Here is a 71,547-nt window from a genome sequence, read left to right as displayed (position 1 = left end):
ACATAGTTCGCCTTATGCAATGCATCCTGGAGGTACTAAAATGTACCGGACCATCAAGGAGAACTATTTGTGGAGTGGTATGAAGAAAGACATTGCATAGTTCATCTCTAAATGCTTGGTATGTCAACAAATAAAAGTTGAACATCAAGTCCCAGCTGGTCTACTGCAACCCTTGTCAATATGTAACGACCTCAAATTTCCTCCGTAGGATGTCGTGATGGCACCTAGTCTCTAAGACTAGGTAAGCCTATCAATGCAGAATAAAAATTTAAATCTGAAATAAATAAACTACAATTCAAACAATTTCAACTCCCAAAACCCGGTAGAAATAAGTCACAAGCTTATAAAAATTTATCCTCAATGTCTCTCTCTATATATATATATCAAGGTCTAAAGAAAATAAGGAAGCAACACAATAATGATAGAAGGGGACTCCGGAGTCTGCGGACGCTGGCAGATACACCTCGAAGTCTCCGTGTACAGGTAACTCACTGATGTCGGGGCTGGTAAGGAGTACCTGGATCTGCACAAAAAGATGTGCAGAAGCGTAGTATGAGTACACCGCAAACGGTACCCAGTAAGTTCCAAGCCTAACCTCGGTAGAGTAGTGACGAGGTCAGGTCAGGCCCTACTGAAAAATAATAATTGCATGGTAAAATATTTAACAATATAATAAAATAAAATAACAATGGAAATGAATCAAGTAGCACGTCACCATTTAATTACACAAAATAATGTAGCAAATAATATCTCGTGGAATCAAAAAAGAATTCCTTTCAACTTTAAGAAAATCACAACAAATAATCAAAAGCAACCATGACCATAAATCAATGTCAACAAGGACACTCACGAGGTACTGCCTCGTAGTCCCAAATCATAAATAAATTCACAAAATCTCATTTCCTTATCTCACCGCGGGAGCCTTAACAATTTATTTTAAAGAAAATATTTTTTCCGAAATAGCTTTCCACGTTTTAGCCATCCTTATCACACCACATGACTTCTAGTAGTTCCCCCTACTAGCCACGCGTATCAAGCCACCGTTATCTCACCGCATGCGTTTCAATACCCAGACCTTATACCACCGCATGCGTATCAACATCACAATATATCACAATTTGCACCTCAAGTACTCAAATAATTTAACTTGCCAAAATAATTCAACAACAATATTTTTTCACAATAAAGAGCTGACGGCTCATGCCAACATAAATCATCAATAATATTTTTTCACAATAAAGAGCTCACGGCTCCATCATAATGAGTACGAAAATCTTACAAAAATATTCAGGAATAAATAATTCAGCAAAATAATATTTCAAAATCTTTAATACGTTGCTTCAATACCAAATTTAAAAATGTCAAATACTTCATATTAATAATATTTAATTTAAAGAACATCAACTTCAAATAATGCACAGAATAAAAAAAACCAAGTTTCAACTAAACAAGTAAAACAATTAGCAGAAAAAGGTCAAGCAACTTTAACATATAAACATTAAATCAATGATGAAGAATATATCAGAATAAAATAGTTTAATTAATGCGCAACAGTGATCTACACAATTTAAAAATATAATCTTTCACATTTAGCCCGTGTACACACTCGTCACCTCGTGTACATGACTTTCAACATATTACAATTTATCACTTCAATACCAATCGTAGGGGAAATTTCCCCCACACAAGGTTAGACAAGTCACTTACATCGACTTGCTCCAATTTAACCAAGTAGTATGCCTTTTCCTCGATTTTTCGACTCTGATCGACTCGTATCTAGTAATAATTAATTCGATACAGTCAAATAAAATTATAGGAATCAATTTCATAAGAAAATATTATATTTTTCAATAAAATCCAAAATTAGTTCAAAAATCGCCCGTGGGGCCCATGTCTCGGAATCCGGCAAAGCTTACAAAATCCGACAACCCATTCAATTACCAGTCCAACTATACTAGTTTCACTCAAATCCGACTCTGAATAGACAGAGAAATCTCAAAAATATGTTTTTATGAGATTTCTAAAATTTTCCCAAATTTCCATCTCAATACACTAAATAAATGGTGAAAACAATGATATATTCATGTATATTGACCAAATCCGAGTTAGAATCACTTACCCCAATGTCTTTCCTTGAAAATCTATCAAAAATCGCCTCTGCTCAAGCTCTAGTTTGTTAAAAATGGCGAATGGGACGAATGCCTTCTTTTATAAATCTGCCCAGGCAGCCTTCGGAACTGGGCCTCGATCGTGGCTTCGATCACAGGCTCGAGCCTGGGCCTTCGGTCATGGCATCGAGCCTGGGCCTTCGATCATGGCCTCGATCCTGGAATCAAGCCTAGGCCTTCGATCATAGCCTCGAGCTTGCCTTCGATTATGGCTCTCGAGCCTTGACTTCGATCCTCAGCTCGATTTCTGGCCTTCGATTTTTGGGCTCGATTTTTCAGCAGAAGAAAATTTGCAGCAGCTGTTTAAGTCCATATTTTGATCCGTTAACCAACCAAAACTCACCTGAGGCCCTTGGGACCTCAACCAAATACACCAACAAGTCCTAAAATATCATACGAACTTATTTGAAACCTCAAATCACATCAAACAACGCTAAAATCACAAATCACACCCCAATTCAAGCTTAATGAAACTTAAAAATTTCCAACTTCTACATTCGATGTCGAAACCTATCAAATCAAGTTCGATTTACCTCAAATTTTGCACACCAGTCATAAATGGTATGCAAACTTTTGGAAATGGATTCCGACCCCGATATCAAAAAGTCAATTCCCCCGTTAAACTTCCAAACTTTAAATTCCTATTTTAGCCATTTCAAGCCTAATTTCACTACGGACTTCCAAATAAAATTTCGATCACGCTCCTAAGTCCAAAATTACCATACAGAGCTGTTGGAATCATCAAAATTCTATTTCGGGGTCATTTGCACATAATTTGACATCCGGTCACTATTTGAACTTAAACTTTTAATTTTTTTATCAAAATTCCATATCTCGGGCTAGAGACCTCAAAATTTAATTTCGGACATACGCCCAAGTCCCAAATCACGATACGGACCTACCGAAACTATCAAAACACTGATCCGAGTCTGTTTGCTCAAAATGTTGACCAAAGTCAACTCAGTTGAGTCTTAAAGCTCTAATTCACATTTTAATTCATTTTTCACATAAAAACTTTCCGGAAAATTTTACGGATTGCGCACGCAAGTCGAGTAATGATAAATAGTGCTTTTCGAGGTCTTAGAATACAGAATTAATTATTAACTTTAAAGATGACATTTTGGGTCATCACATTCTCTATTTCTAAAACAAACGTTCGTCCTCGAAAGGAGTTAGAAAAAGTACCTGAGCTAGTGAATAAGTGTGGATAGCAGCTGCGCATATCATGCTTGGTTTCCCAAGTCGCCTCCTCGACCGGATGACCCCTCCACTGAACCTTCACGGAAGCAATGTTCTTTGACCTCAGCTTTCGAACCTACCTATCTAAAATAGCCATTGGTTCCTCAACATAAGATAGATCCTTGTCCAAATGAACTGAACTGAAGTCTAACACATGAGACAGATCGCAGTGATATTTCCGAAGCATAGAAACATGGAGTACCGGATGAACTGCAGAGAGACTAGGTGGTAGTGCAAGTCTGTAAGCCACCTCTCCAACTCTTTCAAGAATCTCAAAAGGTCCAATATACCTAGGGCTCATATTGCCCTTACTCCCGAACCTCATCACACCCTTCATAGGCGAAACTCGGAGCAGGACCCGCTCACCAACCATGAATGCAACATCATGAACCTTCCGATCCGCATAACTCTTCTGTCTAGATTGGGCTGTACGAAGTCGATCCTGAATCAACTTAACCTTTTCCAGGGCATCTTGAACCAAGTCTGTACCCAATAGCCTAGCCTCGCCCGGTTCAAACCAACCCACTAGAGACCGGCACCGCCTACCATACAAGGCCTTATACGGAGCTATCTGAATGCTCGACTGGTAACTGTTGTTGTAAGAAAACTCAGCAAGTAGTAAGAACTGGTCTAAAGCACCCCTAAAATCTATCACACACACATGAAGCATATCCTTCAATATCTGAATAGTGCGTTCGGACTGCCCGTCTGTTTAAGGGTGAAATGTTGTACTCAACTCTACTCGAGTACCCAACTCTCTCTGTACACCCCTCCAAACCGTGAAGTAAACTGTATACCCCTGTCAGAGATGATAGATACCGGTATGCCGTGAAGTCTGATAATCTCGCGAATATAGATTTGAGCCAATTGCTCGGATGAGTAGGTAGTCATTACAGGAACGAAATGAGCTGACTTGGTCAACCTATCCATAATCACCCAAACTGCATCGAACTTCCTCTAAGTCCGTGGCAGCCCAACAACGAAATCCATAGTGATCCGCTCCCATTTCCATTCTGGAATCTCTAACTTCTGAAGCAATCCACCCGGTCGCTGATGCTTATATTTTACCTGTTGACAATTTAGACACCGAGCTACATACTCCACTATGTCTTTCTTCATCCGCCTCCACCAATAGTGCAGTCTCAAGTCCTGATACATCTTTGCAGCAACCAGATGAATAGAGTACCGCGAACTGTGAGCCTCCTGGAGAATCAACTCATGCAAACCATCTATATTAGGCACACATAGCCTGCCCTGCATCCGTAATACATCATCATCTCCAATAGTGACTTCCTTGGCATCACCGTGCTGAACTATATCCTTAAGGACAAGCAGATGGGGGTCATCATACTGACGTTCCCTGATACGATCATAAAGAAAAGACTGAGAAACCACACAAGCCAAAACTCGGCTCGACTCGAAAATATCCAGTCTAACAAACTGGTTGGCCAAGGCCTGAACATTCAAGGCTAAAGGCCTCTCTGCTACCGATAAATATGCTAAGCTGCCCAAACTCTCCGCCTTACGACTCAAGGCATCGGCCACTACCTTGGCCTTATCAGGATGATAGAGAATGGTGATATCATAATCCTTAAGCAACTCCAACCATCTCCTCTGTCGCAAATTAAGATCCTTCTATTTAAACAGATGTTGTAGACTCCGGTGATCGGTATAGACCTCACAATGGACACCGTATAAATAATGCCGCCAAATCTTCAAGGCATGAACAATAGCTGCTAACTCAAGGTCGTGGACCGGATAATTCTTCTCATGTACCTTTAACTGTCTGGACGCATAGGCAATCACCCTACCATCTTGCATCAACACTGCGCCGAGACCAATACGTAACGCGTCACAATACACAGTATAAGACCCTGAACCTGTAGGTAATACCAATATTGGAGCCGTAGTCAAAGCTGTCTTGAGCTTCTGAAAGCTCTCCTCACATTCCTCTGTCCACCTGAACGGAGCACCCTTCTGGGTCAGCCTGGTCATAGGTGCTGCAATAGATGAGAATCCCTCTACAAAGCGACGGTAATATCGCGCCAAACCAAGAAAACTTCGGATCTCTGTAGCTGAGGACAGTATGGACCAACTCTGCACTGCATCAATCTTCTTCGGATCTACCTTGGTTCCCTTGCACGAAACCATATGACCTAAAACTCCCACTGAATCAAGCCAGAATTCACACTTTGAAAATTTTGCATATAACTTCTTTTCTCTCAAAGTTTGAAGCACAGTCCTCAGGCTGTTCATGATCTTCCCGACTCCGGGAATACACCAGAATGTCGTCAATAAATACAATGATGAAAGAATTAAGATAGGGCTGAAATACACTATTCATTAAGTGCATAAATGTTGTTGGGGCGTTGGTTAGCCCAAATGACATTACAAGGAATTCATAATGACCATACCGAGTCCTAAAAGCAGTCTTTGGGATATCTGGTTCCTGAATCTTCAACTAATAATAGCCTGAACGCAAGTCGATCTTAGAAAACACTCTGGCACCCTGAAGCTGATCAAATAGGTCATTAATATGTGGCAAAGGATACCTGTTCTTCACTGTAACCTTGTTCAACTGGCGGTAATCAATACACATCCGCATAGAACCATCCTTCTTCTTCACAAATAAGACAGGAGCACCCCAAGGCGATATAATAAGTAGAGATTTTAGCCTATTATTTGTTCTCTTTTACTTAGGTTTTGGGCCAAAAATGTGTGAAGGTACTCCCGGAAACTAATTTAATGTGCTTGCTTGTAGGGTTTTGTTCAAAATGAGCCAAAGAAGCCATAACCAACTCATAAAGGAGTCAAACTTGAACAAAAGCCAAGTCTGGACAATAACTGTGGAACGCAGACCGCGATAGAAAAGGGCGGCCGCAAAATTATCATCGCTGAGGCGGCCATTATTCCGCGGACCGCGAAATAGAGATTCAGAGAGGCTGTTTTGAGCGCTAAAATTGAGCGCTGAGAGCGGCAGAAAGACGCGACCGCGAAGTGACTGGCGCGGCCGTAGTTGGCATTTAGCGAACAGTGTTTGTCGAGGTTCAGAGACTTTACAAGATGGGTATAAATAAAGAAGGCGGTCCGCGTCCAAATTACGCGGCCGCAAAGGAATCTCTCGCGGATGCGGTAAACATTATGTGGTCTGTGAAACGAAGATCTACCCAGGCCCAGATATGAAGAAACGCAGACCGCGCTCACTATTACGCGGCCGCAAAAGCCCAAGCGCGGACGCAGTCAGAATTACGCGTCCGCGAAACCTCCCAGGGGTATTTTTGTCCGGAATTTTTAGCCTAGTATAAATAGATCCTTTTATCCATTTTAGGTTAAGTTGTTTTTAGTAGAGCACTTGAACGACTGGTTTTTCCCCTTTTTGGCAATTTAGAGTAGATTTACCTTCAAACTTTAGATTTTCATCTTGTACTTTAATATTATGGCTTATATTTCATCTTTATCTTTAATTTCTGCTGTAATTATGAGTAGCTAGACCCCATAGCTAGGGTTGTGACCCAACCCTAGTATGGGTATTTAATGGGTCTTGAATTTTAGGTCTTAATTGTTGATGAGTTAGTAATATTTAGCCTAATTCTTGCTAAAATTGTAGATTTAGTGGTTGCAAACGCTGACTCATGCCTTTATGACTTAAGCTCTTCTTAAGAAAGGGGGACTAAGTCTAGGAAAATCAGGCTAACAAGGAATTGGGGTGAACTCAAGAGATTGATAGCCCAAATTAAAGAGTTAAACCTAGAGATAGTAATACCGACTTGAGCCAATTTCACTTGTATTATATGAACACCCATTTGGGCTTGAGAAAGCCAAATCGGGCAAAGTTACTCAAACTACCGAGAGGTATAGAGTGAGCACTTATGTGTGATGGTTGTATCACGACCCCAATCCTAAAAAGCTTGTCCTAGATTCTTGATACCCATTAGATACTCACCTAGGCGGAAGTCACTTCCCTAGTGCCTTTTAACACTTGAAAACTTTCACCAAATATTGTACTTAGCTTACACTCAGCATACAATAGTATAAAATTAAAATAGAATCAATTGCAAAAATGTTTGGAAGTGCAATTAGGAACAACACATATATCTAGATTAGTTAGATACCCAATTCCAAGCCAAATTAACTCCCTGTGGAAATCAATCCCGGCCTCGTTGGGTAAAACTGTATTGACCATCCTCGCTACTCTATAGTGGTGTAGGTTTGGCCTCGATCATGACACACTAGGCCGTTGTCGGGGAGTTAGACGGTGTTGGCTATCTATCTAACTATTTGTGTGTATTGTTTTTCTTTCCTTTTGTTTTTCTAACTTTTGTGTATCAATCGCTTTAGGTACCAAATGGCTCATAATGATGCTCTCGGACATGTTCTTCCGGGGGAGGAGGTAGATGACAATGGTAAGGAAGAGGTTAATCTAGAACCTCAAGTTCAAAGAAGAGGCCGCCAGGCTAATGACAACATTCCAAACCCTCCCCCACATCCTCCATGGGAAGCACACCAGGTGCTACCCAATGAAGGTTACGCAAGTGCAATTGTCCCGCCCCGGATTCGGGCAAGCAATTTTCAAATTACAAATGTCATGCTGACCCTATTGGAGCAAAGGGGATTTTTCACTGGAGATCCTCATCAAAACGCATACAAGCATCTAAAGGGTTTTGTAGACACATGCTGGGGGAGCAAGCAGACGAACGTGTCGGAGGACGCTCTGAGATTGAGACTTTTCCCATTTTCACTTCGAGGGAAAGCTTTATCCTGGCTCAAGAGGCTACCCAACCACTCCATACACACGTGGGATGAGTTGGCAGAAAAGTTTATAGCCAAGTTTTTCTCACTGGGTCATATGGCAGCATTGAAGGATGAGATCTTAGCCTTTAAACAAGAACCTAATGAACCCCTACATGAAATCTGGGAGCGATACTGGACAATGGTCAAGGAATGCCCAAACTATGATATGAATGAAGCAATGATTCAGCAGACATTCTATAGGGGCATCAACACGACCAACCAGTGTGTGGTGAATCAACTAGCTGAGGGAAATTTTATGAAAATGCCTAATGCCGATGCTTGTGACATACTTGATGAGATGGCTGACACATCCTCAGCTTGGCAGAGTCGGGCAAATGTTCCTTAGGGTGACCCTAATGTCATCCATCTTCACACAGAACTTCATGATCACGGACAAGCCATAGTTGAGTTGACAACTACTATGAATCAGTTAGAAAAGGCCCAGCTTTAGCAAGTTCAAGGGACAAACCAAGTAAATGCCATAGAAGGGGTAAATTTCATGGTCAACAAGAGGAGACAGCGTGGTCAACAAGTGCAAAACAATCAAGATCAATATGAGCAAAGTGGTAGTGGTTACAATCAAGACGATTTTTATGATGATCAAAGTGAGGAAGTGTTATATGCAAATAACTACCAAGGTCAACGGAGCAATGCTCCAAATCAACAATGGAGATCGCAAGGGAACAATCAAAATTGGGGCAACCAAGGCCAAGGGAATTGGAACAATGGAAACAACAACAACTCGAACAATTGGGGGACCACAATCAGAATTGGGGGAACAACAATAACAATTGGGGCATCAATGGAAACCAAGGGGGTTGGAATAATAATAATTAAGGCAACCGGGGGTCGGGCTTTCAAAGGCCCCCGATGTATCAACAACCCAACAATCCGCCTCCATATTCATCTCAAGGGCAAAGTTATTCAAACAATGAGATTAGGCGGATAGAGAGTATGTTCAAACAAATGATGGAAAGGAATGCTGACTCCGATGCCCAAATATCCTCCCATACTACCTCTATTCGCAACTTGGAAGTACAAATGGGTCAAATTTCTCAAGCATTGAATACTCTCCCTAAGGGGGCACTACCAAGTGATACGGTAGTAAACCCGAAGGGTGGGAACAATACAGGCCATGCTATGGCGGTGACCACAAGAAGCGGTAGAGGTGAAGATGCAAGTACCTCTAATCCAAATAAGATTGTGAGTGAAGATGTTGTGTTGCAAGAAGATGATAAGAATGTGAATGATGAAGTGAGGATCGATATTGATGACAACATGGAGGAGACTCAAAATGATGTGAACCCGTCTAGAGAACACGTGATAGACATACAGAAAATGGTAGTGCCTAAAGCTAAGGCCCCTTTGCCAAGGCCTCCTCCACTGTATCCTCAAAGGCTTGCAAAGAAAAATAATGAAATCCAATTCAAGAAGTTTATTGAGATGATGAAAAGTTTGTCAATCAATGTGCCCTTGGTGGAAGCTCTCGAACAAATGCCGGGATATGCCAAATTCATGAAGGACTTGGTAACTAAGAAGAGATCTATGAATTGTGAGACCATCAAAATGACTCATTAAGTGAGTGCCATTGTGCACTCGATGGCTCCAAAGCTTGAAGATCCCGGTGCCTTTATAATTCTATGCACCATTGGTAGCACCGATTTTGCAAAAGCCTTGTGTGATGTGGGAGCAAGTATTAATTTGATGCCATATTCCGTGTTCAAGACACTAGGTATTGAGATTACAAATGGCGGATCGGACAATGAAAAGGCCACTCGGTTTATTGATGATGTTCTAGTCCGGGTTGACAAGTTTATTTTGCCTGCTGATTTTGTGATTCTCGACTACGAAGTCGACTATAAGGTGCCTATAATATCGAGGAGACCTTTCCTAGCAACATGGAAGGCATTGGTTGATGTGGAAGCAGGGGAACTCACCTTCCGAGTGGGCGATGAAAAAGTTGTATTCCACGTGTGCAAATAAATAAGGCAACCAAATAGCAATGAAATTTGCTCTTTTGTGGATCTTGTGACTGAGGTGATAGTTGATAACACGAGTGCCATGATCAATGTGGAAGACCCTTTGGAAGCTATGTTGTTAAACCATGAGGATGATGAAAAGGAAGGCTTGGTTGAATGTGCAAATGCGTTGCAAGGAATGAGATCCTACTCATATGGGCCCCATAAACTTTCCTTGGACTTGGAAAACCGGAAGACTCCACCAACAAAGCTCTCAATCGAGGAGCCACCAACATTGGAGTTGAAGACTTTTCCTTCACACCTCAGGTATGAATTCTTAGGCCCTTCTTCCACATTACCTGTTATTTTTTCTGCTTGCCTAACTAACGTGCGGGTAGACTCCACCCTTGCGGTGCTTCAAAGAAGGAAAAAGGCAATTGGATGGACTTTGGCTGACATTCGGGGTATAAGCCCCGCCTTTTACATGCACAAAATTATACTAGAGGATGATGCCAAACCCTCCGTGGAACATCAAATAAGGTTGAACGAGGCTATACAAGAGGTCGTCAAGAAGGAAATTATCAAGTAGCTTGATGCAGGGGTTGTGTACCCTATTTAGGATTGTTCATGGACTTCACCAGTACAATGTGTGCCGAAGAAGGGGGTATGACTGTGGCCACAAATGAGAAAAATGATTTGATCCCCACTTGTACTGTCACCGGATGGAGGGTATGTATGGACTACAGAAAGCTGAACAAAGTGACTTGCCGGGCGCGCCTACTATTGCTTTTTGGATGGGTAGGGTACAACCAGATTCTCATTGCACCGGAAGACCAAGAAAAAACCACCTTCACATGTTCGTATGGCACATTTGCATTCTCGCGAATGCCGTTTGGTTTGTGTGATGCACCGACTACCTTTTAGCGGTGTATGATGGCAATATTTATGGATATGGTGGAGGACTTCCTCGAAGTGTTCATGGATGATTTTAGTGTTGTGGGGGACTCATTTGAAGAATTCTTAGATAATCTTGACAAAGTGTTGGCCCGATGTGAAGAGACCAACCTAGTGCTTAATTGAGAAAAATGCCACTTTATGGTCGAGGAGGGCATTGTCCTCGGCCATAAGATCTCAAAGAATGGTATTGAAGTGGACAAAGCGAAGATTGAATTTATTTCAAAACTCCCTCCTCCTACTTCCGTCAAGGGAGTTAGGAGCTTTCTTGGGCACGCGGGGTTCTACTAAAGATTCATCAAAGATTTCTCAAAAGTGGTGAACCCCTTGTGCAAGCTGCTAGAAAAAGATGCAAAGTTTGTGTTCAATGAAGATTGCATGAAAGCTTTTGAGATTCTCAAGTATAAATTGAAAACCAGTCCCATCATTACCGCACCTAATTGGAGCTTACCATTTGAACTCATGTGCGATGCTAGTGACGTTGCGGTAGGAGCAGTTTTGGGGCAAAGGGTCAACAAGATATTTCATCCGGTCTATTATTCAAGCAAGACGATGAATGTCGCCCAAGTCAATTATACGGTGATCGAGAAAGAGTTATTAGCCATTGTCTTAGCCATGTAAAAGTTCAGGCCATATCTCATGAGTGCCAAAGTGATTGTGCACACCGATCACGCGGCACTCCGTTACTTGATGACCAAAAAGGACTCAAAGGCTAGGTTGATGAGATGGGTTCTTCTGCTTCAAGAGTTTGACCTTGAAATCATTGATAGAAAAGGAAGTAATAATCAAGTGGCAGACTACTTGTCCCTCTTAGAAGAGGAGGGGAGGCCCTACGATGGACTCGAAATTAATGATTCGTTCCCGGATGAACATCTCCTCTCCGTGTCTTTGAATGGTATGCCTTGGTTCTCCGATGTGGCTAACTTTTTTGTGACCGGCATTGTCTCGAGTGAGCTCTCTTCTAACCAAAGGAAGAAACTCAAACGGGACAACTTGGATTATTATTGGGACGAGCCCTATCTTTTCAAGATTTTCAATGATGGTGTGATTCGGAGATGTATCCCGGAAGAGGAGCAAATGAATATTCTTGATACTTGCCATTCCTCGCCCTACGGTGGTCATCATGGTGGGGGGAGAACCGCTTCAAAGGTTCTTAGATGTGGATTTTATTGGCCTACCATGTATAAAGATGCAAGTGAGCTTATTAAGAGGTGTGATGAATGCCAAAGAGCTGGTGGAATTTCCAAAAAGGATGAAATGCCTCTCACCACTATTCTTGAGATCGATATTTTTGACGTGTGGGGCATAGACTTTATGGGGCCATTTATGAGTTCATGTGGTAACACTTACATTCTGGTTTTTGTTGATTATGTTTCCAAGTGGGTTGAAGTTGTAGCTTTCCCAACAATGAGGCACAGAGTGTGGTGGTGTTCTAAAAGAAAAATATCTTCACAAGGTTTGGCACTCCTAGGGCGATCATCTGTGATGTGGGTTCTCATTTCTGCAATAAGGCCTTTGACACTTTACTTTCCAAGTATGGTGTCAATCATAAGGTGTCAACCCCTTATCATCCCCAGGCTAATGGACAAGTTGAGGTCTCTAACAGGGAGATAAAGAGCATATTATCAAAAACTATCAATGCAAACCGGACGGATTGGTCAAGGAAACTTGACGATGCTTTGTGGGCTTATAGAACTGCGTACAAGACTCCAATCGGTATGTCTCCATACCGGTTGGTATTTGGGAAAGCATGCCATCTTCCGGTTGAGTTAGAGAACAAGGCCATGTGGGCGCTCAAGAAGTTAAACCTTGAATGGGATGTAGCAGCCAATCTCCGGGTAGAGCAACTCAATGAACTTGATGAATTCCGGTTTCATGCCTATTCCAGCTCGTCCTTGTATAAGGACAAGATGAAGTACTTACATGACAAATATGCCCGGAACAAAGAATTCAAGGAGGGTGACTTGGTTCTTCTATTCAACTCTCGGTTACGACTGTTTCCGGGAAAGCTCAAGTCAAAATGGAGTGGCCCTTTTGAAGTGGTGCAGGTAACTCCGTTTGGTACTCTTGATTTGAAAAACAAAAATGGTGAAATCTTCAGAGTTAATGGGCACCGAGTGAAGCACTACCTCGACAAGTTTGATGACAGCCACATGGTGGCCTTGATCAATTTCACATGATAATGGTAACATGCGTCGTGCCGCGACGTTAAATCAGGCGCTTCTTGGGAGGCAACCCATGTGACGTTTTCTTTTTTCTTTTCTTTCTTTTTGATTTTCTTCTTAGATTAGGCATTGTTTTAGACTAACTAGTTGCGAAGTTTGTGTAGGAATTGGTTGTGCATTGCAGGACTTTGACAGGGAAAAATCTGACTAAGTGTGGGAATTTCGCGGACCGCGCTCAAAATTCCACGGTCTGTGTTAGCATCTCGCGGTGGCACATTTTATCCGCGGATGCGTACTTGAAGAGCCCAAAATATCAACTCTCTGAAGTTGAGTTCGCGTCCGCATTTTTAATTTGGCGAACCGCGGTGACATTCGCGACCGCGCCCAGTTTTCTGCGGACCGCGCCCAGGATTTTGCAGCAGTTCTTCGAAAGGTAAAAAGCGCGGACCACGGTAGAATTCTGCGGACCGCGCTAAGGTAAGTCAGTGGGTCCCCATCGGTTTGATATAAATAGAAAGTCCTTAGGACTTTTATACTTTTCAAACCTCAAACTTTCACCACATTAGAGCATTGTTCATCTTCCTCTTATTTGACTGTCAATCTCATTTCATATCAATCAAGAATCCACTTTCCTCTACAATTTCACAACTGGTATGCTCAAATCTTTGCATTGATTTTATCTCTTTCTTTTCTTTTCTTTTAGTTTTAATTTTTCTTTTTAGTTAGGGTTTAATACATGCCACAATATCAAAATCATGCTTAATTGATGCTTAAATTCATGTGGGTAATTGTTTTACATGCCTAATGGGGGATAGGGTTATTAACTATGCATGTTAATTGCATTAATTTTTGCACTTAGTGAAAACCCTAGGTTTCTAATGTGCCAGTGCCCGTTTTGTTTGAACTCCGCGGACCGCGGTCCATTTTATGCAGTCCGCGTTCTTTAATTTGTAAGAGCTGAGTATATTGCATGTTTGCAGACGCGGTGATTTTTTCGCGGTCCGCGTTTGAACTTACGCGGACGCGTCCAAAATTCGCGGTCCGCGCTCATGAGTTTCAGATAGTTTGGAAATTGCTTTCGCGTCCATTTTTACGTGGTCCGCGTTTGATCTTTCGCGGTCGCGTCCCAAATTTCACGATCCATAAAAGACCATGATCAGAGAGTTAGTAGTTTGAGTCTAACCTCCTCGCGGCCGTGCCCATTTTTATGCGATCTGCGATGGCTCTTCCGCGGCCGCGCCAATTTTTTCGCGGTCCGCGGTGCACTGTTTTGGGAAGCACTATTTCATTTCATATACATTTATTTAAGCATTCATTGAACCACAATACTAATGATCTTTCACTAATTGTGTGTGCAGATAATGGTGCGATCTCGTGGTAGTCCCGACAAATCAAAAGGGAGGGGAGAATCCTCCTGAGGCCGAGGCAAAGGGAAGCAGACTTCACCCTTAGCACCTCATAAGATTGTTAGCAAAAAGGCCCCACATGTGTGACCTCAGGCTGACTACTCGGACACTAGTGAATACCTCTCTTCCCGGGAGATTTCCGAGGGAGAATCTGCACAATAACCCGAGGCTCAATCTCAACCTTTCCGTCTCGCCAATCAACCCACCTCCTCATCTGAGTCGTCTGATGGCTCAGAAGGAATTAGTGAGACTTCAGCACTACTTCTCCTGCTGCAACTCCAGCCTCAACAACTGCTCCTATTGATGATGAAGAAGAGGTTCTAGATGATAGGAGAGGAGGTGATACCCATGGGGGGGGGGTTGATTAGATCAAGGAAGCCGGCATTGTGGCAAGATGGGTTCGTGAGTGAGAAGGCCTACCACAAATTCCGGAAATAGTGGCCAAAAAGTTCGCTCACCCTTGAGCGACAATTCATAGAAAGAGACCTTCTCCCTCACAACCCGAGTGTGAAGAGACAATTTGATGAAAGAGTGGGGTGGAAATTCTTCACTAGCAAGTTGCCGGAATCAAATGAGTACCTAGTCAAGGAATTCTACACCAATGTTGCCCACATCAAAAAGGGAACCTATGTGACTAATGTACGAAATAAGAAGATCCGGTTCGATGAAAAACTTTGAATACATATGTCGGGTTTGATGATGAAGACATTGTTCTATACATACAGAAGTTGGAATTAGATGAAGCAGCCCGTCCATGGATAGCAGATGTGATATCCATACCAGGGACAACACCGGCATGATTTACACCGGGAGTCTCAATTGCCAGAAACACCCTTAGCTTTGAAGCCAAAGGGTGGTGCACCTTTGTCTGCAGCTGCCTTGATCCGTGCCAGCATGACAGTGATATTCCACTCTCCCGGGCGATCCTCATAGCGTCCATCATGGCGGGGTACCCAATAAATGTGGGGAACCTCATGGCCCAGAACATATCTAAGGCAACCGGGAAGGAAGAAATATCCTACCCTTACCCCAATTTCATCACTATGTACCTAGAGGACCAAGGGGTTGAGGGGAGACTCTTTGATATTAAGGTGAAGCCAAAAAGGCCCTTCTCTTAGTACAACCTTCAGGGAGCAGACAACCCGAAGTCCAAAGGCAAAGCCACTACCTCCACTGACCAGTCTGAAGAGCCAAGGGTAGTGGCCACTGGTTCTGAGCCTTCCACAACGGAGGGTTCTTCCGCTGCTATGCCACCTCCCTCATACGGGCCATCTGTCACAACCCTATTATCTGTGCCCTCATCTTCCGTATATCCTTAGACTTCACTGCTGGTCTCGCAGACGCTATCCAGCATTAATAACTGGTTGCAGGCAGCTACATCAAACCTGTCTATCTTATCTAGTGCAGTCGCAGCACAGACAGCCCCAACACAGCTTCAGGTACTCCATCAGTGGAGGATTCATTGAAGGAGCTTCTGGACAACTAGAAGAAGCTCCTGGACAACCAAAAGATAATCCTGTAGACATTAGATACTCATGGGAAGGTGATCAAGGAGCTGGGAAAGCAGGTCAAAAAGATGAAGAAGACTCAAGCTTCAAAAGAGTCAGTGGAGCTGCTGAAGAAGGAGGTAGAGAAGTTCACTTCTACCAGAGATATTCCACTGGACCTGCTTATGGAGGAGACTTCCCCTGCAGCACAGACATCACATGCATCAGAGTAGGAGGTTGACAGAGAGCCGGTGAGAGGATTTGTGGTGCCCCAGTCAGAGGACTTGGAGATACAGTTGGAGGACCCGGAGGGAGTTGATGATCCTATGCAGTCCGAGGTCCCCACTAGTGAGCCTGACCCCATGCAGACAGAGACCACATAGGGAGTTTTCTTTACTCTCTCTATCCCTTCCCTAATATTATTTTTGCTTTTAGCATTGAGGACAATGCTATCTTTTATTATTTTTTTTTTTTTGGGGGGGGGTCTTATTTTGATTTGATGACTAGCATGTAATAATTATGATACTATTTTGCTTTATTTTTACTTATCGTTATTTTCACTTTCGTTATTTTTCACTTTTGGTATGTATATAACTTTACCATTCCATGTATATATTCATCTCCAGTTTGTATATATTCGGTTCACTCCATTATTATACATATTCATTTTACTTTCCGTAGTTTACTTTATAACTTATTTTGTATTTATCCTTAATAGCTTAGCTTCTTATTTCCTTTAGTAGCTTCTTTTTGAGTTTTTAGTTTCTTTTCACATTTTTGCATGATCAATAAGCCTTTGGTTTTCTTAATGTCACGGTTCTTTCCAAAGGTGGATATTGTGTGAACCGGGTGGCTCTTCCCAACGATGGATGGCGTGACAACCTTCTTAAGGGATTGAGTTTGTTTTTATTTTTGCTTTGATATGTAGTAGTAATGAATAAAAGTGTCTCAAGCAGGCTTCACTTGGTACTAACACATTTACCTTCTACCTCATGGTTAGAAACAAGTTGATTGACAAAGAATAACTCTAGTTGTGACCTTTAGACTCTTGAGTTGACTAAAACTATCATCAAGTGGTTTCTTTGATCCATCTGTGATCTTCAATCTTAGCTAGGGTTGTTGTGGGCCCTCGACTCTGTTCTCTTTAACAATCCATTAGCTTGAGAGAGAGGTGAGATATTGAATTGCAAGTCCAAGTCCCATGCCAATAAATCTAGAACTTGCCCTGAATGTTTGTCTAGGAGAAATTCTAAGTGTAGCACGACTTGAGAAGTGATTGTAGGCTCTCATTGGTCCCATTTGAACTGTGAAAGCTTCCGTAGCCTACCAATATGATATCTCTAGTCAACCCCTTTGAGCCTAAACTTTTTTCATTCAATAGCCACATTACAAGCTTTCATATGTTTTATAATGACCCTCTCTTGGCACCCAATCTTACCTTAACATTCATGATGAGCAATTAGCAAAAAAAAACATAATTTTGGGGGAGAGACGAGGAATTTCAAAGTGATGAAAGGTACAAAGAACAAAAAGAATTGATGAAAAGGAGAGGCAAAGAAAAGGATGAAGAGTTAAAAAAAAAGATGTCAAAAGAAAGAAAAGGTTGAAGGGATTCAAAGAAAACAATGTTGAAAGGCATGGAATGATGAGAAAAGGAGAAAAATGATTGTCATGAACAAGAAAGAGTGACAATGTGTCTCTCCAGTTCCCTGAGAAAGAAGAAAATGACTCAAAGAGTCAAGAAAGTATGAACCGAAATGAGAAAATGGAGTGCTTAAGGAAAGATGAAACCATCATAGTTCATTATATCCTACCTTGATCTAAAAAGCCTTCATTACATCCCGCTAAAGCCCTATATGATTTCAAGTTGAGTGATCTTACATTTAGTGGTGATTTACGTAAGGGGCAAGCTTATGGTACTTAGAGCCGGACTTGTGGCATTCTTTTGAGAGTGATGAGCGCACTTCTTTACAATCATTGTTTTGAGTGTCACATTCTATAAAGTGAGATTTGCTCATGGAGAGTAGAGGAGGAGGAGTTTGGGATCCACAATGACCTACGTGAGAGAGCGAGCTTCCTTGATGAATTGAGTCAACTCTTGATTCTTTTGAGTCATATTAGAGCTATAGAACTCAAAAAGTCATAGCATGATGTTGTTGATAATGTATTTGTGTTGAGGGTAATTGTTAGTCCCAATTGATGCTTGATGAAGTCACCTTATGACAGCTGAAATTTTCATTTATTTTTCTTGTGGAGGTGGGAATTACCTTGTTTGCTTGAGGACAAGCAAAAGCTTAAGTTTGGGGGAGTTGATAAGTAGGGATTTTAGCCTATTATTTGTTCTCTTTTACTTAGGTTTTGGGCCAAAAATGCGTGAAGGTATTCCCGGAAACTAAATGTGCTTGCTTCCAGGGTTTTGTTTGAAATGAGCCAAAGAAGCCATAACCAACTCATAAAGGAGTCAAACTTGAACAAAAACCAAGTCTGGACCAATACTGTGGAACGCGGACCGCGATAAAAAAGGGCGGCTGCGAAATTATCATCGCTGAGGCGGCCATTATTCTGCGGACCACGAAATAGAGATTCAGAGAGGCTGTTTTGAGCACTAAAATTGAGCGCTGAGAACGGTAGAAAGACGCGACTGTGAAGTGACTGGCGCGACCGCAGTTGGAATTTAGCGGACAACGTTTGTCGAGGTTCAGAGACTTTGCATGATGGGCATAAATGAAGAAGGCGGTCCGCCTCCAAATTACACGACCGCAAAGGAATCTTACGCGGACGCAGTGAACATTACGCGATCCGTGAAATGAAGATATACCGAGGCCCAGATATGAAGAAACGCGGACCGCGCTCACTATTACGCGGCCGCAAAATCCCAAGCGCGGACGCGGTCAGAATTACGCGTCCGTGAAACCTCCGCAGGGGTATTTTTGTCCGAAATTTTCAGCCTAGTATAAATAGATCCTTTTATCAATTTTAGGTTAAGTATTTTTTAGCAGAGCACGTGAACGGTTGGTGTTTCCCTTTTTTGGCAATTTTAGAGTAGATTTACCTTCAAACTTTAGATTTTCATCTTGTACTTTAATATTATGGCTTATATTTCATCTTTATCTTTGATTTCTGCTGTTATTATGAGTAGCTAGACCCCATATCTAGGGTTGTAACCCAACCCTAGTGTGGGTATTTAATGGGTCTTGAATTTTAGGGCTTAATTATTTATGGGTTAGTGATATTTAGCCTAATTCATGCTAAAATTGTAGATTTAGTGGTTGGAAACACTGACTCATGCCTTTATGACTTAAGCTCTTCTTGATAAAGAGGGACTAAGTCTAGGAAAATTAGGCTAACAAGGAATTGGGGTGAACTCAAGATATTGATAGCCCCAATTAAAGGGTTAAACCTAGAGATAGTAATACCAACTTGAGCCAATTTCACTTGTATTGTATGAACACCCATTTGGGCTTGAGAAAGCTAAATCGGGCAAAGTCACTCAAACTACCGAGAGGTATAGAGTGAGCACTTATGTGTGATGGTTGTATCACGACCCCAATCCTAACAAGCTTATCCTAGATTCTTGATACCCATTAGATACTCACCTAGGCGGAAGTCACTTCCCTAGTGCCTTTTAACACTTGAAAACTTTCACCAAAAATATTGTACTTAGCTTACACTCAGCATACAATAGTATAAAATTAGAATAGAATCAATCGCAATAATGTTTGGAAGTGCAATTAGGAATAACACGCACATCTAGATTAGTTATATACCCAACTCCAAGCCAAATTAACTCCCAGTGGAAATCGATCCCGACCTCGTTGGGTAAAACTACATCGACCATCCTCGCTACTCTATAGTGGTGTAGGTTTGGCCTCGATCACGATACACTGGGCCGAATGAAGCCTTTATCAAGTAATTCCTGTAACTGTTCTTTTAATTCTTTCAACTCTGTTGGGGCCATGCGATATGGTGGAATAGAAATGGGCTGAGTACCCGGTAATAAATCAATGCCAAAGTCAATATCTCTATTGGGTGGCATACCCGGAAGATCTGCTAGAAATACATCAGGAAAATCTCTTACTACAGGAACTGACTCCACGGTATGAGTATCAACACTAACATCTCTCACATAGGCCAGATATGCATCACACCCCTTCTCAACCATTCATTGAGCTTTAAGAAATGAAACAACCCTACTAGGAACATGATCCGAGGTACCTCTCCACTCTAGCCGCGGTAGACCTGGCATAGCCAACGTCACTGTCTTGGCGTAACAATCAAGAATAGCGTGATATGGCGACAACCAGTCTCTAAGACTAGGTAAACCTATCAATGCAGAATAAATATTTAAATCTGAAATAAATAAACTACAATTCAAACGATTTCAACTCCCAAAATCCGGTTGAAATAAGTCACAAGCTTGTAAGAATTTATCCTCAATGTCTATATATACATATATCAAGGTCTAAAGAAAATAAGGAAGCAACACAATAATGATAGAAGGGGACTCCGGAGTCTGCGGACGCTGGCAGATATACCTCGAAGTCTCCGTGTACAGGTAACTCACTGATGTCGGGGCTGGTAAGGAGTACCTGGATCTGCACAAAAAGATGTGAAGAAGTGTAGTATGAGTACACCACAGCGGTACCCAGTAAGTGCCAAGCCTAACCTCGGTAGAGTAGTGACGAGGTCAGGTCAGGCCCTACTGAAAAATAATAATTGCATGGTAAAATGTTTAACAATATAATAAAATAAATTGACAATGGAAATGAATCAAGTAGTATGTCACCATTTAATTACACAAAATAATGTCAAATAATATCTCGTGGAATCAAAACAGAATTTCTTTCAACTTTAAGAAAATCACAACAAATAATCAAAGGCAACTATGGCAATAAATCAATATCAACAAGGGCACTCACGAGGTACCCCCTCGTAGTACCAAATCATAAATAAATTCTTAATATCTCATTTCCTTATCTCACCGCTGGAGCCTTCACAATTTATTTTAAAGAAAATATTTTTCCCGAAATAGCTTCCCGCGTTTTAGCCATCCTTATCACACCGCATGACTTCTAGTAGTTCCCCCCTACTAGTCACGTGTATCAAGCCACCCTTATCTCACCGCATGTGTTTCAATACCCAGACCTTATATCACCGCATGCGTATCAACATCACAATATATCACAATTTGCACCTCAAGTGCTCAAATAATTTAACTTGACAAAATACTTCAACAATAATATTTTTCCACAATAAAGAGCTCACGGCTCATGCCAACATAAATCATCAATAATATTTTTCCACAATAAAGAGCTCATGGCTCAATCACAGTGAGTATGAAAATCTTACAAAAATATTCAAGAATAAATAATTCAGCAAAATAATATTTCAAAATCTTTAATACGTTGCTTCAATACCAAATTTAAAAATGTCAAATACTTCATATTAATAATATTTAATTTAAAGAAAATCAACTTCAAATAATGCACAGGATAAAAGAAACCAAGTTTCAACTAAACAAGTAAAACAATTAGCAGGAAAAGGTCAAGCAACTTTAACATATAAACATTAAATCAATGATGAAGAATATATGAGAATAAAATAGTTTAATTAATGCGCAACAGTGATCTACACAATTTAAAAATATAATCTTTCACATTTAGCCCGTGTACACACTCGTCACCTCGTGTACATGACTTTCAACACATTACAATTTATCACTTCAATACCAATCGTAGGGAAAATTTCCCCCACACAAGGTTAGACAAGTCACTTACCTCGACTTGCTCCAATTTAACCAAGTAGTATGCCTTTTTCTCGATTTTTTGACTCTGATCGACTCGTATCTAGTCATAATTAATTCGATACAGTCAAATAAAATTATAGGAATCAATTTCATAAGAAAATAATATATTTTTCAATAAAATCCGAAATTAGTTCAAAAATTGCCTGTGGGGCCCAAGTCTCGGAATTTGGCGAAACTTACAAAATCCGATAACCCATTCAATTACGAGTCCAACCATACCAGTTTCACTCAAATCTGACTCCGAATCGACACAGAAATCTCAAAAATATATTTTTATGAGATTTCTAAAAATTTTCCAAATTTCCATCTCAATACACTAATTAAATGGTGAAAACAATGATATATTCATATATATTGACCAAATCCGAGTTAGAATTACTTACCCCAATGTCTTTCCTTGAAAATCTATCAAACATCGCCTCTACTCAAGCTCCAGTTTGTTAAAAATGACGAATGGGATGAATGCCCTCTTTTATAAATCTGCCCAGGCAGCCTTCGGAACTGGGCCTCGATCGTGGCTTCGATTATGGCCCTCGAGCCAGGTCATCGATCGTGGCTTCGATCATAGGCTCAAGCCTGGGCCTTCGGTCATGGCATCGAGCCTGGGCCTTCGGTCATGGCATCGATCTTGGCATCAAGCCCGGGCCTTCGATCATGGCCTCGAGCCTGCCTTCGATTATGGCTCTCGAGCCTTGCCTTTGATTCTCGGCTCGATTTCTGGCCTTCGATTTTTGGGATCGACTTCTGGGCTCGATTGCTCGGCAGAAGAAAATTTGTAGCAGCTTTTTACAGCAGCTGTTTAAGTCCATCTTTTGATCTGTTAACCAACCGAAACTCACCCGAGGCCCTCAGGACCTCAACCAAATACACCAACAAGTCCTAAAACATTATACGAACTTATTTGAAACCTCAAATCACATCAAACAACGCTAAAATCACAAATCACACCCCAATTCAAGCTTAATGAAACTTAAGAATTTCCAACTTTTACATTTGATATCGAAACTTATCAAATCAAGTCCGATTTACCTCAAATTTTCACACCAGTCATAAATGGCATAGCGGAGCTATGAAAATTTTTGGAACTGGATTCCAACCCCGATATAGAAAAGTCAACTCCCCGGTCAAACTTTCAAACTTTAAATTCCTATTTTAGCTATTTCAAGCCTAATTTCACAACGGACTTCCAAATAAAATTTCGATCATGCTTCTAAGTCCAAAATCATCATACGGAGCTGTTGGAATCATCAAAATTCTATTCCGAGGTCGTTTGCACATAATTCAACATCCGGTCATTATTTGAACTAAAACTTTTAATTTTTCATCAATATTCCATAACTCGGGCTAGGGACCTCAAAATTTGATTCCGGGCATACGCCCAAGTCCCAAATTACGATACGGACCTACCGAAACTGTCAAAATACTGATCCGAGTCCATTTTCTCAAAATGTTGACCAAAGTCAACTTAGTTGAGTCTTAAATCTCAAATTCACATTTTAATCTATTTTTCACATTAAAACTTTTTGGAAATTTTTACGGACTGTGCACGCAAGGCGAGTAATGATAAATAGTGCTTTTCGAGGTCTTAGAATACAAAAATAATTATTAACTTTAAAAATGACATTTTGGATCATCACACAATACCTGAGTGGAAACGGGAAAGGATAACGATGGACTTTGTTTCTAGACTTCCACACACTCGAAAGGAATCATGATGCAATTTGGGTCATTGTAGATAGACTAACTAAGAGTGCTCATTTCTTGGCAATCATAATGGACTACTCACTGGAACATTTGGCAGAATTATACATTAATGAGATTGTGAGGCTGCATGGAATCCTTGTTTCTATTGTGTCTGATAGAGATCCAAGGTTTACATCCAGATTTTGATCTAGATTGCAAGAAGATTTGGGTTCTAGGTTGAATTTTAGTACCACTTTCCATCCACAAACAGACGACCAGTCTGAGAGGGTAATACAAATCTTGGAGGATATGCTTCGAGCCTGCATTATTGAGTTTGAGGGTAGTTGGGACAAACACTTAGCCTTGATAGAATTTGCTTACAATAATAGCTACCAATCAAGTATAGACATGCCTCCTTATGAAGCTTTGTATGGGAGAAAATGCAGAACGCCTCTTTGTTGGAACGAGGTTGGTGAAAAAAAATTGGTGGGTCCTGAGATTGTTCAACAAACTGAAGATAAGGTAAAAATCATCAAAGATCGCTTAAAAATTGCCTCAGACAGACAAAAGTCTTATGCTGATCTTAAGAGGCGTGAAATTGAGTATAAAGCGAGTGATAAGGTATTTTTAAAGGTTTCTCCATGAAAGAAGATTATGAGATTTGGCCAAAAAGGTAAACTTAGTCCACGATTTATTGGACCTTATGAAGTGCTTGAGAGAGTTAGCCCAGCTGCTTATAAACTAGCTCTTCCACCAGAGTTAGACAAGATCCATAACGTCTTCCATGTTTCTATGCTTAGAAGATACCGCTCAGATCCATCTCATGTTCTTCCTATTGAATCTATTGAGGTCAATCCTGATTTGACATATGGAGAAGAAACATTCCAAATCTTAGCGCGTGAGTTAAAGGAGCTTAGAAATAAGATCATCCCCTTAGTGAAAGTTCTTTGGAAAATTTATTCTGGCGAAGAAGCTACCTGGGAGCGAGAAGAGGATATGCGAGTTCAATATCCACATTTGTTTAGGGACTAGTACCAGGTAAATTTCGGGACGAAATTTATTTAAGGGGGAGAGAGTTGTAACACCCCAAATTTTTACTAATATTTGCATTTTCGATTGAGAATCTTTATAATGAGGAGATATTTTTACTTCGCACTTCCTAAACGTGAAATTGACAATACATGAAAATTCCTTACTCTAGGTTGTGTTAATATTGACAAAGAAGTTCCATGGTGTTGCTATGTGTAACACTTAATATTATTTTTATGAATTACTGTTAAATATTTACCTGAAAACTTCATGAAAACAACCATAAATTTCCACTAAACCAACCAGCAAAATTCGTTCTTGGTGAAGCTCAAGTTGCTCCTCTCTTTTGTGGTAAGTTACTAAACCCTATTTTACACTAGGTAGCTATTAGTGTTTTCTTCATATATTTTCGTATAGAGCTCTGTTTTAAGTGATCTAAGACTTTATGGAAATCTATTTCATAGATCTATAACTCTTATGAAGGAACCAAAACCTGTTTTGTCTTTTATTTACCCGAAAATAGGTGATAAAGTAAAGGGCAGGTGCTGCCCAGATTTTCTATTTTACAAACCCTCCATGTACTACTGTTAGTAAGTTTAGCATAACTTTTTGAAAAAATTTGATATGGGGGTGATTCAAGATATTCTGAAACGCTAAGACACATATCTACAACTATAAAGATACCACACAGTCTAGTTTATCCTTTTTCATCTTCAAATCTGAGTCACAACACGAGACAGTGATACTGTCCAGAATTTCTGTTTCAAACATTTTGGGTAATTTTCACCAATATCATGTTAAGTTTGACATGTTATATCACCGATCTTATATAGATATTTTATTATGTATTTGAGGTATATATATCCTTGTAAAAGCTAAGGGAAGTTTTTGAGGAAGTGGACGGATTTGGTTTGTCTAGGGCGTAGACGATTTGAACGTACTCAAGTTGTGGTTGGACTATTTTGTGGTAAAACACCAAGGTTTGTGTATAAACTTTGTACTCTTTTTACTTGCTAGAATATTTTGAAATAACCTGATATTTTGTTTTTCTTCACTTCAATTAAGAGCATTGTATTCGTGTTATATCAAGTATTGCAAGATATTTGCTAAATCACCCACTCGTACGGATTGTTTGATCATTTTGCATTCTTGTTGGGACTTTGTCCTTCTTGTGGCAGTGTGTTTGTCACTCATCGTGGCATGCCTATTGATTTGGATCTTTTGCCATCTTGACTTTGAATTTGTAGTTCATCTTAAATTATGGAACTTGCCCGTGTTAAGTACGAACTAGGAAGCCATTTTTAATATGGTTCTTGATTTTCTTGACTGTTGGGATTTGACCCTACTTGATTTTGGGCTTCGATCCATCTTGATATCTGATTTTGCTTAGTGTGATGGCATCACGTACATATTGGGCAAAAAATGGATATTTGACAAGCTTTCTTGGATTGATAGTATACGCTTTCTCAACTCTTGAATCTTGAACATTATTATAGATATTTGGAAACACTTCAAGGGTTGATATTTGATACTTTTGATATATTTGTTCACTTGTTTTAAATTATGTTTCATTTGAGCTACCTATGACTGAAAATGAGAATTGGAAAAGTTAATGGCTCCAAGCCCAAAATTTATACGCCACTTAGATTTATGCTTAGCGATAGTTGTTTTCTATCGTAGGTAATCTACGAGATGAAATTTGAAGACGGCCTTATGAAATAGTCTTTTTGGGAGCACTTATGGAGATCACATTTGCATATGCACCATGGTTTTATATAGTTTTGGGACTTGTACATGATATATATGTCACACTTATGTATGTTATTTGGAGGCTTGGATATTAAGACCAAAATGTTGTAACTTGAATTTGGTAACTTATTTTGCCGTTTTAAGGTGTGTTAATAACTCAAGTCTTGTAATATGTTGAATTTACACTTTGTCTTATATATATGTACAAAGGAGAATACTAGTTTTCCTTTTTATACCTGATAATTTAAAATTTATGTACAATACAAACTTGCAGTGATGTTGATTATTCAAGAAGGGTTATATCACCTTATTTTGATATTTTGACATTGTATTTTATTTTTAAAAATTAAATTAAATTATGAAGAGTATTTTTAAAAAAAAAATATTGCACTTTGGACCTCATCGCATGGGCCTATTTCCACTATTAAACTATTCTGAATATTTTTTTTAATTAATGTCTTCTTAATGTTGTAAGTAGTAAATTAGATTTGTTTCGTAAGTAGTACCCTCCCAAAGGGGTTGCTACAAGAGGTACAAGAAAGATAGTACAACAACCATACTTTATAACGGCTCTACAAGAAAGCCAGTTAGAAGAGTACCAGCCTCATAAGAAGTCAGTATGAAGCTCCCACCGGATCATGTGGTGACACGGACTTGTTAAAACAGAGTTATTTGCAAATAGGTTCCCTAACACACCTTAAAATCGTTAGGTGGCGACTCTTCTCTTTTAATACCTCATTTAAAAGAGTTGTCACACATAGAAACCCGCTTTCGAGAGAAAAAAAGGGGAGTGACATTATCCATCCTCGAGTACTTGCGCAAATGAAACTCAAAGATAAGATAGTGCCGCTTTGCATTACGTTAACTGGTTTTAACAATGCAGTCGAACGGACATCTGGTGAAATCACCCTCCATGTTCTGGCCGGTGGCGTCACTCTGGAAACCACATTCCACATCATGGACCAAGACACAACGTACAACACCATAGTAGGGCAACCATGGATACACACCATGAGAGCCGTCCCTTCCAGCTTATACTAGGTCATCAAGTTCCCGACCGTGGGAAATATTCAGTATACAAAGGAAATACTTTAAGTCAAAGTATGCGAGAACGACGCCATGACTACTAATTCATTGCTCGACATCTCAAGTACTCTCCAGGTGAACCAATGAAGGGACTAGATAGACGGGGACGGGGACTGGAACGCTAGCCGACACCCGAAAAAAATTGTAAATTTCTCAAAGTATGTAATCAAAGAAACAATGCCAAGGCGATAAAAATCACGATTATCAGCACATCTTTCTAAAATGTAGGTCATGTTCGACCTTGTTTGAATTAACGCCTACTGGCCCTCAGCCATAATTATATGTAGGTTATGTTTGACCTTATTTGAATTAACACATACTGGCCCTCGGCCACAATTAAATGTAGGTTATGTTCGACCTCGTTCGAATTAACACCTACTGGCCCTCGGCCATATTTAAACGTAGGTTATGTTCGACCTTGTTCGAATTAACACCTACTGGCCCTCGACCATAATATAGGTCATGTTTGACCTCGTTCGAATTAACACCTACTGGCCCTCGACCATAATATAGGTTATGTTCAACCTTGTTCGAACTAACACCTACTGGCCCTCAGCCATAATTAAACATAGGTTATGTTCGACCTTGTTCGAACTAACACCTACTGGCCCTTGGCCATAATCAAACTTAGGTTATGATTCGACCTCATTCGACCCTCAATTATAATTAAACATAGGTTACATTCGACCCCGTTCAAATTAATACCTACTGGCCCTCGGCCATAATATAGGTCATATTCGAGCTCATTCGAATTAACACCTACTGGACCTCGACCATAATATAGGTTATGTTCAACCTTGTTCGAACTAACACCTACTGGCCCTCGACCAAACTAAATTCAAGCTATAGACGACCTAGCTCGAACTAGCATGTACCGGCCCTCGGCCGCAGTCTTGACAAAAGACCATGTTCGATCTCGCTCGAATAAGCACCTATCAACTTTTGACCGCAACTCGCCATTGAGTGATCACGTCCAATAAGAGAAACGGGGTCGATCAACCAACAGAACTAAAAAATACACAAACACAAAAACAAACCACAGGAGGAGAAGAAGATACAAAAAACGAAGTTGGCATTTCATACTTGAAACATTCTTTACAAAGGCTCATGAAGAAGCCACCAACAACACGACAAAAGTTAACAAAAAAGAGAATAAGAGAAAAACTACTAGTCACCACCATCAGGGCCTTCCGCACCTCCATCGTCCTGACTACCGACATCCTCACCACCTTGATTACCCCCACTTACACCGCCCACACCGTATCATACCAAGCATCCTCTTTAAGATGGTCCACGATTCCATCATCTCCCTCTTCATCATCCTCAGGAGTAGCAGGCTCATACCCGTAAACAACTCAAGATTCATGGGCTTTAACGCAGACTTCCTCGAGAGTGACCTCAGTAACGGATCCTGCCTTATACAAATCTTGATATACATCCAATTGAGCTTCAGCGTGAATCCATTCCTCATACGATGCCCCAGGAACGTTGGGAAATTCCGAAGTATGGGAAGAAGAGGTATGTGCAAGCAGTTGAGCCTTATCAACTTCCAATGCTACCAATTGACCACGAAGGGAGGCGTTATCTCTCTCCAGCTTTGCGACCCTCCCCTCTAGTCGCTCCTCTATAGCTTTCGCCGCGGACCGGTCATTTTCCCCCTCAGCCCGAAGGGTGTTGTTCAGTAGCTCAAGCACCTCCAATCTCATCTAGGATCCACACAAAGAGATTCCGCCTTCTCGAGCTCGCTTTGTTTCTCAGCAACTTCACCCATAAGGCCCTGCAACTGAAGATGACAATCTTCCAATTGCCTATGCAGCTCGACTACTTACGCTTGAAGATCGCTACACTGGGCCTCCACGCCCTTGCTGATTTCAAGCTCCTCCTCCTTACTTCGCAACGTCCCCTCAAGGACACTGCACTTCTCGATGACTCTTACTAACTCGTCATCTTTCTCCTTCAATTCATCGCGAAGGGTCTGCAAATTGACCCCTTCACCAAACTGCCTGCGAAACTCTTGGTACTTGCTGAGATATTCAAAATATTTGCGTTGCAACCTCACAAATATTACCCTACGCCTCTCCTCCCTTCGAGTACTCTCAATCTCCAATATCATCGTCTGCGACCAAAAAAAGAAAATAAATGAGTCAGAAATAAAAGCAAGGATAAAAATAAGAGAGAGAGAGAGAGAGAGAGAGAGAGAGAGAGAGAGAGAGAGAGAGAAAAGATCGCCAAAAACTCACTCTAAGGGCAAGACCAGCAATACTCCTCGACAGAGTATCGTCATACAACTCTTTCAGGCTCTTACCCTCCGTCTCGGAACAAAGGGGGGCGAGTATGGGGACCATGTCCTCCGTATTCTTTAATAGGTTCCTCGTGGACCCCTCCAACCTTACCTCAAGTTGGGTGAAACCTTCCTCCATCATTTGCAGGTTTCCGACATTAATATCTGAGCCGGTCGCGTAGCCTTCCTCAGCAACACCTTTGCCAATTTCAACGAAAACCAAAGAAGTATCATCAGCCGGCTGTAAAGTCGACGGCTCGTCTTGCCACAAAGTGTCTGAGTCCCCGGTGGCCGGTCTTTCTGTATCCATCGTCACGGGGGAAGACATGTTGTCTTAGGCCTCCCCCAACCCCAGAATCTCCGATAACAATTCATCCTCATCTTCAATGACTATAATCGCCGTCTCGCGCAGCAAAAAATCACCTCCCTTCACGTCGACGGCACGAGCGATCCCATTATTAGTATCCACGTGCCTTCTCTTGCGGGGCATCAAGTCTTCCTCACCGGCTGCCATCTCCTCCTCATTTTCATCTATGAGACGGTATAATGAGGCGGTCGAAAGAGGAGTAGACCAAGACGTACCAACAGAAGGAGCCGAGGCACGAACAACGACATCAATAATCGAAGGGGAACCGGGGCGTGGGTCGAAGATGACACCATCGAAGAAGGAGCAGAATCATAGTCCTTGGCATTCTTACTCTTTTTGAACGCGGGGGCGGGGGCTCTCGATCTCGTTGAAGACCTCCTGGCTGAATTTAAGGAAAATACAGAAAAGAGCGAAAGTCTGCCGAAGAGAACCCAAAGAGAAAACTAATCAAGAAGTTGATAATAAAGATAACTTACCAGTCGGGGGAGGATGATGGTCAAACCTTTTGATGAAGCCCGGCCACTCGTGTATCCCCGCAATGTGAGGAAGAAGCCGACCCACCCAGGCAGAAATATCGTCGACCAGATGGTCACAAATAAAGAAGTCATGAACTTACGAGTATGATTCCAAGCCTCGGAAAAATTGTCGACATCAGCCACCATATCCTCGGTTTCACAAAGAAGTAGTTGAGCGAGAACTGGCGATTAGCCTTATCGTCTATCTTCACCACCAAATATTTGCCTCCTCGATGGCGAAGATTCAACATCGTCCGCCTGTAAAAGCTGGGGGCGAACAGGCACGCCATATGGCGAAGCATGAGCTTGACCCCGGCCAGCTCCGCGAACTTGGTAAGAATCCTGAGGAGTTTGTAAACATATGGCGCGAGCTGAGCTGGGCAAACGCCGTAGTGGCGGCAGAACTCCTCCTCCAGCGGAAGGATAGGAAAACTATAGCCAACGTGGAAGGGGTAGGCATAGAAAGTGCAGTACCCAGGGCGATGAAACTTCACCTCATCCCACCTAGCGGGGATCAACTCGACGTGGTTAGGAATGCCGTATTTAGACCTGAGCTCTGTCAAATCATCCTAGCTATTTCATCAACAATTTGAAGGTTTTAGGGACGGCTTTGGGAAACTTCGAGAAGTCAAACCTAACATCGGGATTTCGAGGAACTATCTCCTCCACCGTTGGGAAGCCTTCATCCTCAGCGGTGGTGGTAGAGAAGTTCCCCGCATAAGAAGGAAAAACCGTCGATAAAGGAACCGCATCGCTCACCTCGCTGGATTCAAAAGGTACATTAGACATATTTCCACAAAAAAGAAGGAGGCGCCGAACAAAGAAGAATTAGAAACGGCGAGGATCGCTAGAACATGAAAGAAAGCTGCACAGCAATAGGGGAAAGAGGAGAATATAGGGTTTCGATATGGGAATTCTGTAAACTTTGAAATCACATCCTCATACCTCTATTTATACGGAATCGAGCATCGAAATTGAAAAGCCACCTTATCATTATCTGGCACCGAAATCGAAGCGGCACGTCCAATCAGGAGTCACACGTAAAATGAAGCAATGCCTATGGAACGCGCGTCATAATGACGCAAGATATCATGACATCATCCTGAATCATGGATAGTATGATATCAAAAATTTGCTGCTTGCAAAGGGCCACGTAGGCCACTCTGCCTCAGTCATTACGACTTACCAGCTCACCAAATCATTTTGACCGCAATGAATATAATCCGCTCATCAAGCCCACCCAAGGCCGGTCTCAATAAGCGGAGGGACTAACTGTATGGGTCAAAATCTGCCTTTAGGATATTTGGGTCAAAATAACACTGCGAGAAGGCTCGACAAATCGCCATTTAAGGACTACCATGAAGTCACATTAGCCGAGGTTGAGGAGTCTAAGAAAGCCGTAGTTAAAATACAGATGAGGATCATGGTCAAACAGTCGAGGAGGGTCGTGGTCTAATAGTGACGAGAAAGTTGTAACGGCTAGTTTTCAAAATAAAATCAGGAAGTGAATATTCTAGTGAATATTCCTTACATTTGTACTGTTAAGATTTTTCGGGAAAGGATCCCATGTAAATAGAAGGAAGAGAGAGAGAAAAGGGATGTGAAATTCATTTCTTGTAAGAACAACACTTTGAAAAAAAAATTATTCTTCAATCAATACAAGACTTTACTTTTCATTAAGATTCTTGCCTGATCCGGGGAATCCTCGACTGTTTGAAATCCAAGGATAAAAAGTTGCACAGCAATAGGGGAAAGAGGAGAATATAGGGTTTCGATACGGGAATTCTTTAAACTTTGAAATCACATCCTCATACTTCTATTTATAAGGATTCGAGCATCGGAATCGAAAAGCCACCTGATCATTATCTGGCACCGAAATTGAAGCGGCGCGTCCAATCAGGAGTCACACGCAAAATGAAGCAACGCCTAGAAAACGCGCGTCATAATGACTCAAGATATCATGACATCATCCTGAACCATGGGTAGTATGATATCAAAAATTTGCTGCTTGCAAAGGGCCACGTTGGCCACTTCGCCTCAGTCATTACGACTTACCAGCTCACCAAATTATTTTGACCGCAATGAATATAATCCGCTCATCAAGCCTACCCAAGGCTGGTCTCAATAAGCGAAGGGACTAACTGTATGGGTCAAAATTTGCCTTTAGGATATTTGGGTCAAAATAACATTGCGAGAAGGCTCGGCAAATCGCCATTTAAGGACTACCATGAAGTCACATTAGCCGAGGTTGAGGAGTCTAAGAAAGCCGTAGTCAAAATACCGATAAGGATCATGGTCAAACAGTCAAGGAGGGTCGTGGTCGAATAGTGACGAGAGAGTTGTAACGGCTAGTTTTCAAAATAAAATCAGGAAGTGAATATTCTAGTGAATATTCCTTACATTTGTACTATTAAGATATTTCGGGAAAGGATCCCATATAAATAGAAGGAAGAGAGAGAGAGAGGAAAGGGATGTGAAATTCATTTCTTGTAAGAACAACACTTTGAAAAAAAAAATATTCTTCAATCAATACAAAACTTTACTTTTCATTAAGATTCTTGCCTGATCCGGGGAATCCTCGACTGTTTGAAATCCAAGGATAAAAAGTTGCATAGCAATAGGGGAAAGAGGAGAATATAGGGTTTCGATACGGGAATTCTTTAAACTTTGAAATCACATCCTCATACTTCTATTTATAAGGATTTGAGCATCGGAATCGAAAAGCCACCTGATCATTATCTGGCACCGAAATCGAAGCGGCACGTCCAATCAGGAGTCACACGCAAAATGAAGCAACGCCTAGGGAACGCGCGTCATAATGACGCAAGATATCATGACATCATCATGAACCATGGGTAGTATGATATCAAAAATTTGCTGCTTGCAAAGGGCCACGTTGGCCACTCCGCCTCAGTCATTACGACTTACCAACTCACCAAATTATTTTGACCGCAATGAATATAATTCGCTCATCAAGCCCACCCAAGGCCGGTCTCAATAAGCGGAGGGACTAACTGTATGGGTCAAAATTTGCCTTTAGGATATTTGGGTCAAAATAACACTGCGAGAAGGCTCGGCAAATCGCCATTTAAGGACTACCATGAAGTCACATTAGCCGAGGTTGAGGAGTCTAAGAAAGCCGTAGTCAAAATACCGATGAGGATCGTGGTCAAACAGTCGAGGAGGGTCGTGGTCGAATAGTGACGAGAGAGTTGTAACGGCTAGTTTTCAAAATGGAATCAGGAAGGGAATATTCTAGTGAATATTTCTTACATTTGTACTATTAAGATTTTTCGGGAAAGGATCCCATATAAATAGAAGGAAGAGAGAGAGGAAAGGGATGTGAAATTCATTTCTTGTAAGAACAACACTTTGAAAAAGATTTATTCTTCACTTAATACAAGACTTTACTTTTCATTAAGATTCTTGCCTGATCCGAGGAATCCTCGACTATTTGAGGACCTGTCATCCAATCATTGGCAGGTAGAAGTTTCCTTTGTTTCACTTTTTAATGCTTAAATTATTTCCCTTAATTACGTGGCTGTCACCATATTGACACTTATTGAATATCTTGCATATTGTTATTGTTCTAGGTAGTTGTAAAAGCAATCATTATAGTCTTCATAAATGCTTTTCAACTACCTCTTTGATATCAAGATTTGAAGAAATTATTATTAACTAAGATTAACCTATGTTTAATTAGGATTAATTATTTGAACCGAGATTTATATTTTTGGGTCAAACAAATATATTATCCACTTAGAAAATGGACAACCAATGAATAACCAATAATGAGTTTAACTTTTACATTTGTAAAGACTCAAATTGGGGGTTCTCAAGCTTGGGAAATTAGGAATTCTTCCAAAAATGATCATATTCTAAAAGCCATGGATAATATGGTTACCCATATTATCCGTCAGTTAACCCATTTTTTATCCGTATTAAATATGCGTCAGGTTGAATTCGTTTTGTATTACCTAGTTTCGACCCATCCATATTCGACCCGACTCGCCCGTTTTCTACCCCTACCTTAGATGATTGAAACCTATTAGTATTAAATTACCTCATCTGCTGAACTTATGACTAAAAAATCTAGTTATCTTAATGATTTTTGTTCTCTGGATTAATATGCTATTGTTTGATTTTTGCTAACTATTCGTAGCATTTCACATGGGTGTGGTTTATTATTTGAAGTTTATAAAAGTTTCTTCAATGGGTTGGACACAAGATAATTTTGTATTGGTTGAACTTGAATAAAAACTCCATCGAAGCTTCAAGTTCAAAGAAGAAGATGCTTTTACTTTACGAATTTTGGGTCATGGGGCGGGTATGTTGTGTTAGGGCGAGTTTAATTAGAGGGAAAATGTCAGGGTGGTGGGTTTAATTTCGTCCAATAGGAATTCACCACGTAATAAATAATTTTAAAAAAGCAAAAAATAAAAAATTCTACGGGCATAAATGAGCCAGGAAGGTAAGCATATGGGTATTTTTAACAAAATAGGTAGATGAAGGATATATTTAGACATTTTTTGATAGTTCAGGGATATTTTTGGCCCTTTTCCATATTTTTTTTAACTCAAACAAAAACTTTTATTGGACTTAATCAGCAACCATCAAGTTTACAATAAAACTAGGAGTATACTCCCAAGATATATTATTTGTACCTTCTGTTGGATTTGATTATTTTGTAATATTGTATGATGCACATCACTCTTTAACATCGATATTTTTACAATGCCCTGTAAGAAAAATATATAAATGTAAACATTTTGGATTTTATGACAGTCCATAAATGCAATTGTCCTTGCTAATTCAAATACGTACTTAGTGTTCTATATTGTGTTTGTAATCATGTATTCATGTTTGATCCTGGGTTATATTGTGTTAAAATTCTTGCACACTCATCTTGTTTGTAGAATCTACGTTGGACCACTAAGCCCCATTTTTTACTCTCATATATCATTGATGTTCTTAAAACCATGTTACAAATTTTGCATTTACCTCGACAGATATCTTCGATGACACCACACTCCTGCAATATTCCAATTCCAATCATTCTATTTTCATCTTCATCTATCATGATATTCTAGTTGAATGTTTGAATTGTTTGCAATTAAGTACCACAATCCCCTCTAATCTCACATTAACTTCGTTTTTCTTACGCTGAGCAAGTGTACAAATACATATATCTGGTCTTACCATGCTTTTCCATAATTCTAACTTTTTAATCGACTCGCATAATTAACATAATTTTGTATGCAAATAGCACATACTATGGTGTTCTGTAGAAGCTTGAGACTGGATCTTAACCTGGAAACATTTGTGCTCTAGTCTTAATCGAATTATAAAACCGCACTATTCTTCTTTTCCAGAAGAATACATAGAGAATTGGAGATACGTAAACAGATCAAATAATATAGATATTTCTATTCTACAATTTAACAAACTTTAAAAGCACTAATTTCATGATCATCTGACCGGCAAGAATGAAAAAGTTGAAACACCAGTTCCCAAAAAGTGTTCATCAGTTCTCTTTATCTTAGAACACGGTTTGAGCTTAAGACAAAATTTTCTTCACCAGCAATAGTAGAATTTAGCCTTCCACCAGCCCAACCGTTGTTTAACGGACGAGCAGCAGCACGAGCTGGATCCCCAACCACTCGACTGCCCTCAACTTGTTTTCCATACTCTGGAAGGCCCTTTGCCTTTCTCTCTTTCCTTCTTTTCCTCTCCTCGTCTCTTTCTTTCCTCAGCCAACTCTCTACTGTCCTCTGCATATCCAATTAGAACAACCATGCAAAATCCATATGAGAAAAATATATGAATACAAGGGGCTTAAATGCCCCTTGTATTCATGCTATGTTAACCAATCAGGGGATGGTTAACATGCTATGATGGAATACAAGGGGCTTAAATGCCCCTAATAAGCAAAAGGATTCGAAACTCCTTTGCAATGAAGAGCAAGTTGGTTTAACATGTCTGTTGGAAACAAAAATAAAGAAAGCTAAAATAGACCAAGTAGTCCAAAAAATATTTGGGGGATGGCAATATATTACAAACTTAGAGTCTCACTATAATGGGAGGATCCTGATTATCTGGAGGCAGGATTATTACAAGGTGATACCTGTGCAAATAACTGCTCAAATGGTAACATGTGAGGTGCAATTCATTCCTCAACAAATGACCTTTATGTTATCAGTGATCTATGCTTTTAACACCAAGGAGGAAAGGAGGAAGGAGGAAAGGAGGAGTTTATGGGAGAATATCATGGAGCAGTGTAAGGTGTGCACAAAACCATGGATGCTTGTAGGCGATTTTAACTCGGTGCTAAATGAGGATGACAGAATAGGGGGCAACCTTGTTACATGGGCAGAAATAGTGGATTTCCATAATTGTGTCGACACTTGTGGACTAATAGCAATGCCTCATTTAGGGAATCATTATACATGGAATGATAAATATGCTGACCAAAGGATTTTCTCAAAGATAGACTGGGTGTTTATAAATGGGGATTGGCTTGAAGATATGCCTCCATGCAAAGTAAGATATTTGCCTGAGGGTATTAGTGATCACTGTCCAGCAAAGGTATTACTAATAGCAGAGAAAGCCAGAGTAAAAGGTCATTCTAATACTGCAATGTTTGGGCTCAACATCCACTCTTTTTAGAGAGGGTAAGAGCAGGATGGGAAGTGCAGATTCAGGGGTGCAAAATGTGGCAGGTAGTAAAGAAACTGAAAATGATGAAAAGAGGTTTAAAGCAGCTGAATTCTCAATATTTCAGAAACATAGTGACAGAAGCAGATGAAGACAGGCAGAAACTTAAAAAAGCTCAAGAGAAACTACAGGGGAGCCCTGTGAATACTACAACAGGAGAGAGAGGCATACAAGAAGTTTAGGGAGTCTTCTTACTTGGCAGAGTCATATCTCCAACAGAAAAGCGAGGCAAATTGGATACGATTAGGAGATGAAAACACAAAGTATTTTCATTCAATAATCAAGCACAAGAGGTTGAAGCAGGCAACAACTCAACTATAAAATGAACAGGGAGAGTGGCAAAGTGATCCAGATGTAATTGAAAGCATTTTTGTGGACTACTATAAAGAGCTACTGGGGCAAAATACTCCAACTAGAGTTAAAGCAAGAGAAGGATTCTTAAAAATGGGACCAGTGCTTATCATAGAGAACCAGGTAGACTTGCTAAGAGCATATAATGCTAAGGAAGTCAAGGAAGCAATATATCAGATTGACAGCAGTAAAAGCCCAGGGCGAGATGGTTTTGGAAGTGGTTTTTTTAAGGCAGCGTGGAGTATAGTAGGAGAGGATATCACTACAGCAATACTGGAATTCTTCCATAATGGGAAGTTATTGAAGCAACTGAATGCAACAAACATAGCATTGATACCAAAGGTGGAGGTCCCAGAATATGCCAGTCAATACAGGCCCATATCTTGTTGCAATGTAGTGTATAAAGGCATATCAAAGATGTTATGTAGCAGACTTAAACATGCAGTTAGCCAGTTAGTAGCAGACAATCAGACTGCATTCACACCCAGGCAGATCCATGATGCACAATGTTCTTATATGCCATGACCTATTGAGATACTATAGTAGAAAAACTTCTGCCAGATGTTTAATGAAGATAGATTTGAGAAAAGCCTATGATATGGTGGATTGGGGGTTCTTGGAAGAAGTACTGAGAGGATTTGGATTCCCTGAGAGGTTCCTACAACTGATCATGACTTGTGTGACATCAACAAAGTTCTCTATCAAGATTAACGGAGAAGGTCATGGATACTTTGAAGGCAGAAGGGGGCTTAGGCAAGGAGATCCCATGTCTCCTCTACTGTTTGTTTTAGTGATGGAATACTTATCTAGAACATTGAAGTTCATGAGTAGTTCACCTGACTTCCAGTTTCATCCTATGTGTAAACAACTTCAACTAACTCATTTGATCTTTGCAGATGATCTTATGATCTTTTGCAAAGGTAACATTGCCTCACTAACAAGAGTCATGGAAGCACTATCACACTTCAGCAAAGCATCTGGCTTGATTGCAAACCTAGAGAAGTCAAGCATTTTTATAGCAGGGGTTGATGAGGTTACTAAGGAGAAGTTGCTAACTAGGACAGGATTCATACAAGGTACATTTCCTATAAGACACCTTGGGGTGCCTCTATCATCCAAGAAATGGAGCAAATTAGAGTGCTATCAATTGGTGAATAAAATAACATGTAGGATTAAAACTACATATGCCAAGCAGCTGTCCTATGCAGGAAGACTTCAAATAATCAACTCAGTGTTGTTCTCCATTTATAATTTCTGTTGGGGGGGGGGGGGGGCAATTTTCATTCTACCCCAGAGTGTGGTTAAGTAAGTTGACAAAAGTTGCGGAGATTATCTATGGGGGAGTTCAGAGGAAAAGAAAAAAGTTTCCCTTGTGTCTTGGGTCGACCGTAGGTGGTTATGGCGAGGTGCACGGAGGCTTCGATTTTGGGGAGAGGAACGGAGGAGGTACATCGTTGTTGGACTTCGCTAAAGCTTTTGGGTTGGTGATTGCGAACTTTAGCTTTCGGAGAAGGGAGGGGCATTTGGTTACTTTTCAAAATGCGGTGGCGAAGACTCAGATTGACTATCTCCTCCTCAGGAGGTATGACAGAGGGTTGTGCAAGGATTGCAAGGTAATTCCGGGTGAGATACTCGCGACGCAACATAGGCTCTTGGTGATGGACGTTGGTATTATGTTAAAGAGGAGGAAAAGGTCTACTCGAGGAAGACCGAGAATTAGGTGGGGAGCCTTAACTAAGGATAAAGCCCAAGCGTTGGAGGGGCGGTTGTCGGCTATGGAAGCTTGGAGGAGCAGTGGTGACGCGAGCACTATGTGGTCAGCGACAACAGACTGTATTATGGAGGCTGCGAGAGAGGTGTTAGGGGTCTCGACGGGCGTCTCTGGTGGGCACAAAGGAGACTGGTGGTGAAATGAAGTGGTCCAAGGTAAAGTGAAAACAAAGAAGGCGGCGTACCTGAAGTTAGTGGGGAGCATAGGCGAGGAGGAAAGGCGAGCGTGCATTGAGAGGTATAAGGCAGCTAGGAAGGAGGCTAAGCTGGCAGTCACGGAGGCTAAGACTGCGGCTTATGGTCATATGTACGAGGAATTGGGGAAAAAAGGTGGGGAGAAGAAGTTATTCCGGCTGGCCAAGTTGAGAGAGAGGAAGGCTCGGGATTTGGACCAAGTGAGATGTATCAAGGACGAAGATGGTAGAGTATTGATGGAAGATGCCCAGATTAAGAGGAGATGACAGACTTACTTTCATAAACTTCTGAATGAAGAAGAGGATCGGGATATTGTGCTAGGCGAATTGGAGCATTCCGAGAGTCACCGTGACTTTGGGTACTTCAGGCGTATCGAAGTTGAGGAGGTCGTGGGAGCTATGCGTAAGATGAGTAGGGGCAGAGCGACTGGGCCAGACGAGATTCCGGTGGAATTTTGGAAGTGTGTGGGGAGAACAGGTTTAGAGTGGTTGACTAGGTTGTTTAATGTTATTTTAAAGGCGAAGAGGATGCCGGATGAGTGGAGGTGGAGTACGGTGGTTCCATTGTATAAGAACAAAGGTGATATCCAGAGTTGTAACAATTATAGGGGTATTAAATTACTGAGTCATACCATGAAAGTGTGGGAGAGGGTGGTGGAAGCGAGGGTGAGGATGACAGTGTCTGTATCCGACAACCAGTTCGGGTTCATGGCCGGGTCGTTCGACTACAGAAGCTATACATCTTGTTAGAAGGTTGGTGGAACTGTACAGAGAGAGGAAGAAGGATCTGCACTTGGTGTTTATTGACCTAGATAAAGCGTATGACAAGGTTCCTAAAGAAGTTATTTGGAGATGCCTGGAGGCAAAAGGTGTGTCGGTTCCCTACATTATGGCGATTAAGGACATGTATGATGGGGCTAAGACTCGGGTTAGGATAGTAGGAGGCGACTCTGAGCATTTTCCGGTTGTAATGGGGTTACACCAAGGTTCTGCGCTCAGTCTGTTCTTATTCGCCCTGGTGATGGACGCGTTAACACACCATATTCAAGGGGATGTGCCATGGTGCATGCTATTTGCCGATGACATAGTTCTGATTGATGAGTCGTGAGCCGGTGTTAACGAGAGGCTGGAGGTGTGGAGACAGGCTCTTGAGTCTAAGGGTTTCAAGCTGAGCAGGACGAAGACGGAATACCTGGAGTGTAAGTTCAGCGCTGAGCCAGGGGAAGTGGGCGTAGATGTGAGGCTTGATTTGCAGGTCATCCCGAGTAGAGGCAGCTTCAAGTATCTTGGTTCGGTTATCCAGGGGGAGGGAGATCGACGAGGATGTCACACACCGTATTGGGGTAGGATGGATGAAGTGGAGGTTAGCATCTGGAGTCCTGTGTGACAAGAGAGTGCCACCGATACTCAAAGGTAAGTTCTATAAAGCGGTGGTTAGACCGGCCATGATGTATGGGGCTGAGTGTTGGCCCGTTAAAAACTCACATATCCAGAAGATGAAAGTAGCAGAAATGAGGATGTTGCGGTGGATGTGCGGGCACACTAGGATAGATAAGATTAGGAATGATGATATTCGGGAGAAGGTGCACGCGGCTCCCATTGATGACAAGATGCGAGAAGCGAGGCTTAGATGGTTCGGACATGTTCAGAGGAGAAGCCCAGATGCTCCGGTACGGAGGTGTGAGCGGCTGGTTATGGAGGGCACGAGAAGAGGTAGAGGGCGACCTAAGAAGTATTGGGGAGAGGTGATCAGGCAGGATATGACGAGGCTCCAGATTTTCGAGGACATGACACTTGATAGGAAGATGTGGAGGTCAAGTATTAGGGTTGTAGGTTAGAAGGTAGTTGAGTTGTGCCTTACTTCGTACCATTGTGGGACTAGACATGTAGGGTTTTTGTCTAAGATAGCTAATGGCAATGTTGTGTCTTACTATTTCGCTTTTCAGTGCAGGTCCTATTTACTAGCTATCGCTTTTGCTTTGCATCTTTCTTCTAGATTTCATGGTGTTCCTATTTTTCTTATGATTGTTGTGGTGATACTAATATTGTCTCCCTTTGCTTTGCATCGTTCTTCTGGATTTCATGGTGTTCCTATTTTTCCTATGATTGCTGTTGTGATACTAATATTGTCTCCTTTTTTTCCTTTTGTCTTTTTGTTTTTTTTGAGCCGAGGGTCTTTCGGAAATAGCCTCTCTACTCCTTCGGGATAGGGGTAAGGTCTGCGTACACACTACCTTCCCCAGACCCCATTAGTGAGATTTTACTGGGTTGTTGTTGTTGTTGTTGTTGTTGTTGTGTCTTGGGGAAAAGATATGCTTTCCCAAGAAATATGGAGGGCTGAATGTGCAAGGAAGTAGACTTTGGAATGTAGCATCTGTTGGAAAATTGTCATGGCAGCTGATTGATAAGTAAAACTCCTTATGGGTGAAGTGGGTGCATGGAATCTAAATGAAGACTATCAATAACATTTGGAACCACAAGCCACCTTTGGATAGCAGCTGGTACCGGAGAAACTCAACTCCTTAAAAGATGATATGCATGCGTGGTATGAGCGAGATCACTATTCTCGGAGGAGAGTACTCAATAACTAGAAGTTATACAGCTCTACTGGGAGATATGCACAGATTGAACATAGCAGACTTAATATGGAGTGCCATTGCACAACCAAAGCACAGGTTTTTTATGTGGTTAGGAGCACAAGGCAGAGTATTAACAAAGGATAGGCTTCGAAAACTGCATATCCAAGTTGAAGATGGAAGTTGCTGTTTATGTGATGCAGGAACAGAAGAAGACAGCACTCACCTGTCTGTAGCATGTAGCTGGATCACAGCACTCAGAGGAGTAATTACAGCTTGGACTGGTGTTCAAATACAGGATGGAGACATTAGGAAGACCTTGGAGAGTATAAAGAGGAATAACTGGAAGCAGACCAAGAAAGAAATAGTAGCAGCAATATTTGGATCAATGTTCTACCATACATGGAGGGCTAGAAACTGGAGAATGTTTAAAGGTGTCAATGTAAATATAGAGGATGTAGTAAGACAGATAAAGCAGGATGTTATAGAAAGAATAGATACATCAGGTAGATCAAGAAAGGCTCATACATGTAGAGAGTTTCTGCAAAAGATCACTACATAATTGTAAGTAGTATTTGTCTAGAGGCTTAGTTTCCACAGCACCTTCCTAGAAGGTGGTTGTGGTATTAAGTGCTCTTTAGGTGTAAAGATTTTGTTATAAATGGTAATATTCACAGTTGTTACCAAAAAAAATATATGAAGTATATCATGTATAATCCATTTTAGAAAAAGATATGATAACAAGTTGTCATGTTTCAGCCAAATGTCCAGGAGCTTGATGAAATCGAACAGTTCATCAACGAACCTCCCAGCTAAGCAGTAGGATGGGGAGCATGTTTGAACTTTCCAAATAAAAACTGAATGAGGTTCTACTTTGGATCTTATATTTTCTAGTGACATCAGAACTTACCATTAATGACATATTGCTGATCTCCTTTACCTTGTCCATTGGCATTGCTAATTGCAACTTCCCATGAGCCACGTATAGCTTCAAATAATATAATTATTTTAAGTATCACTACTTTCTTCAAAAGATCCAAATAAAGCAAGACGTAGGATTCAGCTCTTACCATATGAGAAGGCCAATTCTCAAGACCATCAAAAATGTGTGTTGCATAAATTATTGTAGCGCCTCGCTCTTCACATTCTTTGCTCAGAAATTTCAAAAGATCAGCCCTCGCTAGAACATCTAGGTCAACTGTAATCTCGTCAAGAAGAAGAACCTACACAAGCAGGGGGATATCTTATGTCAACATTGTCTTCAAGCAATTTGTGACAGTTAAACCGTAACTGCTTTTACTCCGTGAAAGTATTTGCAGGTGTACCTTGAATGGTTTCAGAAGACCCATACAGATCTGCACTCTTCTTCTTTGCCCATCAGATGCTTTGTGCATTCTCCAGGATAGATCAATACCAAGAACCTGCATCAACATATAATTTAAAATATCTAGTTGTTTGAAGATTAGATATGTTCGCACAATCAGATTTTTTAGAGATAAATACGGTTAACACCTGCTGAGCAAGTAATAGACAATATATTCCTTTTGTGTTGCCTTGTGTAATAGGGCATAGTGATAACAATCAAAAATCAAGCAGATCAAAAGCCCCATGGGACTTCAAAAATATCCACAAAGAGAACTTTCGTGCATTTTCCATTCATACCTTAATTAATTCATCTCGTCTTTGTGGATCAGTTCCTGGAACCCCAAAAATCATTTTCTCAGCAGAAATATCCATTTGAATAGGCACCTCAAATCCAGCAAATGCAACTTCTCTCCTCCACTGCAGAAAAGAAAGCACAGCAGAACTTAATTTTCTACTTTAATGATCAATTCTGAATTCACAAGTTCATTAAAAGATGTGGTACATTTATGTTTTCACGAGACAGATCTATCAAGCCTAAACAAGATGTTTACATTGTTATAACATATCACCTTTATAACTAAAGCCTTCTTGTAATGTACCATATTACAGGTTGAAACTACCAACAAATAAATGAGAGAAACCATGTTAAAGAGAATTTTACAACTGATTCCAAATAAATCTCCAGCATAGTTGACGCCATACTCTTGGTAAACATAACAGAAAAAAACTTGGTTATGCTTGAATATTGAATTGGACAGAAGATGAGAACTGCCCAATTCCAATACATGCATTTAACAAAATAGAGAAGCAAACAGTCCTAAAAACATAATAACCCATAAAAAGATGGTCGATGAATAGAGAAAGAGAAAAGATACCTCTCCGCCAAGATAACTGAGGTCTCCAGAAGAGGTTAAAGCAGTGTCATGAAATGCAGATCTTCCAAGCACTCTGACCATGTCTGGTTCTACCATGTGCTTTCCTCCCAATATCTTCAGAATTGTAGTCTTTCCTACAAAAAGTACATCCATTTACCCAACACGAGATGTCTCTCAGGTCTACTGGTAGGGCGAAAAATGCCTATTCTGTGTTTGGTTAGCTATGTTTTCTATATTTTCTACCAAAAGGTGGAAGTCATTTCCATTTACAAATATCACACATCTTACTCCATATGCTTACTTCAATAAACATTTGAACATTGTTGTAAACCTTTAATACTAAAAAGTATGTCAAAACACTATCCTCATAGCTTATCTTGTACATTGTACAATTACCCTGTGGGTTGTGACTCCAAATTTTATATCTCAAACAGCTGAAACATGATCCAGCAAATGATTTCCAACTAAAACATTTTCCACCAAAAATACAGAACATTTTCATCTATACCAAATGCACCCTAAATTTCGAAATTGGACGTTCAAAGCAGCAAAAAAATAAAAATTCTAAAGCAACCCTTTTGATTTCTTAATTATATTAAAGAGGGCAATTGTAATTCAATGTCAAGAAGAGCAATAGAATAGAACCTGCGCCATTGGATCCAACAAGAAGGCAGCGATCACCAGGATAGAGGGTAAGTGAGAAATCTTCGATTAAGGGCGTAGATCCGGGAGGCGGGTGACCATCGATACCAGGGTAGGTGAATTTGAGCTTGTTGATCTCCACTGATGGCTTCCTGTCTTCTTTCACAGCCATGTCTATCAAGTGTTTGGTGAAAAGCAATAGAGAAGTAGAGTAGTAATTGTGCTTTTGTGAGTTTAGTTTAATACTTTATAATAGAAAAAGACAGAAGGAATGTGAGTATGTGAGGATACTCAAGATTCAGCCATGGACACGTTCTTCACTTCCTTCCCATACATTGCTTCTTCAACTACCTCCAACCGCCCACCGTCAAGTTAAATTAATCGAAAAAAGAGTTATACTAGCAAATTTGATCCTCCTACTATTCCAAAAGTAAACTTTGACTTCTGTATTTTTAGTTGTTTCAAAATAAACATTAGTTTACGTGAACTTGCTTCACTGGTTGCATAATTTAAATTTGTGAACTTACATGACATAATATTCTTATGATTATAAAAAAAAATTAAACTTGTATTATTAAAAGTGTAACATAAAATTATCATAATGATAAAATGAGAACTTTAAATTAAATTATTTTAAAATATTGAAAAGAAAAATTCTTTTTGAAATTAATTAAATAGAAATAGGAATATTACTGAAATAGAACAAGTAGTAGTAATTGAATACTTATGGTCTTTATCTCATTTACACGAGAAGATAAAAGAATTAAGGAGTAAAAATTGTTCTCTTATCATCTTGAGTTGAAAAGACGATCTTTCTTTTCTCCCTACTCCCTAGTTCACAAACACACTAAATAAAATTCCTTTAATTTTTCCTCTTTAATTCCCTTCCTCTACGTTTTTGCCCACAATTTTCAGTTTAGCTCGTTTTAGGACCTCGCATTCAAGGCAACAACATGGAGATTAATTCTGATGGGATTTATAAATTATTTGAAGAGCGGAACCAGTTAACAAGCGGGGATAGCTCAGTTGGGAGAGCGTCAGACTGAAGATCTGAAGGTCACGTGTTCGATCCACGTTCACCGCATTCTTTTTGTTTTTGCTTCAAAATACGTACTGTATCCTATTCTTAGTACTTCTCTACAAAAGTATTTTACTATCTTCTTTTCCGACTTCCCCTATTTCAACCCGATTCGTCGCTGATCAGGAGGAGCTCTCACATCGATCACCGAACCCATCTTTTCAGGTACACTGTGTCTCATTTCGACCCTCATCCCTAACTAGGGTTCAACTCAATCCCACTATTTTGTTTTACCCTCCATTACTCAATAGCCCAAACTCTATCTTGTGAACTGAATCACACTTAGAGATCAACTCTATAAAATTATACATCAGGACCAATTCCTTTTTCTTTGTGTGTGTGTGTGTGTGTGTTCTTTCTTGTTATTGTTGGGTTTTTTTTTTCCGGGTGCTATTTGTATCAAATGCAATATTGTTATGATTGTTTCCAGAAATAATTGCCTGTAAATCTTCACTTGCTAAATTTGTTTACTAAATCCACTGAGATCAAGATTTCTTTCTTTCTTTTTGGTTCTTTTGGGAAATTTGTGTCAATTGCAAACTTGACTGTTCTCTGGAAGAAATAGCTTGAGACTTTCAATTAACTGAGCTTATTAAGTTAATCCATTCAGATCAATTCGCCGGAGAGGCCAATAAAGAGAAGGGGTTTAATCTAAATGGCAGCTATTTACAGCCTTTATATCATCAATAAATCAGGAGGGCTTATTTTCTACAAGGTGAAATTCAATTTCTCGAACTTTTCAGCTTAGCTTGTTTTTGTTTATCCTAATTTGTTTTAATGAGTGTCTAAAAAACGTTAGGATTATGGTTCTGCTGGAAGAATGGACACAAATGATAGTTTGAGATTGGCTAGTCTTTGGCATTCTATGCACGCTATCTCTCAGCAGTTGTCCCCAGTTAATGGTTGCGCCGGTATCGAACTCCTTCAAGCTGATAACTTTGACCTCCATTGCTTCCAATCTCTTACTGGTAATTCTTACATCTCCACCATTTTTGGCTTTATTTGATTTATTTTCAGAAGCATTTTTACTTTTTGTGATTTTTATCAGCTTTAGCTTTTGAGATCCTTTCCATCATATATATTGGGTTATAGGTTGCACAATTTATCCTTTTTGTGAAGGAAATGTGTAGTTATAATGTGCAGCTATAAGCTAGAAAGGAAGTAAAGCTTACTTAGGAGCAACAAAGTTAACAGACTGAAATCATAATCGTTGGCCCAAATTTTTTATGAATTTTCTCCATATGCTGGAAAGGGGGAAAGGGTAACTTAATGAAAAATGATTTCCTGCTGAAGCGTTGATATCGAGTTCTATGTCAGTGAATATGGTGCAGAACCTTTAAGTGGCTCATGCATCTCTTCTCCATTTTATTTGTTTTATTCACTTAATTTCCGTTATCAAAAAATTTAACTCATGGAACCAAAAGATTTTCCAACTTCACAATTCAGAAAAGCTAAAAGTATTATCTAAGATACTAGAGGATGAAAAGCAATTAGAACCTAATCCTCTCTGTCAGACAGGGTATGGAGGGCTTAGATCGTCTTGTCACTGATGTGTAATCTTAGTTTCTTTACCTCTAAAGCCAAGAAAAAGGTGCGCCAGCAGTCCTAGTGCAATCAATCAGCATCTCATAACAGCTTTTTGAGATTTTATGCACCAGTGTGGCAACTCAATACATTTAAGATTAAATGATAGACAAAACTAAGCTAGGTAAAGCATCATAAGGACTTAGTGAAGTGAATACGGATGCACAGGATCTTGTTGCACAGCACCCCAGGTATCTACCGGAAACATCATATAAGTTGTTGCACCTGCAAATTTTCTCATTTACTTTGGACAGAAGAAACTCAAAAGACTACTAATATGGTGATCCTTGAATATTTACATGTTAACTTGGTCAGAAGGACTTGCATTCTAGTTTGAGTTAATGATGAACTTAATTTTATCAATATGATTGCCAATTCATATGTATACCAGTGTTTGTACGGTATTATTCTTGAAATCTATATACTCTTATGGATATTTGAGAATTTAACTTGGCTAATCATTTCTGTTCTATGTGGGGCTTTGTTAAAGAAAAATAACTCTTTGTTTCTATCTTGGTCCTGCTTGTCAAGAGATATGCTGAATCTGTTCAAAAGTTCCTTCTACATACACAAGTCCAATGCGCAACACAAGGTGAAAGGGTAGAGAAAATACAGGCTAATAATATTCTTCTCTTTTTGATTTGTTATAGGCTAATACGAAGTAGTATTCTTTCTGTAATAAAAAACAATGTGTTGACTAATTAGGGTTGATCAAGCTGCTTGATCTATTTTATGATGAGTTGTGACTTGCACGTGTTGCGGTTTCACTTTCCATATCTTTGTTGAAGTTGTCTGCTTTAAGGCTAACAGGCTAGAAAACCTTACATGTAAGGGCTAATAGGCTAAGAAAGATGACTACTGGGGTCTACCTAACACTTGATGAATACATTAGTGTTATTTTTCAAAGATAGGTGTCTATTGTTCTTTAGCTTGGGGTGTATAAGTTCAAGGCTAGTGAACTGATAGTCTTAGAAATATAACTACAACGTTCAACTAGTGGTTGGCTGTTGATTTATTTGAAGTGCATTATACTACACTCTTCAATCTTTGCAGCATAAATATACCAACACCCTTTTTGGACAGATCAAGAAAAAGAATGAGATTATATATTTATGAACTCCTCCTTCCTGTGTTGCCTAAATCTACCAAAACGTGAACCATAAGAAAATATCCTAAAAATGCACTATACTCAGAAAGAACTGGAAGATTTTGTGGTTCTTCAAGATATCTACTGTCTAATGTTGGGTAGATGACATTCTCTTCTGGGATTTATCTGTAAACTTCACAGGAATAAGTTTGTCCTTTAGATGATAGTAAGTTGAAATGAAGTGAAATATTTGAAAACAGGAAAACATATTTGGGAAAGATGAAGCTGTTTGCACCTATCAAAAAGAACAAAGATGGAAGATGTTTGCTTGTGTAGTTCAGTCATGAAATGGTAGTGAACTAGAAAGAGACAGAAAATGATACTGCAACGGAAAAGGTGAAATACTAATCAATAATGAATGGGAAGCCACTTTAGTAAATATTTAGCAGACTAGTTCCGATGTTTTTGTGCTTCAGCCAAACTAGTGCCTGAGTTAAGAGTTCCATGGAACATTTAACTTGATGATATTCAATCTTATATCTTTTTTCCCCCTTAAATCACTGTGTCAATTTATGTGATACTCCAACCCATTAAAGAATTGGACTGATTTAATTGCAGGAACGAAATTTTTTGTGGTTTGTGAACCTGGAAGTCTGCATATGGAATCTCTGTTGAAGTATATCTACGAATTATACACTGATTACGTCTTGAAGAATCCTTTCTATGAAATGGAAATGCCAATACGGTGTGAGCTCTTCGACATAAATTTGTCACAGGCAGTTCAGAAAGATCGGGTTGCCTTATTTGGGAGATGAGCTTCTCAAGCTCATATGCCGCAAAATATTGGTTGATCTATAATCCGCAAAATTTTGCGGACGGGTTCCATTGGAACATGGAATGTGTGTTTCTTTGTTGTTTCGGGATAATGGCCTTGTAATATACATTTTGAGAACAGCAAGCCCATATAGGATTTGTTATGCAAGGTTGTCATGGCTGATGCCCTTTAGTGTTGTTGAGTTACACGCCCTGCCTGATCTCTCATAGAAATGGTAATGGGACAGATGTGGCAGGCAGCATGTGTTGCCTTAAAAAGTCAAAATGACGTTGAACATAAGGATAAGCGACAGCAGTAAGTGCTATGATTGTTGCATGAGAAGCTAAATGACTGAAGACTTTCCAGCCCTGCTGCAGGTTCGCGACTTTGTCTTACCCTAATGCCTGAACTATTTTATCTGCTCTTATGGTTCTCGCGTATTTTTTTTTTTTTTGAACCTTCGATCCTGCCCCATTGCTATCAATATCAAGAGGCGTTGTTTCAGCTTCCGTTATCTATAAATGATATAGTAACTCGGTGCTGCCGATCTGCCATTATCTCATTTCAAAAGCTCGAAGAGAATGATTTCTTTAATAACTTTGGACCGTGTAAATGATAGCGAAAATGGATTAGCACTAGATGTTTTCTTGATGCAAAACCAATATTTCATCATTCCACCTTGTCGAGAAGATAGGCAGGGTGTCCAATCTGACGGCATCCAATCTGTACATCAGAATACTTTTAACCCACTTTCATACGTTGACTCAAATATAATGTTTGCTGTTCTAACTTCTATTGATAGACTTCGTAATTACTACAAACATTTAAGGACACGTAGATAAGTTGCAAACGTACAAAAAGCCTTAGTTTATTGGGCACCAAAACAAAACCTGCTGAGAAATAAACAAGTGGCAGTATCCCTGTAGACTGTCCAATGTAACATAAAGATCTAATTGATCACTTGAAGCTTCATCTCCAGAGCACTGCCATTGCTAAGCAGCAGATGGGCTAGTTACATATAAGGTACTGATGTTTGCATCAGAAAAAGCTGCTGCCATTACTCTGTTTGCTTCAACTTCGCCCTCAACTCCAGCAATATGAATAGAACTCTGCTTATGATCCAATGTCTGGTCATTATAAATATCCCACCATTTCTTGACTAGCATTTTTATGTCTTCCCGATCCATATTTTCTTCTTTTCCAGTGTATTTCCACGGCTTAGCCCCTGGAGAACAATAATGAACTGCTTTCGCTTTGCTGAGCTCGATTTTCTCCGGATGACGCCATAGCATTGCTAACAACAAATTGTATACATAAGAAATTGGCTTATACTTGTCTTTGAAGAACATGTTCAGAAAATCCTACAAAAAAAAAAGTAATAAAAAATACATTAATAGCAAATCATCATAGAAAGCATAGCAATTCTATTGATGGTCTGAAGTACATTAATATGGGACGTTTGAGAAGACAAAACATTATTCTTAAAATCGATGAGTCTATGTCATATAGTAGGAAAAAAAAAAATCAAATCACCTAAAGATGGCATTAGCCATCCATAGTAAAATGATCAAATTAGCCAAGGCACCTGCTATAATATTTTTAAATAAATAGATAGCACTTAGCAGTATGAGTTAAATTATAGTAATATATACCTAACTGCCTGCATACACTACCTTGTATAATATATACAGCCACAGGTATATATTATTTTGGGGTTCAATTACTTATATATGCAATACCTGCTCGGCAAATTGGGTGGGAGGGGTAACTTTGAGAGTGTTCAAGAGATCAGCATAGATGGAGAGATTGGGCTGAAAGACAAACATGCCTGCGTTGAAGTAGATAGGTGGCCTTGAGCCCAAATCTTTGGGCCAAGGTAGAACCTCGGGACATGACTGCCCATACATCTCACATATGCAATCGGCGACGGCATAGAAATGGTTGTCAGGTAAGTTGAAAAGATGGTCTATGTTCTCAAAAACTTGCATGTCCCCGTCCAAGTATACCATCTTACTGAACTCCACAAACTGTAATAGCAAAGTAACAAGAATTCATGAAACAAGAAATTTTAACATAGTCAGGTTCGTTAAAATGTAATTAAAGATGACTCTATTTTATAGTTAACTAATTACCTAAACAAAATATTAGAACTACATAATATTAATTAGGAGAGTTAATTTGATCGAAGCAGAGGAAGTAATATATTCTTAGTTAACTTACCATTGCTGAAAGCATTTTATGAACTTGAACTCGAGCAAGTTCTGGGACATCCAAAACGAGTTACATAACAGTTAAAGAAACATTTTTTTACTACTTAAAAAAACATTAAAAAAAGCTAGAGTTTCTGTTCCCTCCACAGTCCACACCTCCTAAAAGATGATCATTTAAAAGAAAAAGGAAAGGAAAGCAACAACAGGAACTTTATCAACTCTTGCATGTGGTCTCAGAGTTTAATTACCTGCCAAATACGAAGTTTGGAGTAGTTGAGAACGTAATAAGATCTAGCATACTTATTATCCGATGATTGCAATGAAGGAGAAAGTGGCTCAATCTCCCTCACTATGCAACCATGGCTTCTTAGTAGTAACCGGTGTTCCTCCGGCACATCCGGCAAAATCGCCACCACCAACGGATACAAAGACTTAGCTTTTATCAACCCCTTTGCCAAACCCACCACCCCTTTCACGTAGTCACCTTTACCAGCCAAGAAAGTCACATAAGCACAGCTCCGTTTTTTTGTACCACTCACAAGTACTTCAGGAGCCATTTTTCAATAAATTTTTAATTATTACTAGTAGAGAAGAATATTCAAGAAGAAGCCTTTGAAGTATTTTGAATATGAGAATTTTCACTTGAGTTATGGCAACATATATACATGCATGTATATTAGTGTTGTTGCATGAAAAGTGGGCTACTGTTATACGGCAAATAGTATCACCGACCAAAAGACATGAAACCGATAACGTTAAGAGTTAGCAATGGGGATTGTAGACAGCCACGTCTCAGACTGCGATGCCATTTTAGTGTCGTACTACGCTACGTGTATTTCTCGTACTATGCATCGACACGCGGCCGAAATATACCATTTGCTTTCAAACTGTATACTATATAGGAGTATATATATAAAACTAAGGTTTTGTAGTTATGTATATTTCTACTTAGTTCCAGTGTGTATTAGTTCTTTGTCCTTAATTGGTGATTAATCTAGGCTAGATGCAGCTCCATCAAGTTCAACAAACTTTATATTATAGTTAAGTAGTTGTTGAGCTCGAACTCTACGTGAGAGAAGATATATAATAGACACGCGTATAAAGAAAAGAACTCAACACTCGTTTAAATCCTGAATCATTACTGCTGTTTACTCTCAAAATCAAATAACAATTGAATTTGTAAGTGATTTTAAGGATATGCGGATTAACTTGATACAAAGTGATAAATTAAATTACAGTTAAAATAAATAACGATAAAGTAAATTCAAACCACACGAATTGGACAATTTCAGTCTTGGAAGACCAGTCACCCTCGAACCGGATGTACTTCGATCGGTCTTAAGATACAGATGAATAAGAGCTTAAAGAGAAAAATAATAATGTATTGCTTTTGAGTGCGTGTTACAATGTATCTTATGAATTATCAGACCCCCTTTATATAGTAGAGGAATCCTACTGTAGGTACAATTCTATAAACAGTAAATAAATCTCTTGATTTACTGATTGACGATCCCTTATCGATACGTGCTATGATTCCCGTCGTAATATCCGACCGATCACGGATATTTCGGCCTTTTGTTGGCTATGCTAACAATGTTTCTTCGAACTCGTTCGAGGCTAGGGCCGATTCCGGGATCACGGTCTCGATATTCTTCGAAGGCAGGCGTTCTGTCCCCAGGTTCTAACCCGGTGGGACTTGGGATCGATTTTCAATCCTTTATTGCCACATTTTGAGCATGATGTACCATGTCGCAGACGAACTCGATTTTGATCGTATACAACTACTATTTGTCCGCTCTTATTTCTATTTTTCATATATTTAATTAGTACAAAATGAACATCTAAAAAGAATATTGCTCACAAATGCTCATTTAATTTCAGCAAGCTATTTTTCGTAGTGCCAAAATTGAATCAAGAAAGTCAACTTTAATATTTGATATAGCTTTTGCTTTTGCAATAAAATATTAAAATCAGATGCACGTATAAAATTTTGTATTTCAAGAGCATAAATATATGAAATTGGAGAAAACAATCTAGAAACAACTGCTCCATAATTAATAATTAGAAGCAATTGTATATTGACCAAAAAAGTGAAAAACTTTTTTTGTGATAATGTACATAACTTCATATATGATGATAAATTTTTTTTCTTTACCCCTAAAAAGGTAAAAATAACGATAACAGGAACAATTCTTCTGTTGTTTTTTTATCCCTTCCGATTCATTTTAATTTCTCTTTGTGTTATTACTCCTTTGGTGATTCGAACCCACAATTTTAAAGTTGTAGGTGGGATATTGGCCTCTTGAGCAACCCCTCTAATTATTTTTCTGTTCTTCATGAATAAAAAAAGAGAAATAACTTCAGACAAAAAAAAAAGGGAGAAAAATAGCTTATAAAAATAAGATGTCCACCTATATCTTACAGAGCATTGATCAGTATGTAGCTCACGCGAGTTGCATGTTACAACTGTTGTCCGCTCTTAGATTTGAAATTGTCTTTTCATTTCAAAACATAATTTGCGATTTTGCTCCAAGAAATATAGTCATCCCTATCCGTTCGCGTCAATCCGGCCCATGAGCCTCTTACCCTTCTGGCCTTCTCATTGAACAACGAAAGCCATAAATTCAACTAGAAAAATTCAATATGAATAAAAATAAGTCAAAAGAAAAAAGAAGAAGTTAAAATTAACGGTTTGAACTTTAGGGAGCTAATAGATTAACGAAAGAATTGTGATAGTTTAGTGGTATTTTTGGCCTTCTTTTTGTTTTATTTAGTTTATTCATTTCATTTACGCTTGTTCATTGTAATTCAAAATTATAACTTCAGAATAATATTAAATTTAAGGAACCAATCGAATTTACCGATAACAATTACTTATAAAACAAATCTGATAAGTTGAGGGCATTTCGCCCCCGTAGTTATATGTCAAATGAGATAAAGAAAAATCATTTAACTTCCAATTGGGGAGGTGTGTGTAAATTCAGAAAGCCATAGGTGCGGTTTTTCCTTTTTCCTTATTCCTATTAAGAACAACAAATAAATAATTAGGGGAAAAAGAATTGAGAAGAGAAAGTGTGAGTGAGAGCGCAGCTTGGACAAATTGGTTCCAACTCCATTTCAGAAAGTTATGTTGCAATGCATTTTTCTGCTCTCCGATTCTGGGTATACCTTCTTCTATTATTTTCTTTTTATAAATTTCGTTGAAATCAAACTCATATTCATCGGACTTGAAAAAGAGTTAATTTGTATTTATTGGGATATCGAATCACTGGAGGTTTGATCTGCTTATCACTGTGAATGTAGGGAGGTGATGCTAGAAAAACAGCTGACCGGCCACCGGGTTGACAGGTCAATTTGTTCCTGGTTTTGGGATCAGTCAATTGCTCAAGGTGATTCTTTCAAGGTAGGCACATTAAAGTAATTATTATTCCGAATGTTAAAGTTAAAATTGCTATATAACTCATGGTATTGGTAAAATCAAGATGCTTGATCTTTTTGAGTTTACATAAAATTGTAAATTTGCTTGTTCAAGTTTGAAGGTTTTGTTGTGTCTTTTTGGCTTGTTACAGCATTTGCCAGTAATTGCTTCACCAACCCATTACCTTTTCCAAGTTAATCGTGAAGGTGTTACATTCTTGGCTTGCACCCAAGTGGAAATGCCACCTTTAATGGCTATCGAGGTAAAAGCACTTGTTGATTTCAGCTCTTGCTTGGTTATTATGTTGTTACTGCTAGATTGCAGCTCTTCTTGAATAAGATTATGAGACAAGATTGGTTTAATAGAAATGTTTTCAAACTGTCAAACAATTGATTGGAATACGTTTAGAACGATATGTCCGATTCATAGGTGTAGTGCCTGATAGCATGATGGCTTATCAATTAGAAACTTGAACATCCTAGCATATCCCGGAAACTTGCACTACTGTCGATGTGCATCTGAAATTTCTGTTTGATGAGTCTGTCCTGAGAATATTGAAGGGATTTGAGCTTAAAAAGGGGCCTTGGTCCAATGGTAAGGATGCTACACTGGATGTCTAGATAGAGTGCACATCACGATCTTGAACCCTACCATTGGCTGGAGCTTGGTATTTATGTGAAAGTAGAATAGCGGGGCAGCCCATACTCTCCCTTGTTTTTAACCAATATTAATTAAATGTATGTCACACATGCTTTTGCATCAGAGTTTACTGCAAGCTTAATGTTTGCTGTCACTAAATTTGCCATGCCCTATGTGTTAGACAAAATTTTGGCATCAGAGATTATCTTATTTTCTGAATTCTTCTTTTGATAAGTTTTTTCTTCCATGCCTTCGCCATATTTTGTGGGCTTCTGTTTTTAGGTAAAATGATTAGAAATGTAAGACTTAAAAAAAAGCTATATCGGAAGTCCTTACCTGGAAGTTAAGTTTTAACTGATACATTCAATTGATATGGCGAAGCTCTAGTTCCAGTTATTGTATTCAGTGAAAGTAGGGAGGCTATATTCTGCTTATTAACTGTATTGTCTCTGCAAATAATGACTTTTATTGATCATTTGACTATTTACTTTCTAGTTCCTGTGCAGAGTGGCTGATGTCCTGACAGAATATCTTGGAGGGTTGAACGAAGATGTGATAAAGGATAATTTTGTAATTGTATATGAGGTATTTGACATCTTCAAGCCCTTTTTTGGAATATTTTCTTCAAAGTATCTTTTGTTAAGGAAAAACAAACATTTAAAGAAATTTACTATGATGCTAACCGGGTTATGTTGAATATTCTTCAAACTGTTAAACTAAGAAGTTGTTAGAAAGCTGTCTTTAAAGTTGCACAACAGTGTACTTTCTGATTAACAATTAAAAAAGTATGTGGCTTCTGATTTGAACTCCGTAGTTCTTTCTTTCATTTTTATTTTTATTTTTTCGCACTAAGTGCTTATCCACAATTTCCAGATCGCAATGAAATATTGGCTGTTAGCTTAAACTGTTGAAACGGTCCTGTACAATTTTGTGTTACTATTAACCAGCGCAAAAATTGTTGGATTTTGGTCAAAAACCACACTGTGATGAGATGTAAATTCTGGCCAAGGTTACCGGCAGGCCAACCATCAGCGACGGTAGAGGCTTTTACCATGACATCTATAGATGCACAAAAGAGCCAGTTCTCCTCTTTGAGAAGTCCACAGGAGCAAAACCACTGCCAGATTCTGGCTTGTAAAGATACATAAATGCTCTTCCATTTCTTTTTAGTCGAAATGCACCATTGCTAACACTGCAAAACTTTGGCTAATCTTTCCTTTCAAATCCCTAAAACCTGATGCGTGTCATTCCATTTACTGAAGCTTGAATATCTGCTAGACCCTTGAGACTTCAAAGAATATCAGTTAATAATACCAGCGCCAGAGAACACTGCTAAAACAATTCTAGAATTTGGTTTCCTGACTTGATCCTTATTAATTTGCTAGATCAGTTCATCTAATTCACTGGAGACTTCAAAGAATATCAGTTAATTATACCAGCGCCAGAGAACACGGCTAAAACAATTGTAGAATTTGGTTTCCTGGCTGGATCCTTATTAAGGTGCTAGATCAGTTCATCTTTAAACATGGTGATTTTGCAGTACTGAAGAATAACTAGAGAGAAGCTAAAGTTGATATCTGATTTGGAACATAAATAGGTGGTTGATTAAGGCTCCTCTTGACTACTTTAATTAAAGGAAAGAGTACTAAACTTGTATGGACACAGAATCAGAAAGTTTTTCTCTTCCCAAGTGTGTCCTGTTAAGATTTCCTTCGACACAATGATTAGATTCTGATGGACTTCAAATTAACTATGGTCTTCCTACATTTGTTTGATTTTCAGCTTTTGGATGAGATGATAGACAATGGTTTCCCTCTTACTACAGAACCTAACATACTGAGGGAGATGATAGCTCCTCCAAATATCGTAAGCAAAGTATTGAGTGTTGTAACTGGCAACACTTCCAACATGAGCAACACACTTCCAGGTGCAACAGGATCTTGTGTTCCTTGGAGAAAAACAGACCTGAAGCATACAAGCAACGAAGTTTATGTCGATCTAGTTGAAGAAATGGATGCAACTATAAATAGGTAATATCTGATTATTACTTAACCTCCATTTGGTGCTCCACGCATAGCGGGAGCTTAGTGCATCGGGCTGCCCTTTTGTGTAAATATCTTCAACGTCTTAAATTTATCATTGAAGTCCTCTTGTTTGACATAATGTGACTGTGACCCATCCTATCATAAGTGTAGGTAAGCATAGTAATATGCTATTTTAAAGCAGTAGAGGGTCTAACCTAGAGGTTAAGATTTCACATAAAAACATCTAGAGGTTAAGATTTCAGAACCCTGTTTCATTTTATCAATGAGATCTTAAAAATATTGTGGGAAAGCTGCCACGAGTTAATTATGAAAGTTTACTTGTGCATTATATGTTACCTATGAACTACTTCCTCTATTTCAATTTATATCATCTTTTTTTTTTTTTGTGATATCTCAGTATGTACCACATTTTTACATTATTATATTGTGCAATTTTCAAGATTTCAAATTCATTTAACCAATCATTTTTTATAGTAGTATCATTTTGCTGTCATGTTTTTTTATACAAGTGATTTTTTAACTACTATTTTAATATTTTATTCCACTACGACAAATTTGATATGTCAATCAAATTAACGTTTTGAAGACATGCCCAATCAAATGGTACCACATAAACTAGGATGGAGATTAAAAAAGATTATTAGAAGGTACCTGGTTTCGGCTTGTTCCCTTTCAGGTCCATCAAAAGGTTATAATCATTACTCATCCCAGGAGGAGGGTAACTCTTACTAGCCGTGTCTCCTATTGAGAGACACTACTTCTCTTGATAAAAAGGGATATTACCAGGTTTCTTCATCTTAGATATGGTTTAAGAATCAAAAGGTGTGAGATCCGTACAAGATATGGTCAACCGATTTTGGATACTTTGACCGAAATCTACGGAGAAATTCGGGACAGATACAATGACTTTTGTAATCAAAACAAAAGCTATGGTCAAATTGAAGAAAATGAAATACCTTGCATATAGAAATTTCTTAGTCAACCCTTTTCCTTATATCTCCTTCTTCTAGGATTCTCCTTATCAATATTTTCTCCTCGGAATACCTTGTAAGTCTTCTACATGATGTCTCATAATTTAGACATATAACTCTATTTTTAGATATTTAAATTATTTTTTGCGGAATTCCCGCACCCGTATCCGTACCTGGATCCGTACCCCCGAATCGTAAAATTTCGATAATGAAGGATCCAACCCCTAGTTCCGCACCTGTTTCGCACACCCGCACTCGAGTCCGAGCAACTTAGGTTAAGATCTGCTTTTGGAACATACAAAGATATGGATTCCTGATCCAGTAGGGATGCTTTTGTGCACCACTGCAAAGGGCTCTTCAAGGGAATTTGGCAGCATCACTTGAGATTTGAAGTGCATTATAGTATACACACTCACACACATATGTACGTGTGTGCACATCTGTTTGCAACTTTGCCAAAGTATATAAAGTGGCATTCCTTTTACTGTATTGATGACCAAGTGTCTTAGCTTTCAATCTGCTAGATCATAGAAATGAACTCCTAGACTTCGTCTGGAAGTCGAGAAAATTGCTTAAATTGTATTTCTCGAGAAGACTGCAGTGAAGTAAAGTAAAGGTAAAGGCATTTATTTCCTTGTGTGTTTCTTTGAAAGGAAATTATTTTTCTTTTATGTCCTCTGATTTTTGCAGGACATGTGAGAAAGTTTCTAACTCTTTTCTTGACAAACTATCCTCCATATCAAACACACAAAAACTGCAAAAAGCTTAACTTGCAGGCACTTTCCTTTTCCTTTCATGGGCAACAAGTTGATTTCATTTCCTTCTTCACTCATGAATATGATACTGCCGGATAATGGATTGTTTTTCTATATTTTGGCTACTTAGTTTGAAGACGGTTGACCCTTGGGTATCTGCATCTGCAGCATCTTTTTTGCTTATTTGGCTTTATGTGTTTGAACCGGGGTTTACAGGAATAGTCAATTACTCAAGGCTTCTCATTCTATTTGTTTTATGCTTCTCAGAGACGGGATTCTGGTTAAATGTGAGATCTATGGCGAAGTTCAAGTGAATTCTCATCTTTCTGGTCTTCCTGATCTTACCCTTTCATTTGCAAATCCTTCCATCTTGAATGATGTGAGATTCCATCCTTGTGTTCGGCTGCGACTGTGGGAATCAAACCAAATTCTGTCGTTTGTTCCTCCTGATGGACAGTTTAAGCTCATGAGCTACAGGTTTGTGTTGTTAATAATTGGCATCCCCTTCATTCATGAGTAAAATTTTATAGTTTGACTTTATCTAAAGATTGTTCTAATCTTCTGTTTACATTTAGTATGTACTTGCACATATATAGAGTTACTACTCTTTATCCCCTCTAATATTGAAACCCATAACATTAACCCCCTCCTTCTTTGGCAGGATGTTCCAAAACCCCTCCCCGCAGCTCCCTCCAAATAATGAAAGTTGAACTGTTAATAAATGCATACTGAAAGTTGAACTATTCGTAAATGAACTCCATGTACAGAAGGAAAAGGTTGTCTTTTCTTCAAAGACTACTCCCTCCGTTTCAAAAAGAATGAACCTTCTCGGAGTATGAGGGTCAAATTGACTAATTTTCGGTGTGAATTTGGACAGAATTTTCAAAATTTCTGAAATAAAATTTATATATTTAGAAACTACATAAAAAATACTATAACTCTATAAGTCACAATAGTTTAACAATTCAAAATATTTAAAAAGTATTTGCAAAAACGTGGTCAAATAAAACCTTGTTTGACTCCCCAAATAGTAATAGGTTATTTTTATTTTAAACAGAGGGAGTATTGATTATAAGATTTATCCATAAACAGTGGCAGTTAGTCCATTGTTGATGGGGTTATGGCTTGAACTACGAGGTGCATAGCACAAACATGAAAAACAGGAAAATTCACCTGTTTGCTGTATTTTCCATAGGCAAAGTGTATTAAAGAATTCACTTGTTTGCTTTTTTGACCTTCTCTTGGTAATCTTGTCTTTTCCCCTCTAAACTATCCAATGCAGAATAAAGAAGTTGAAGAGTACCCCGATATATGTAAAGCCGCAAATTACTTCAGACTCAGGGACATGCCGTATTAGCTTGTTAGTTGGGATACGCAATGATCCTGGGAAGGCAATTGAAGATATAAGCGTGCAATTTCAACTGCCGCCTCGTGTTTTATCTGCAGACCTTACATCAAATTATGGAACAGTAAACATCCTTTCCAATAAGGTATTTGGTACTTCATCACATTCTCAGAGTTGGCTTGTTCTTGGTGCCTTTTCTTAATGGAAGTGTAAATGTGTAATATATTTCCTGCAGTTGATTAAGAATAACCGAGTAAAGATATTTTCTACACTAGTCAGTTCTAACTGTACCGTAAAATGACAAAAAACTTGTAAATGGATGCCAAACTTAGTTTTTTCTTCTTCTTTTTTTGCTCTTCTTTCATTCTTTTTCAGTCCGACTCCATTTTTGTATTATGTGATAGGATCTAATCTATCTTGTCTAGTTGGATCCTGACACATTGCTTTATTAGTGCAGACCTGCACTTGGTCCATTGGCCGGATGCCGAAAGACAAAACTCCTTCAATGACTGGAATGTTAGTGTTGGAAACCGGCTTAGAGCGGCTTCATGTATGCCCTACATTTCTTGTGGGATTCAAAATTATGGGTGTTGCGCTGTCAGGTTTGAAAATAGAAAAACTTGATTTCAAGAATCTACCTACACGACCTTATAAAGGTTTTCGAGCTCTAACCAAGGCTGGGGAATATGAAGTCAGGTCATAATTGTTACAGTTTGTTGAATATGAAATTCAGAGTTCTGGTGCTGCGTGAGTGTTGAGCAGTTCTTTTTGTATTATGGATACCGGTATTAGAATTTCTCTTACATGATTTTTTATCCAATGTGGAAAAAGTATCTTGCTATTTCAGAAAGAGATTTTTCTGTAAATTATCTTGCCATTCCTTAAATGAAACATGCTTTGATAGTGGCTGAGATTGATCATCAATGCATAAGCTTTTTGTAAACTAGATTCTACCACTTGGAACTTTTGTCTGCTTGTATTGAATATCCCCCTTATTTGAGGCCAAAATTTGTACCTGGAGAAAATTGAATTTGGAATCATTGGCATTTCCCTTGCCGTCCCCTCTTTTTCTTTTTGGTGCCAATCAAGCATCAAATAATTCCTCAAAGGGGGGACGATTTCCCAACTTTGTAGTTTGGTTACGGATTAAAAGGGGCTGATGAATATGTGAGCTAGCAGGAATTGTTGGAAGCTTTGTCTAGATCTCAGAGGACACGTTATTCAAAGTTAACATCAGTTCTTTAGAATTTGAGTTTTATGTCACGGTACATGTGCGGCACTTGACAACTCGCTCACGATTTTGCACAACTTGCTCACATTCTTGCTATGCCAAGTCAACCTTACTACACTAAAGATCGCTAATGGAATGTTAGAACACATGAGAATTGCCAAAGGAAGCTTTTGTATTAAAGAGAACTTGATTATTTTGCTTGGTGAGTTACAAATGAATGCTCCTATTTATACTAATCACTTAAGGGCTAGTGTGTAAATAATAATTGTTTCACAAGTCCTTCCATATTTACAAATAAGTATACCCTCTTGAATTTTCTACATGACCAAAACATTCCAAGGCTTTCCAAAAAGAGTCTTCCTACCAAGTCCATAAATATCTAAAGTTTTCTCAAGGAAATTCTTCATAGTTCTAGAATATTTCACAATTAGTCCCTAACTTATGTAACCCTTCTATATGGTAAAAATATATGTCAAGTGGCACCTACATGGTATGATGATGTGGCGGGCCATGATATTTAGGTGTAGTTCTTTATCTAGATCTCATTACACGTGGATTATGGAGGGACCATATTAATCTTCTTTGTACAGTTGTAACTTGTAATATTAACAAATGTCTTCAGAGGGACAATTTGTGGAGTAATTGTATGACTTTATCTGGAAATATCTGTGCGGGGGAAAATTGATAAACGACGTGTGGATGCTCGACGAGTTGACACGTGAAAGTAAAGATGGGTAAGATATGATGAGTCAGTAAATAGTTGACACTGGTTACAAACATAGTGACCGCTGTTGAATAAGTTCCAAATGCGTTGGAACCGAAAATAAAAGTTTGAAAGGAATGTTATTCCCGCCAATATTGCTGTATTTGTAAATAATAATTCTGCAAAATATAAGTTAACGTAATGAAACAATAATAAATTCGAGCCCACTGAATTCACAGTGTTTCCTTAAGGAATTTAATCCCCTCCTAGTACCCAAGGTAATGGATTATTTCCTCCCAGGATAGAACGAATAACACACTGGTGTAGCGGTACTTCAAACCCCAGTGTTTCAGCGAACACAAAGTTCGGTAGCAAATCACACTTACAGTTGCTTTGTTTGAAGTTAAAAACAATGCAGAACAAAGGAGTATAAACTCAGAAAATCGTATGAAAATGCTGAGAGGAAGGAGTGCAATGTATAGCCAATTTGTTGAGCGAATAGTGTGTTGTGTGTTGAGTGTCTTTCTTCAACATCTGCTGCACATATATATAGCAGCCAGTGTTGAAGAAGACCAAACGTCCACCCTCCATGGTGGAGCAAGCATTAGCTTGTTTGTGGAGCAAGCACTTCATGTTTGTGGAGCAAGCACATTCATGGTGGGAAGAGCATTAGGCGGCTGCCAAATGATCAATACACGGATTGGAAAATATCCATTACAAATGCGAATAATCTTACGTTAATATTTACTATTAACAAATAAATTTGATCCAAAAAATTAATCAATCAATCGATCATTTGACCAAATCCAAATCCAAATCCAAATCCGAATCCGAAGCCGAAGCCGAAGCCGAAGCCGTAGTCGTAGCCGTAGCCGAAGCCGAGCCGAGCGAGCGACGACGACGACGGCGCGAGGCTTGCTTTCTTCTTAACTCTTTAAGAGCTACAAGAAGAGCAATTATATATATACCCACCAAAAATGTCTTCCTCTTCCAATATGGGACAATGTCTCATTGTCAAGAGGGGAAAACTTAAAATTTTACTCAAAATTTCATTTTCCCTCCATTTCCCATTCACCCTCATTTTAAGAATATTTCATCTTAAAAATAAAACCTCAACAATCCCCCACATGAATGGGGAATGGCTATATCACGGAAGTATGCATAGAAAAACTGTGTGATTTACAAGTAAGGATTAATCGCATCTGGATAAGTAGGTTTCCCTTTGAACTTTCCGTAGTAAACTTATGTCGGATATACTCGGTCAATCGGTAGATTTGATATCTTTGAACCGTCGATCTTTGGTGTATACCTAGACAACCATAAGTCACACAATCAACCCTTAACCGTCTTTGGTTCTCATTGTTGTGTTCGTTTCAGCCATGAACACCGCCTGGTTTCATAAGTGCGTAGAGAACTGGCCTTACAAATTCTCCTTGAAGCGGCTAACACTTCACACTTACATAGGTGATTCCTAAACGTGTCATCCTGTAGATACACTATTTGATATACCCCGTATCAAATTTAGAAATTATTAAAAAACCTTAATGCTTTATCCTTGGTACTGAACATTGTCTCATCACGAGAACGGACTAAAATTTTATTTGACAATGTTGAACCGTCATTAATGACTTTGTTTGATCTCCTTGAACCTAGATCTTGGGATCTCCAGTCTTCTAGGTAGAGTTACCGCCACAATGACTTGTTCTCGGCCATAGCCCCATTCCCCTTGATGATTTCTCAACTACCTCTCTAGTTAGGCCTTTTGTAAGTGGATCCGACACATTATCACTTGACTTTACATAGTCAATCGTGATAATTCCTCTAGAGAGTAATTGCCTAACGGTTTTATGTCTTCGTCGTATATGACGAGATTTACCGTTATACATAACGCTCCCAGCCCTTCCAATTGCCGCTTGACTATCACAATGTATGCATATTGGTGCCAATGGTTTGGGCCAAAATGGAATGTCTTCCAAGAAATTCCGGAGCCATTCAGCTTTTTCACCGGCTTTATCTAAGGCTATGAATTCAGCCTCCATTGTAGAGCGGGCAATACATGTTTGTTTGGACGACTTCCAAGATACCGCTCCTCCACCAATAGTGAATACATATCCACTCGTGGACTTAGAATCAGTTGAACCGGTGATCTAATTTGCATCACAGTATCCCTCAATCACCGCAGGGAAATTACTGTAGTGCAATTTAAAGTTCTGGGTATGTTCTAAATATCCCAAAACTCGTTTCATTGCCATCCAATGAGATTGGCCTGGATTGCTCGTATATCGACTCAGTTTACTTATAGCACAAGCTATATCTAGTCGTGTACAATTCATGATATACATTAAGCATCCTAACACACGAGCATAATCTAATTGTGATATGCTTTGGCCTTTATTCTTTGCTAATGCAAGATTCACGTTAATTGGAGTCTTTGCAACTTTAAAGCCCAAGTGCTTGAATTTTTCAAGTACTGTCTTAATATAATGAGATTGTGACAATGCCAGACCTTGAGGAGTCTTATGGATCTTAATTCCCAGAATTAAATCAGCAACTCCCAAGTCTTTCATATCAAACTTGCTATTGAGCATACGCTTAATAGCATTTATGTTGGCAATGTCATTACTCATTATCAGCATATCATCCACATATAGGCAAACAATGACTATGTGATTTGGAACAATTTTAATGTACACACATTTATCACATTTATTTATCTTAAAACCATTTGACAACATTGTTTGGTCAAATTTCGCATGCTATTGTTTGGGTGCTTGTTTTAGTCCGTAAAGAGACTTAACAAGTCTACATACCTTCTTTTCTTTACCTGGAACCACAAACCCTTCAGGTTGTTCCATGTAAATTTCTTCCTCTAACTCTCCATTTAAGAAGGCAGTCTTAACATCCATTTGATGAATTTCAAGACCATACACTGCAGCTAATGCTACTAACATCCGTATGGACGTAATTCTTGTAACTGAAGAATATGTATCAAAGTAGTCTAGACCTTCTCGTTGTCTATACCCTTTGACTACGAGTCTTGCCTTGAATTTATCAATAGTGCCATCATCTTTGATTTTTCTCTTAAAAATCTATTTAGAACCCAAAGGTTTATTTCCAGGAGGAAGATCAACCAATTCCCATGTATGGTTGTTCAATATGGATTCTATTTCACTATTGACTTCCTCTTTCCAAAACAATGATTCCGAAGAAGTCATAGCTTCTTTAAATGTTTGAGGCTCATTCTCCAATAAGAAAGTCACAAAATCTGGTCCAAATGAAGTAGACGTTCTTTGACGTTTACTACGTCTTGGATTCTCCTGATTACATGTACTTTCTTTTGTTTCTTCCCGAGGTCGTTTAGATCCTTCACCAAACGACTCACATTCCTTTTTATACGGATATATATTTTCAAAGAACTCAGCATTATCTGATTCTATAACCGTATTATTATGAATGTCGGGATTTTCTGATTTATGAACCAGAAATCGATATGCTTTACTATTTGTCGCATATCCTATGAAAACACAATCAACGGTTTTCGGTCCTATCTTTACCCTTTTGGGTTTAGGAACTTGCACTTTTGCCAAACACCCCCACACTTTAAAATAATTCAAGTTGGGCTTCCTTCCTTTCCATTTTTCATATGGAATGGATTGTGTTTTGCTATGGGGCACTCGATTTAATATTCGATTAGCCGTAAGAATGGCTTCCCCCATAAGTTCTGTGGCAAACCAGAACTTATCAACAACGCATTCATCATCTCCTTTAATGTGCGATTCTTTCTTTCCGCAATCCCATTAGATTGGGGCGTGTAAGGGGCTGTTGTTTGATGAATAATTCCATATTCTAAATATATTTCTTCAAAAGGAGATTCATATTCACCACCCCTATCACTTCTTATCATTTTTACTTTCTTGTTAAGTTACGTTTCAACTTCATTTTTGTATTGTCTGAATGCGTCTATTGCTTCATCTTTACTATTCAGTAAGTAAACATAGCAATATCGAGTACTATCATCAATAAAAGTTATGAAATACTTCTTTCCACCGCGAGATGGTATTGACTTCATGTCACAAATATCTGTGTGAATTAAGTCTAAAGGATTTGAATTCCTTTCAACTGACTTATAAGGATGTTTAACATACTTAGATTCCACACATGTTTGACATTTTGATTTTTCGCATTCAAACTTAGGCAGTACTTCCAAGTTAATCATTTTTCGCAAGGTTTTATAATTGACATGACCCAAACGTACATGCCATAAATCATTTGACTCAAGTAAGTAAGAAGAAGCTGAAATATTATTATTGTTTTCCACAACCATTACATTTAGATTGAAAAGGCCCTCGGTGAGGTAACCTTTTCCTACAAATATTTCATTCTTACTTATGACAACCTTGTCGGACACAAAAACGCACTTAAAACCATGCTTAACAAGAAGTCCAGTAGAGACTAAATTCTTTCTCATTTCGGGAACATGAAGGACATTGTTCAAAGTCATGACCTTGCCAGAAGTCATTTTCAGAAATATCTTCCCATATCCTTCAACTTTTGCTGTTGAAGCATTTCCCATATAAACTGTCTCTCCGGGTTCAGCAAGAGCATAAGTAGCAAAAGCCTCTCTAACTGCACAAACATGGCGAGTGGCTCCTGAATCAAACCACCACAGTTTAGGATTTCCCACCAAGTTACATTCAGAAAGTATGGCACACAAGTTATCAACATCATTATGGTTTACTACCATGTTTGCTTGACCTCTTTTCTTGTCTTTCTTCGGAGCACGACACTCCGTAGACTTGTGTCCAGTTTTTCCACAGTTGTAGCAGTTTCCACTGAACCGCTTCTTGCTTGGGTTGTATTTCGGACCAGAAGCCTTCTTCCTCTTTTTGTTAGCTTCAATAATATTTGCTCCCATTATTGTTGAATTTCCACGGCCTCTCCTTTCAGCAGCTTTATTGTCCTCTTCGATTCTCAACCGAACAATGAGATCTTCAAGGGACATTTCCTTTCGTTTGTGTTTCAAATAATTTTTGAAGTCCTTCCACAACGGAGGCAACTTCTCAATCATTGCTGCTACTTGGAATGCTTCGTTGATGACAAGACCTTCAGCAAGTAGATCATGAATAATCACTTGCAATTCCTGGACTTGGGTAATAACAGACTTGCTATCTACCATTTTGTAGTCCAAAAATTTTGCGGCAACGAATTTCTTCATCCCGGCATCTTCAGTTTTATATTTCTTTTCAAGCACATTCCACAATTCTTTTGAGGTCTCCACGCTACTGTATACATTATACAGATTATCATCCAGTCTGCTAAGAATATAATTCTTGCATAAAAAATCAGAATGCTTCCATGCTTCAATCACGAGAAAGCGTTCATTCTCTGGAGTTTTATCTGGCAGATCAGGAACATCTTCCTTGATGAACTTCTGTAGACATAACGTAGTTAGATAGAAGAACATCTTCTGCTGCCAGCGCTTGAAATCAATCCCGGAAAATTTTCTGGGTTTTTCTGCCGGTGCCAACGCCGGTGTTCGGCTTGTCGATGCGTTGGCAATTACCATCGGCACAGCTTGGTTTTCGCTTTCAGTCATCATTTTTTCTGTAAAAGAATGACACAAACAAACGTTTAATACACGTTTTCAAACTGGAGTAAAAATCACGTAGATTTTAATATCCAACAAAACACCACGAAGGCTTAACTCTCCAAAATGGGAGTACACAAACCACAAAGGTTTTTAGTTTGCAGAATAATAAGAATAACACAAATACAGAAATAAATATTAAATTCCTTAAGATTGTTATTCCCGCCAATATTCTATTCTTAGTTATTTTATATTTTTGGATCAAATTAATTCACGTGTCTATAAACCACATTACAAATTCAGTTGTAATTAAATTGTACTATTTTACGGATAAACAATATTGTCACTTTAATAAATGTTATGTCCAAATGAGAGGGATATATTGTTTGTGGAAACTCCTTTAAGGGAGCTTTCTCTTCTGCTTGCTTCTTCTTGGCCACGATATAATTGCTTGTGTCGAGTTCCCAAACATACACCAGGGTGGTTGGGGTACGAGTCAGACGAGGCCAATGGTCTTTTTTCCCTTTTAAATCTTACGAAATTTTTCCTTTTTAACTTAACAAGTCAGACTAGATTCTAAATCCAAAAACACTTATTCAGTTATAAAACCACGCTTGAGTAGCACTCGGATTTGACAAGAATCACATTTTTCGGTAGTACAAAGCGAGTTGAAGCGAAGTGCTATCAAACGTTTAATATGTAATTTTACAATTAGATTATTGAAAGAAAGTAAAAGAGAAAGATCGCAAGTATGATAAAAGAACACTTTTGTAAAAAAGTTCAACTTGCCTCACAAATGGATTTACCACAAACGCGTTTTTCCCTTGTCCAAGTTGCATCGAAAAAGACCACTTTGTCATTTTACTAAGGTGTGACATGAGAAAGAAAAAAGTGCAAAAAGAGAACAAAAAAGCACCAACTCATGGTTGGAAAATGAAAGCTAGAGAGATATTTGCCAATACAAATGGATTAACTTCAAAAAGTGCTATGCACCATTTAACAAAAACTCATCCAATTTGACCCATTTTGCAAATTATGAGCGGAGATGAATTGAATACCTAACAATGCTAATGATCGGGACTAGTCTTTTTTTGTTGAAGTTGATTCTTCCCTACATTGCTTTTGTTGTACATGTCATGTCTTGGAGGGGCCATATTTTCCCCACATTTTGTCCTCATTATAATTTTGATGCAACGTTTCTTGCACACGTGGTGAGACTGTATTTATTTGGAGAATTTATTTTCCCATTTTTAAAAGAAGGCGATCAAAAATTACTTATTTACAGGTCACCAATTCTTATCTCAAATCTCCAACAAGCTAGCGTTTGGATATAGATTTTCAAATTTGTTTTGAAAAATCTGATCTGGGTGAAATTTGGTTTGAAGATGAAAATGTGTTTGGACATGATTTTTCAAAATATATTTCACTTTTTATTTGAAAAAACATGAAATATGACTTATACTCACAAGTTCTAAAAATTATTACAAATACCCAATAGTACCATTATCACAAACCATAGTCCTGAACATAAATAAGTTTGGTACAAAATTATCATTTTTATAATGAACTATATAAATAATTAATTACGGTGAAATCCCATTAGAGAATTACGGCTCCTAATTAAAAAGAAAAAGTTAACTGATATGAGTGTTCAGAGAGCCATTTAGCCTACAAATCATAAGCAAAAGTAAGATGCACAAAGGATTGAGCTGATAAGGGAGCATATTCATCAAATATTTAGTTGGTCGTAATAAATGTGGGCTCTTTTACAAACTATAAAAGTTTGGGATAATATTTAAAAATTTTAAAAAATATAACGGTCATGTTTTGGCCCAAAATAAGCAATTGAGGCGATTTTGAGATTTAAAATTTTGCCAAATTGTGAGCAAAATCTATGGTCAAATATGTGTTTGCCAAATAAATCCCAAATTTATTTTAACAAAACTCGTGGCGTATCGGGTCCCAAGTATACTCGTGCAAATTGTGAAAAAGGTGTACAAGTTTGTAACTTGCTTTTAAATTTGACAGGTTGTTGCGACGTGGAAAATTCTAAAGTTAGACCCTTACCCTTTTCCTTCCTTAATTTTGACAGTTTGTTTTCTAAAGCCATACCCCTAAATTGAGAATAGAGAAATAGTGTATGCGGTTCACTTTTTCTTTTTCTTTCTAATAAATAATATATAATAATGAGGATTTCATTTGCACGCTAAACTGATACAAAACAATTTGAAAAAGAAAAATTGATATAAAGCAAGAAAATAAATTTTATCGTTTGAAATCATAGCTTTCGTCTAAATTGAATGTTCTAACTTTCTTTTTGAAACATGAATTAATTCTTTAGTAGCAAAAAAGTGGAAGTTGATTAGTTCGTTAGTCTGCAAGGTTTAAATTTTCCATATTTATATACAACCATTTCTGAGAAATTAATAAAGTAATATAGGTTCTTGCTAGCTCTACAAGTATAAATCTAGGAAGTAGATCTAACATGCCTTTTTGTCTTTCTTTCTTTCTTTCTTTTTATGGGATTGCCAATGCTTTGTTAGTTCACATATATGTGTACGAATTATAAATTCTGGAAAATGACATAGGCACATAGCCAAGTGCTTCACGACATCTGATTGTATCAGAATATAAATGAATGTTTGGACTAAACCATGTTTCTTATGTTTTCTACCAGTAAAAACATATGTTTTTATTAATCTTAGGGATGATTTTTTGGCCTTCCTTCTCCAAAACTAGCAAGAATTAATTCAAAAAAAATGAATATCTTCACCTTATTATTGCTATTATCTATACAACATGCACCAAAAAATTAAACAATCTTAGGCATTATTGCATTTCATAAAGAATGACTCTTTTTCTCGTATGAACAATAATAATATAACCCGTATAATTTTACAATTATGATC

The 71,547-nt window shown here is 38.9% G+C and overlaps 6 protein-coding genes and 1 non-coding gene across 7 annotated transcripts in view; 5 read left to right on the top strand and 2 right to left on the bottom strand.

The window, feature by feature from the left end:
* The window catches only part of LOC142173711 (uncharacterized), a 2,020-nt gene extending 1,920 nt beyond the window's left edge, over nt 1-100 (top strand). The window contains exon 4 of the mRNA XM_075239340.1: nt 1-100. This exon is cut by the window's left edge and continues 51 nt beyond it. Within this exon, the coding sequence (XP_075095441.1) occupies nt 1-100 (100 nt within the window).
* A 24,211-nt stretch (nt 101-24,311) lies between these two features.
* LOC107789981 (uncharacterized) lies at nt 24,312-24,689 on the top strand. Its single transcript, XM_016611863.2, has one exon. It carries the CDS (start codon nt 24,312-24,314, stop codon nt 24,687-24,689), a length of 378 nt encoding a protein of 125 aa, XP_016467349.2.
* An 11,392-nt stretch (nt 24,690-36,081) lies between these two features.
* Nucleotides 36,082-45,604, bottom strand: LOC107789982 (ABC transporter I family member 20-like). The gene is made up of 7 exons (XM_016611864.2): nt 45,175-45,604; nt 44,530-44,663; nt 43,952-44,071; nt 43,615-43,710; nt 43,360-43,512; nt 43,200-43,277; nt 36,082-36,455 (listed from the first exon to the last, which is right to left on the bottom strand). Exons 1-7 carry the CDS (start codon nt 45,341-45,343, stop codon nt 36,219-36,221), a joined length of 987 nt encoding a protein of 328 aa, XP_016467350.1. The 5' UTR covers nt 45,344-45,604; the 3' UTR covers nt 36,082-36,218.
* Nucleotides 45,605-46,182: 578 nt separating this feature from the next.
* TRNAF-GAA (transfer RNA phenylalanine (anticodon GAA)) lies at nt 46,183-46,255 on the top strand. The gene has a single exon. It is a non-coding gene; the product is annotated as a tRNA-Phe (tRNA).
* A 7-nt stretch (nt 46,256-46,262) lies between these two features.
* LOC107789985 (uncharacterized) lies at nt 46,263-49,936 on the top strand. The gene is made up of 4 exons (XM_016611866.2): nt 46,263-46,414; nt 46,860-46,964; nt 47,049-47,217; nt 49,539-49,936. Exons 2-4 carry the CDS (start codon nt 46,905-46,907, stop codon nt 49,733-49,735), a joined length of 426 nt encoding a protein of 141 aa, XP_016467352.1. The 5' UTR covers nt 46,263-46,414; nt 46,860-46,904; the 3' UTR covers nt 49,736-49,936.
* Nucleotides 49,937-50,573: 637 nt separating this feature from the next.
* On the bottom strand, nt 50,574-52,616 carry LOC107789984 (galactinol synthase 1). Its single transcript, XM_016611865.2, has 3 exons — nt 52,193-52,616; nt 51,474-51,761; nt 50,574-51,095 (listed from the first exon to the last, which is right to left on the bottom strand). Exons 1-3 carry the CDS (start codon nt 52,499-52,501, stop codon nt 50,727-50,729), a joined length of 966 nt encoding a protein of 321 aa, XP_016467351.1. The 5' UTR covers nt 52,502-52,616; the 3' UTR covers nt 50,574-50,726.
* Nucleotides 52,617-54,852: 2,236 nt separating this feature from the next.
* On the top strand, nt 54,853-62,020 carry LOC107789986 (AP-3 complex subunit mu-like). The gene is made up of 8 exons (XM_016611867.2): nt 54,853-55,106; nt 55,248-55,347; nt 55,514-55,624; nt 56,497-56,586; nt 57,784-58,031; nt 60,040-60,249; nt 61,055-61,262; nt 61,575-62,020. The coding sequence occupies exons 1-8, from the start codon at nt 55,072-55,074 to the stop codon at nt 61,818-61,820; spliced, it is 1,248 nt and encodes a 415-aa protein (XP_016467353.1). The 5' UTR covers nt 54,853-55,071; the 3' UTR covers nt 61,821-62,020.
* Nucleotides 62,021-71,547: the final 9,527 nt, after the last annotated feature.

This window comes from Nicotiana tabacum, chromosome 19 (assembly GCF_000715075.1).
Source record: "Nicotiana tabacum cultivar K326 chromosome 19, ASM71507v2, whole genome shotgun sequence".
Taxonomy (NCBI): Eukaryota; Viridiplantae; Streptophyta; class Magnoliopsida; order Solanales; family Solanaceae; genus Nicotiana; species Nicotiana tabacum.
The sequence above is the reverse complement of the archived record's forward strand: the minus strand, read 5'-3'. Positions and strand labels throughout refer to the sequence as shown.

What these genes read in the sequence shown, in the direction of transcription:
- LOC107789981 (XM_016611863.2), top strand. Translation starts at nt 24,312, where the DNA reads ATGAGATTTGGCCAAAAAGGTAAACTTAGTCCACGATTTATTGGACCT.
- LOC107789982 (XM_016611864.2), bottom strand. Translation starts at nt 45,343, where the DNA reads ATGGCTGTGAAAGAAGACAGGAAGCCATCAGTGGAGATCAACAAGCTC. An exon ending in TGTTGGATCCAATGGCGCAG is followed by an intron (nt 44,664 to 45,174) that starts GTTCTATTCTAT and finishes TACTTTTTGTAG; the next exon opens with GAAAGACTACAATTCTGAAG. An exon ending in TCAGCAATATGTCATTAATG is followed by an intron (nt 36,456 to 43,199) that starts GTAAGTTCTGAT and finishes TTGGATATGCAG; the next exon opens with AGGACAGTAGAGAGTTGGCT.
- LOC107789985 (XM_016611866.2), top strand. Translation starts at nt 46,905, where the DNA reads ATGGCAGCTATTTACAGCCTTTATATCATCAATAAATCAGGAGGGCTT. An exon ending in GAGGGCTTATTTTCTACAAG is followed by an intron (nt 46,965 to 47,048) that starts GTGAAATTCAAT and finishes AAAAAACGTTAG; the next exon opens with GATTATGGTTCTGCTGGAAG. An exon ending in TTGCTTCCAATCTCTTACTG is followed by an intron (nt 47,218 to 49,538) that starts GTAATTCTTACA and finishes ATTTAATTGCAG; the next exon opens with GAACGAAATTTTTTGTGGTT.
- LOC107789984 (XM_016611865.2), bottom strand. Translation starts at nt 52,501, where the DNA reads ATGGCTCCTGAAGTACTTGTGAGTGGTACAAAAAAACGGAGCTGTGCT. An exon ending in CCAAACTTCGTATTTGGCAG is followed by an intron (nt 51,762 to 52,192) that starts GTAATTAAACTC and finishes TTGCTATTACAG; the next exon opens with TTTGTGGAGTTCAGTAAGAT. An exon ending in CCACCCAATTTGCCGAGCAG is followed by an intron (nt 51,096 to 51,473) that starts GTATTGCATATA and finishes TTTTTTTTGTAG; the next exon opens with GATTTTCTGAACATGTTCTT.
- LOC107789986 (XM_016611867.2), top strand. Translation starts at nt 55,072, where the DNA reads ATGTTGCAATGCATTTTTCTGCTCTCCGATTCTGG. An exon ending in ATGGATGCAACTATAAATAG is followed by an intron (nt 58,032 to 60,039) that starts GTAATATCTGAT and finishes TATGCTTCTCAG; the next exon opens with AGACGGGATTCTGGTTAAAT. An exon ending in TTTAAGCTCATGAGCTACAG is followed by an intron (nt 60,250 to 61,054) that starts GTTTGTGTTGTT and finishes TATCCAATGCAG; the next exon opens with AATAAAGAAGTTGAAGAGTA.